At 35.7% G+C, this 72,089-nt stretch overlaps 1 protein-coding gene across 3 annotated transcripts; it reads right to left on the minus strand.

The window, feature by feature from the left end:
- Nucleotides 1–25,384: 25,384 nt before the first annotated feature.
- Nucleotides 25,385–39,523, minus strand: LOC131032835 (uncharacterized). Of its 3 annotated transcripts, XM_057963883.2 has the most exons (3): nt 37,949–39,523; nt 25,916–26,061; nt 25,385–25,663 (listed from the first exon to the last, which is right to left on the minus strand). In XM_057963883.2, the coding sequence occupies exons 1-2, from the start codon at nt 38,459–38,461 to the stop codon at nt 25,924–25,926; spliced, it is 651 nt and encodes a 216-aa protein (XP_057819866.1). In that variant the 5' UTR covers nt 38,462–39,523; the 3' UTR covers nt 25,385–25,663; nt 25,916–25,923. The 3 variants fall into 3 exon arrangements, with proteins under 3 accessions (XP_057819866.1, XP_057819864.1, XP_057819867.1); XM_057963881.2 differs by having other exon boundaries at nt 25,385–26,061; nt 37,949–39,521; XM_057963884.2 differs by lacking the exons at nt 25,385–25,663; nt 25,916–26,061 and adding an exon at nt 26,535–26,600 and having other exon boundaries at nt 37,949–39,518.
- Nucleotides 39,524–72,089: the final 32,566 nt, after the last annotated feature.

Raw genomic sequence — 72,089 nt, forward strand, 5'->3', positions numbered from 1 at the left:
TATAAAACCTCAAGAGCAAAGTCAAAGAGCTTAAGATTGCGAAAGAGAGCCAAAAAGAAAAAGAGAGAACAAAAATGAGTGGAAACATCAAGATAAAAGGATTGGAGAAGTGTCTCGACTTCGGTGCACACAGAAGGATGCATTACACTACCAAATTTAGGAGGTGTAACATCTCAATGGCCACCTTCGATGTAAATATTCATGGAACAAACACGAACACACAGACGTATCTGGAACGCACACATGTCCTAGAATAAAATGGTCCAAATGGTCGATAAATTTGGCAAAAAAGATGACAAGGTAGGAAACATGGGCATATGAGGTGAAAGCTTAGGTGTCATATCTATTTCAACTTAAATCATAAATGCCATGTGATGTAGAATTGCATAAGGAGCAATTTACAATGTTACATTTTGCCCCCACTTTAGTGAGCATATCATAAAGAAATGTGAGTTAAAGTAGAGAGAAAAAGTTAAGAAAGTTCTACATAGATACGAAGGGGAAGCATAATCTTCTATCCGCGTGGAGTTGCCCACAGGGAAGAGATTTGAACCTTCGTGAGATATTGCTAAGCTGTATCATCACAAATATGTTAGTTGTAGACAAGCATTTTAGATGAAAAAGCAAAAAATTAGATACAAAAATGATTTACAATCAAACATAGATTGCAAGATAATGATCACTAAGATAAAAGATTATTAGATGGTGTCGGTATAAGTAGCAAGTTGTGTTATGCTAGATAGCCATACGATAGGGCATCATGTGATTGCTACAAACTACGTTGTAAAACAACCACATAAGAAATTAATGATTAATAATATAATGGTTTGACCCCCACAAAGACAACAAATAGATATATGTGATAAAAGATTATGATAAATATGATAGCCCCTCTTAGAATGATATGAATTACACAAAGGAGATGCAAGTCATTCTAAGGAGAAGAGATGTCATGTCATGTCAACATAATTAGATGTTTCCAAGGAATGCCACATTGTAACAGATGACACATGATACCAACAACATCAACAACAAGACACAGAGAGGCAAGGGATCTGATTATTCAACATTAGAAGAACTCACAACAGTGAAATTAGATTATATATGCCTATGTATGAATTACTCATCATGGTCCTAAAGTTTTTGGATCTAAAGAAAGACACATGAAGACAAACATAAAATAAAAATTCGAGCAAACATGGAAGAAGGCCTAAATACCCCCTATGCTTTGCATCATTCTCAAATGTCAAAAGTCAAGATATGGCAGATAGAAGAAAAGATGAAAAATAGAAAAAGTGCATGATAGATAAATCCCTTGTTCCAAGCAGCTAAAGAGTAGCTTGGGTCATCTAGGAGAGTACAAACATATAGAGACAAAAATTACCCCCTTTATCCAAGTACATATGGAGTAACGCGGGCCCTTCAACAGGGCACAAACATATAAAGACAAGCACGACAAAACATAGATAGGAACATGCTAATCTAAAAGATAATAGGAGTAATGTCCTAGAAATCCCCCCATTAGATCATCATCCTCCCAATCTTGATCATACATGGAGGGAGGATGAGCCTTAAGAGGGACGATCACCAAGGTAGTACTAGGTGCCTCACCAACAACAAAAGCCAAGGATGATGTAGCCTAAACATTCTCATCAACTCTTGAAAGAAAAGAGTCAAGGACTATGTAAAGATCAAAGACAATGCAAGAATGTCCTTTAAAGAGTCAAACAAGTGTCTCTTTGAGGAAGAGGCATTAGCCCAAGGCGATAAAATAGGAGCCACACCATCGACTTCTAAAAGAGGGGTGGTGATAAAGTTTGAAGAAGGTCAAGCCTCCTCCATTACAAGCACAAAAGCAGACAAAGACATTGCCGAAATTGATTTCTGACAACAAAACTCCATAATGGGGCTCTGCTTAAACTTGCGCTTAGGTTGTTGCTAAGGCAAAGGCCTTACACAACCATAGCGGGTCTATGAACCTCAAGAAAGTTGTGATGAAAATGCAGAAGCAAAGCGGAAGGACCAAACAATGGTGCATTAGACACCACTTTTATATGCAACATGTCATTTGGTAGGGAAAATGGAGGGAAATATGGAAGCAAGGTGATTAGTAGCAGCTCCAAGGATGGAGCAATGAAGAACTGTACCTGTTTATGGAAGGCTCATCTAGATTCCCTAGGACCCTACACTATAATTTCTTGGAACTATTGTTGTAAGGGTGAGAGGGCCTTTCTCTCTATCTGTTTCTACTCACTAAAGTGGATAAGTAAATCACTTTGCTTGGAAGCTATGTAATTTGGGATGCAAGGTGGTAAACAATAGCCCATAGAATAGTAGGGGCTAGTATGCAAAATTATATAATGTGTAACATGAGCGAATAATATAATGATAGGTTGCAGATGAAGAAAGTTGGGTGAGAAACTATAGTTGGGTTGGGTGGGAATATGACACCTACTAGCCCCCTCCCCCTACTATTTTAAGGGATCATCTTGCTAGAGTAAAAATAGTTGCTAGAATTGCCCCCCCACCCTTGAGAAGAAACACAAAGGATGGAGCAAATGTAGATGTAGAGCTAGAAACATGAGCAATGAGAGTAGAAGTAGGCATGAACGTAGTGGAACAAAAGAAAACATCGACAACTCACCCTCAACCCTTAAAGTGACCTCGTGTTCTCAATCCATTGCTCACTGACAATGCTTACGCTCTCACCCAAGTTAGTTACAACGTACATGAGGGCCAGGAAGAGAAGCCTGTGAAGGCCCAGTAGCATCCTGCTCCATAGGAGAAGTCATTAGTATCATTGTTGGGTGAGAAGGCCCAACTGATGAGGTAGGAGGTGCCATTGTATCAGGCACTACAGATTGAATCGTAGACACCCTTCCTTGTTTTCTTCTAGGAGCAATCGAAGAAACAGGGGGCACCCTCAAAGGATAAGATATAAGAACCAGAGGTGAAGGACAAGCACGAGGTGAATGCCTACCCTTGTTAAATTGAGCGGGACAAGGGATATCAACTAGGGTCAATAGCTTGAATGGAGGGTAGACCTTAGATTTTGACAACACAGGTGTCTTTCCCTTGTTTGTGTTAGGCACAACTATAGGAATGAAAGACGCCACCAGAGGTTGTGTAGCCCTTGATGGATGAGGACACAACATGCTATAATATAGGAGTAGACATCAAAGGAGGAGCAAAAACAAATGCAAGAGGAGCCAAAGATACAAGAGGTTGGATCGACTTAGGTGCTAACTCCCCTGTCTTATACTTATAATATGCCTTGTACAACATATCACCATGGGGAAGCAAAGGCCCATTGGAGCGGGCCAAAAATTATGAAGTGAAAATTCCCCATGGGCCACAAATGGTTGGTATACGGTATCCAAGACAACATGCACTACACCCTCGTGAGGAAACTTCAAACATTTGTGTACTATTGAAGGGACCACATCTATAGCAACCAACCAAGGAATACCTAACTTTACACGAAACAAATCCGACTCAAAGATAACAACAAACATACTAGATATCGCCTTGGGTTCGACAAGGATTGTGAAGGTGGTGCACCCCAAAGGTGGAGCAGATAGCCCATCATGTGTTCGGATAGTAGCACGACACTCATCATATCTTGCTTAATGAAGGCCATTAATGAATAGAGCCTCTTCCATAACAACATCAACTTTGCAAGAAGGGTCAACCATGACCCCTGTAACAGTGTTACCATTGATCTTCACATGGATGTAGAGATGAGCAGGCTCCCCACTATACGAAGAATCCAGAGGTGTGAAAGATATATTAGAACATTTCATCATCTAAGCTTGAAGGTGAGATTAGAGTGATATTTACATAAGTGTCATCACTTAATGAAGGATCAAATGATGCAGAGGTGAAATTAGATAAATCCGATAGAAATGAATTAATGTAGATTTGGAGCTCATTGTTTGCCTTATCAATAGACTTATTAGATTTTTGCTTCATATCGCCAACTTAGATGGTAACACTGTCTATATGGCCCTAGATGATATGTCGCAAACACATACAATGCTCGGTGTCATGGCTAGGAACATGGCAATACTGGCAGAATTTTCAACTAGCATACCAAGGAGGATACAGTCTATTGTTATGAAGTGATCTAATCTTGGGGAGGGTCACTAGATTATCTTTTAATATTTTTTGCAATATACTCAAATAAGAATCAGATTACTTGGTAATTACCCGATTCTACTAAGGCTTCTACACATTATTCTTAGTTGCATGAGAAATAGTAATTGCATTTGCCACAACTTTATTCTTTCAAGACCCACATGAGGAAGATGCACCTCCAAAGGCATCAGCATGAGAGTTCAAAGTAAATTCTTTGAACTGATTTTCAATGTATGCTGATAATCAATGAGTGCAAATCAAAGAATAGTGAAATTTGGATATCTATTTAGAGAAATCTTTTCCCTCAAAGTCGACTGCAAATTTCCAATAAACATTCTTTGGAGATCACCACCTAGTAGGGAAAAGGGGACCTTGGTTGATATAGATTGATTCATCGAGATAAAGTGATTTTTCTCATTGGCCTTTGTTTACAATGAACAAGGTCATCAATGGTGACCTTGTTGCCAATGTTTGCTTAGAACCATTTGAGAAATGCATCTATTAATTTGTCAAATGTTTGAATAGAATAATGTAGTAAAGAACCGTTCCATTCTAATGTGGTCCCCTTAAGAGATTGAGAAAGTAGTTTCAATAAAACATAATCCAAATTATGATAATCACTGCACAAGGTAAGAAAAGAATCAATATGCAAGTGTGGATCTCCATCTCTGTTGTACTGATCAAACTTCAATGTCTTAGCCCCATGGAGGTTGGTGGTTAAGATATGCAATGCAAGTGGACTGTCGTGATAATATGGTGGGAGTGAAGATTGGTTAGAGGCAGTCACAAGGTTGGTGGACTGTTGTTGAAGTTGTCCCGTGTTCTAAAAAATGGTATTTAAGACTGGATTACTAGGTGGAGGAGGTGGAGGTGAGTTATGCATAGTGCAATGGAGACACGAGGACTAGAACCACCACCAACACTAGCAGTAAAACCAATGCTAGCACCAGAGCCAGTACCAACACCCACACTAGTGCTAGCAGAAGCAACATGAGCAATGGGAGTGACAACAAAAGAACTAGCAACCATGCCAATGTACCCCAAGGGAGTTTGAGAGACATTGATGCTCAAAATTGTACCACCAGTTAGAGGATCAATAGTAGATCTTGTATCCACCATGTGCAATGACACCTTAAGAATAGCAACACCAACCTGAGGACCAATGGCATCAAACTGATTGTCCTAAGGGTTAGCTTCAACAAGAGGAACACAGGATCTCACAACCATAGATAATGGCCTTAACACATCAAGGCCCTTAAGCATTTATCTCAAATTACTAACAACAAAGGGAGCTCGAGGAAGGACATTCTCCCAATTCAAAAATCCCTTGAAATCCCTCAAGTTCTCCTTGAGAGACTAAATCTGCTCAAACAGAACTGTCAGAGCAAACTCATGATCCACAGGAGGAGGAGACCTTGGAAAGGTGTCTCCAGGGGTATTATTTCAGGAATTAGGATTAGAACTAGATGTAGTAGAGCCTCTTGGGATAATACCTAAAGTAAGAGTTTGAGAAGCAAAAGGATCATCAAGATCTACAATCCTAGAGAACATTGGGCTAGGTCTCGTAGGACTATAGTGATCTAGTGTGATGCTAGGTCTAGAAATCCTCCTCATTACAACCCTAGAAGTAGTCCATGTTATAAAGCTCATAGACAAGCCTCAAAATTCTACAACAATCTCATGAGTGTGCAAGGAGAAACTCGACACAAGCACTAGATTGTTTAAGTTTTGATGAAATTTTTTGAAAAGATTTTGAAAATAAAGACCACACAAGAGGTGAGTTCACATCAGGTTCACCAAAATGTAAAGTAGGAAAAGCGAACTACTATGAAAGGTGGTCAAACCCTTAGAGGATTCACTAACCTCCTCTCCACTCATAGTAAACCTTTTGAAGTCCTCTAACCTCCAATTTTACTCATTAAGATGAAAGGAATTGTAGCAAACTATCTAATACCAATAGATAAATATATTTTAAACATGGAACTTGAAAGCACTAGTCACATAGATCATATAGTAAACTTTGCGAGCTCTCTATCTAGGATGCATGTGCGAGTCAAGAACGAAAGCACAACATGCTAGGGTCCCATACGAATGAGACATAGATGTCGTACCAGAAAATGAAAAAGTGTCCTTACACAAATTATGAGTGATTAATGCAATGAAAACAAAAACAAGAAACTAACAACTAATTAAAATGAAACAACGAAAAGACAAGGAAAGGGAGAAGAAGTTCACAAAGAGTCCAGTGATTGAAGCTTCCAGTTAATGCTATTCCCTTCTCCAAAATTGTACACAAAACAAGCGGAGACGAATATGTTGGGGTTGTGATTTAGAGGTTTGCTATAGTCAGAAGCCCGTTTCAATGTTTCCACCTCCATGAATAGCCAGTATTAAAGGATTGATAAATGAAAATAAAAGAAATGATAAAAGAGAGAGGATACAAAATGATATGCTAAAAGAGATGAACACGTGAGAAATACAATGCGTGAGTGTGAGAGAAGAAACTCCCCTTCAACGCCAAGAAATGCAAGCTTGCTAGAGTGAAGATGAGCATGAATCCCTCAAACATGTCAAGTTGTGATAATGGTAATGGTGCAATGAGCAAATGTAACAATGGCAGATGAAGTGCAATGAAACTAGTGATAAAACCTCAATAGAAAAATCAAAGAGCTTGAGATTGTGAAAGAGGGCCAAAAGATTAAGAGAGTAAAAATGAGTGAAATCGACAAAATAAAGGGTCTGGAGAAGCATCCCAACTTTGTTGCACATATAAGGAGTCATTACACTGCCAAAATTAGCAAGTGTAATGTCTCAATGACCACCTTTGGTCTGAATATTTGTGGGACAAATGTGCACGACACATAGACGTCTCTACAATATGCATGTGTCCCAGAATAAAACAATCCAAATGGTCAAGAAATCTAGCAAAAAGGATGACAAGGCAAGATATGTGGGTAGATAAGGTGGAAGCTTAGGTGTCATCTCTATTTCGACTTAAAGTGGAAGCGTAATGTGATGTAGAATTGCATCCTCGGGGGTAAAACCCTATGTGGGATCAACAACTATTGTCCTGGCCAGCCATAAGAATTGTGCTTGTCTTATGTTAAACATTCAAAACATTCAAGACCAAACAACAAAACATTGTGTCTTTTGTGTCTTCAAGTGTATGCAAAACATTTAACATCAAACAACACACTTTTGGAGTCTAAACACTTGCAAACATTGAGTCCTCATCAACATTGTGTCCTCTTGTCACGAAAAACAGTCAAACAGTCGGATTTGGTCACAACAAAACAACTTCACAGATTGGAAAAATTGCGCGAAGTTTACAGAAACGCGTCTGTGTCTGTTTTAACCGCGTCTGGGTCATCTAAGCGCGTCTGTGAAGGGCAGAATAGCGTCTGTGTTTTTAGCTGCGTCTGTGTCGAACAGAGACACGTCTGTGTCTGGGAATCGCGTCTGTGAAGTATACAGAAGCGTCTGTGTACAGAATTGAAATTTTTTACAGTCCAGCAAATAAAGGAAATCAGTTTCGGAATACTTGAGCTTCCTAGGTTGTTTCTTCAAGTTTCATCTAGCATTCAACCTGTCCTTGGGTCTCATATAGTCCATCATTGCTTCACATCTCATTTTACATTCATACTTGTCTAAACTTGGGTCAAAAGGTCACTTGCTTGTCCTCATCATATTTTGTCAACACACTACATACAACTACACTTTGCTAAGTGGTCCCTCATCAAGGTTTCTTACCTTTGGGTCTCATTTGGTCTTACTTAGAGTCAAGGTCAGCTTACCTCATCAAGAGAAACTATCCTCTCTTTGGAAGTCACACCTACTCTACTACTTACATACTTGGTCTTACATTTTGGACATTGCAAGTACACCTCAAGATTCATTTACACTCCATACAACTCTTGGTCTTCCATACTTTTTCCATTTTTCATCTAGTCTCTCACATCTTGGTCAAACACCTAGTTCATGGTTGAAACCCGTCTTCAAAGATCTAGGAGAAAAGCTAAAGAAGCTCAAGAGTCCGCAAACATGAGTTCTTATGAGTATGACAATGATTTATTTTTCAATCCTGAGCACACTACATTGCCTGACATGGATGTTTATAGACACATTCCAAATGTGGAAAACGTAGACACTACAAACAAAAATGCTACACACAATGACAATGTGGACAACTTTTCAATACAATCAGCAGATATAGAAGAATCCATAATGAATCCTCATTTCAATAGATTGGTTGAAGAGATAATGAAGAGGGATAGACAATACTTCTTACACATGATGGCACAAAGTGGAGCTAAAATACCTCATGACTTTGACATGTCTCAACTTATGGAAAATAGGCCTTTGCAACAAACTCACTCCAACATGGATCAAAGGAGACCTAATAGTGGAGGAAATAGAGGACCACATATGGTACCTGAATCACCATCAACTTTGCTTCAAAAACCAGAAATCCCACATACACATGGTCAAACATATGATACTTACCTTCGAAGACCATTATGGAAGTCTTATGCAGATAGATATGCTCAAACTATGGATCAACCAAAACAATTGGACACTCAAAGGCATGCTCAAAATTTGGACACAAGGAAACCTCATGTCAAATTTGGGGGCAACACATTAGAAAATGAAATGCCTATAGAATATGGTATACACGCACAAAATAGATATGGGGTTCCTCAACATGAAGCTATACCAAGTGCTCCCTATATGCAGCATCAATATAGACCTCCTCCATATGAACATGTCTATGATCAATATCATCCATACATGCAACAAGCTCCTCCTCAAATGGGTGTTTCAAACATGGGGTATGCTACAAGAAATCGATCGCCACCTAAGAGCAATTTGGAGCAACAAATCAGAGATCTACAAAAGAAAATGGAGGACATGAGTACACCAAAACCAACATACACTATGAGAGACATATGTCCTTATCCATTTGATAAGAGCATTCCAATGCCTCCATTTCCTGCACACTTTGTGATGCCAAAATTTGACAAGTATAGAGGAAAAGGAGACCCCAAGGCACACATACGACAATTCTTCACAGCTTGCATTGAGGTAGCGGCAGAAGAAACATACTTGATGAGGTTGTTCCCACAGAGCTTAGGCGATCAAGCTATGGAATGGTTTTCTCAATTACCACCTGGTATTAAGTCATGGGGTGACTTAGCAGAGGCATTTATTCAGCATTTCTCTTACAATATAGAAACAGATATCTCAGTCACTACTTTGTGCAATACTAAGCAAAAGGAGGGAGAATCTTTTGCGTCATTTTTACAAAGATGGAGAAATCTAGCTAGCAGATGCTCTTGCGAAATCCCACAGAAACAAATGGTAGAAATGTTCACTCAAAACGTTAACAAGGACATTGGGTATGATCTAAGGAAAGCTTGTTTGGCCACCTTCAAGGATGTTATTGAAAAGGGCTTAGCAACAGAAAAGGTTCTAATTGAACAAGGAGTCATTAAGATATTCAAGGAAAACAAAGATGACTTTAAAGGGAAAGACAAGCCAAGATTTTGGAATAAAAACAAGAACACAGTCAATGATGGTGTTGTTGATGCCAATACAGTGAGACCCAAATTCGTCTTTTCTGGATCAAGTTCTACCAACAATCAGGTGAACACTCAAACAACTTCTAGACCACAAAGGAAGTACACTCCATTGGGAGAACCACTTGAATCAGTATTCAAAAAGATTGTGGCAAACAAAGTGATCATAGTTCCAGATTTTCCTCCATATGAACCAAAGGTCAAACCAAATTGGTGGAATGATGATGAGTATTGCGAATTTCATAAGAGTAAGGGTCACAAGACAGGTAATTGCCATCGATTGAAAAACATTGTGCAAGATCTCATTGATAGAGGTGATATTGAGATTGAGGGACATTCATCTAATCAAGAACATGAGGTGTTTAAGGAACCATTCCCAAAACATGACAAAGGAAAAGGAAAAGTCACAGATGATCAAGCCAATTACACTAGAGCACCTTACAATTATGATTCTACTATCAATCACATCTCAAAGGACAATCATATCTCTACTATTACTATCAAGAACAAAAATCCTGAGAATCCTTCTCAGAGAACCAAGATTGTCCTAAAAGGTGTGGGATCTTCTTCTGAGCATACCTTTGAATGTCATGTTACAACTCGTCGAGGTAAAATCACGTTGCTAGGTGCCTCCACTAAGAATACCCATCCTTCATCAACCAAACCTGAGTACGACCTTGTAGAACAGTTAGGGAAGACACCCACGCTCATCTCCATTCTTGAGCTCTTACGCATATCCCCTGCTCATAAGGCTATCCTTGACAAAATCTTGAGAGACACTGCCGTTCCTACTGATCTGAACGTGGACCAGTTTCAAGCCATGGTGGGATACCTATCCATTCCGCATTCCCTTACCTTCACAGAAGCCGATGACGCCTCCATAAGTCAGCCACATAATGCACCTTTACATATTGAAGCCTTCATACATAAACATCGAATAAAGCGAGTCCTGATAGATGGAGGAGCAGGTCTAAACATTTGTACATTGAGCACCATTAAACAATTGGGATATTCTGATAAAGCTGTCAATTCTACAAACCAAATCACCATCAAGGCATATGATGATGAAGAGCGCTCATCCAAAGGCACAGTCACCTTACCTCTAAGAATTGGGCCAGTTACAAAGGATGTGGTTTGTCAAGTCCTTGATCTTGATCTCACATACAACATATTACTAGGACGTCCTTAGATTCATGAAATGAGAGCAATACCATCTACATATCATCGATGTATCAAGTTCCCACACAATGGAGCTGAAGTGACTGTCAAAGCGGATCCAAATCCATTCATATATTGCAACAATCTACAACCTAGATCAGAAATAACAATCCCAGTCAATTGCGAAGCTATTCCTTCATCGGCATATGTGGATCCTGAATCCTTAAAAGCTTCTACATCAAAACAGGCAGAGCTAAAAGAAGACAAGTTCAAGATTAAAGACATGGGATGTGGTGAGTATATCTTTCATGTTGATCAACTCCCACAGTCTCCTAAGCCATTCAGTCAACAGGAGCAACCTACAAACAATTTGCAATGCCAAGGAATTGGGTGTGAACCACCTAGCATTGTGGCTACTAAGTCTGAATGCAAATCTCCTCTAGTGGTGCAAGCATCTCTTGATATCAATATTCCTAAGAGTGGTTCCTGCGAAGAATCTATTGAGCATATCGCCAGCCCTCTTGAAAACTCACATAGCTTTACTATTTCATCCACTCCTTCCATTTCCACTCCACTTCCAAACTTGGATCAACAAGAATTACAAAAGCCCTTACTCATTGGGGATCAAAAATTAAGCTTTGAAAAGAAAAATCTAAAAGTCAAAAATAAAGAAAAGTCCTTTAGTCCAAATCAAAATCAAAAGCTATTGGACTCTGCAAAAATCAAATTCAAGGATAAAAATCCTATGAAAGAAAAAGAGCAAGAGTTGATCTCCCCTAACATCAAAATAACTGGGGGCAAAAGTTCTACAATTTCAAGTCAAAAAGCATACTTGTTGATCCTAAGTCTCCATCATGCTATCCTACTTTCACTTCTTTTCACAATTATAAGCCTTCATAACTCATCCACTTGTTCTGCACATCCTTTCCCTTCTGGCGATACATCATGGACCTTTAATGGAGCTTCCTTGAGGGACTTTGTTATCAAGGATGCCCAAACTTCTTTAGGTGACACACATATGGGCCTACATAGTCCACACACTAGTATTTCTATCTCAGTTCCTTTATCAAGGAAGACAGTCACTCGAGCTACACATCATTCAGTCAAGGAACAATGCAACTACAATCACAAGGTAAAGCCTCACACATTTGAGGTAGGTGACTTGGTTCTCAGAGAAAATCCCAAAAATCAGCAAAACAGAGAGAAGAAGGGCAAGTTCGAACCAAACTGGCTTGGTCCTTACATCATTACAACAGCATATGGATCTGGTGCATATCAGCTCTCAACTATAGAAGGTGAACCTTTGGAGGATCCTATCAACAGCATGCACCTTCACAGGTTCTACACATAGCTCTTCAGAATATCCAAAATTCAAAAATACAAAAAAATCAAAAAAATTCAAAAATACAAAAAAATTATAAAACAAAAAAATCGTTACTTGGTGAAAACCTGGCAAACAGGCGCCTTGTGACGCAAAAAACATTGCAAAATCGAAAAAAGTAAAGAGAAATAATTTCGTCCAACGGTGAAAACCACTTCAGTGGCACCCTGGGCAAGTACCATGGTGAAAACTGGGTCACCAGCGCCATGCGTAGAGACATTGCTCCTCCCTCCTTCAGGATTCTCTTTCATCCTTTCACTTTGCACACACTCACAACCTATCCATCCATAATAAACTTACCCATTTCCATCATGGCTTGTTATTGATCTACCTAAGATTGGTTCGCCATTCATAATAAACCTCCCTCTTCATCCCTTTCCATCCATAATAAACCAGATCCTATCTGTGACTAAGTCAAATCCTACGTCTAGTGATGGGTGTGGAACTAAGAACATCACATGTTTCGAGGAGTACAGTTTCTTCCAGTTTTCTTCAAGTCTATTCGTGCACAATCCACAATAAAGCAACATTTGCATCGCAGATCCGCAATAAAGTTTCGTCTTCTCCGCAATAAAGTATCAATTTCATGGATTTAGTCAGTTTCAGATGAGACACGGCAGCAACAATGGACTTCAACAAAATCAAATCTTTCAACAGACTCAGACAACATATGGTTCAGTGCTATCTATCCTTTTTGTGAAAGTGAACATTGTGACCACAATCGAATAAGACTTATACAAGTGACAAGAGACACTAAACTTGAGGACTACAGTGGATGTTGGTGTCGAGTCTTGGTTTTCTTTTGATTTCATCTTTTTTGGTGACATGTCTTTTAGCTTTTCCAGGATGTCTTTGACTAGACATACTATCTCCAGGATGTCTTTGACTAGAAAGGCGAGGATGGGGTATCGTCACCTAATTTGCGTTTGCTGTCTGTGGATTGTCTTCTAGTAATGCTATGGCTTGTCCAAGGATATGAGGACACTGTGAGTCTAGTATGAACTGGGGCATTCCTTGTTTGTGACTGTCTTATCTCCATGCAAACAGGTACAATGACTTTCTGGGCAGAACATATGCCTCGATTGTCATAACCTATTTTGCCATAATAAGCTCAATGATGATAACGCACAAGAAACTCTTTCACGTTCATATCTTCTGTCTTCCATCCCCCCTTTCTTGATTGACTTCCATAGTCCTTCTCGAGTCCGCGTAGCCCGCTATCACATGACTGAGTATAATGACACACCAAAAACATTTGCATTTCATATAGTTTACACCTGCATCATCACATATAAGCATTTCATACATGCATATAGATATCACAATTGCATCACATCCTGCATACAACACATGTTAGCACATCTCACATTTTCAATACGTAAATAATCATTTGCATTACATACATTCACATTTGCATCATGCATCACATATAAAACATAAAAGAACAAAAAAAACATATATATTGTATTGCATCATATCATATAAGCATCCATATCATAAAACATGTATCACATAAGAACATTTCATCACATAAGGTACACATGCATATAGCTGCCGCAAAAATGAATCATCTCTCATATATAATCAAATGTGTCATGATACAATGATGTCAAAAGAATCATATGGCTACAAAATCACCCGCAGGTGTCTACAATACAAAAATGGTACATATACTGATACAAGGGAGCCCTCTATGGCTATGATGAACTCCCTCCCTCGGAGCCGCCTGGCCTCGACGGACGCTGAGCTATCGAAGGACCCGCTCCAGGATCACCCTGCCTATCTGGTGGTGGTGGAGGACCCATGACCCCACCACTAGACGCCTGCCTCCTCCGACTCCCTCCCGTAGCTGTCGCTGTCCGCGATGGTCTATGGAAGCTCCTCGCTCGCTGATCTGCTGGCACGACACCATAGTACAGGTCCCTCCAATAACCTATCTCCTCTCCGGCTTGCAACACATATGCGTAGCCTGCCCCTGCGTCCTCTGCCGCCTGCCTCCCTGCCCTCAGAGCTGTCTCGGCCTCAGTATATCGCTGGATGGCCTGGTCCCTCTCTCGCTCTGTATCTCGGAGCCTGATCCTGAGGCGATCCCTCTCCCGCTCCAACTCCTGGATCTCATTTGCCTGGCCCTGGCAGATCTCTCTCAGCTCTAGCAGCTCATCCTCCTCAGGATCTCCACCCTCAGCCTCTGCCTGTGGCTCCCCCTCTGCGGGTGCCTGCTCCTGTACCTCCCCCTGTACCTGTCTCTGTACCTGTGCCTGTCCCTGCACCTGTCCCTGTCTAGGTCCCTGTGCTCTAGGACCCTGTGCTGCTGGTACCTGTAGGGGCACTCCACCGCGACCCCTCACCACCACCTGGGCTGGTCCCTCCTGTCCCCCCTCTCTCTGAGGTGCCACCCTCCTCTCCCCCACTGCTCCCCTCCGCCTCCGTCGGCCTCGCCCTCCATCCCCTCCACCATCATCATCATCATCCCCTCCAACCTCTCCCTCCAGCAGCTCTCTCGGATCTGTCAACCGCGGAAACGGATGCTCTGCCCAATACGCGGAGTACTCTGCATCCATGCCTGCATCCTCAACCTCTGGCCACAAATCCCAGGGTAATGGCATCATCTCAGCCAGCTGTGTGACGGCCTGATCATACGATAACAATGGCCCGAACTGTACCTGATCCCTGACTGTACGGGCATACATACTCGAGGCTCGTGGCATCTTCTGGATCCTGCCAAACTGTCGGCAAATCCTGTCTACCAGCTGTCTCTCCAAAATGTAGGGAGTCCGCCCAATCAGATATCGGCTCCCGAATGTATATGGCAGCTCTATTGCGTCATCCTCCCACTCCTCGCACCCCAGGTACGGCCTCCAGATGACCACATCAATGTCATCTATCACACGCCTCTAGTGCTCTAGCCGGCCAATCCAAGGCTGTGACGTAATCATATCATAGAGGCGTACAAAGCTCCGTCCATGTCCTCTGCCCCTGAAATGAATAGGCCGTGTGATAGGAAGGTGCTCATATGCCCACACCTGTAACAGAGTCACTCCGCAGCCCAGTCCTACTGATCTGTGATAGACAAACTGATGCAGCTCATAGTATAGATGTGCCAGGACGCATGGCCCCCACGCATATCTGGTGTGCTCAGTCACCAGTATCTCCAGTGCTCCTCCCCAGCCCACTGCCAACCCCCGTGTAGCCCTGTCAGAACACAAGAAACCACTGATGGCTCCTCCAATAACAGCTGGTAACGCTAAACCTGTAGCGGTCATGGTATCCCATGCCACATGCCTTGCTCTCATCTCCAACCCGGGATCCTGGAATACCCGTCTCAGCGCCTCTCTGTCTTCGTCACGATCATAGGGGATCAACTCTCCATCGATCGGTATCCGCAGTATCCTATAGACATCCTCGAGGGTCACTGTCATCTCCCCCATCGGCAGGTGAAACGTGCATGTCTCGGAGTGCCATCTCTCCGCCAGCACAGTCAACAAACCCATGTTTGCCCGAAACTCAGGCACATACAGCACATGTCTGAGGCCCATCTCCTCAATAGCCGCTCTGTCCTCAAGCGACAACTCTGGTCGCAATCTCTGTGTAGACGGGAATCTCTCCCGTGACTCTAACATAGGCAGATACTCCTGCAGTCAAGCAAATCAATCATGTCAGTTATAGTGGCATTCACTGTTTATCACAAAATGCTACTTGCTATCTAAATGCATATTGTTATCTATCCTAGTGACACTCACTATTCATCACAAAGTGTTGCTATCTATCCTAGTAGTGCTCCCTGTTCATCACAAAGTACTACGTGTGTGACACTCACTGTTCATCACAAAGTGTTACTCACATTTGCACTCCCTGTTCATCACAAAGTGCTGCTCATACTTTGGGTACTCCCTGTTCATCACAAAGTACTCTATCTTGGTACTCACTGTTCATCACAAAGTGCCTTGATCTATCCTAGTCTTCCTAGAGGACCTGCTTGAGTGTATCCTCTCAGCAGCTTATCCAATCGACAGCGTATGTTCATCACAGAACTGCCGATTTGACCTAGAAGACCAAAACCATGCATTTTGACACACAAACGCGCTTTAAACTCATAAACACGCTTATAGACTGCACAAACGCGCTTCTGAAACACAGACGCGCTTTCTGAACACAAACGTGCCTATATCATGCACAAACGCGGCCAGGGAACATAGATGTCCCTTCATGACATCAACGCCCCTACAGGACATAAACGCCTCTAAAATTCACAAACGCGCCCGCATTCAACGCAAACGCGGTCCCAGGCATAGACGTGCCTGGACCCGACACAGACGCGCCTGTTGGACACAGACGCGCCTGGCACTGACACAGACGCGGTTGCGCGTTTTTGCATTTTTTAAATACCCTATTCCTAGCGCATTTATTGCTACCTATTGAGCATTAATGACAAAAATTGAAATGCGTGAAAGTACGAGGAGGTTTGGTGGTACTTACCGGCTCTCCTGCCTCTGCTGGCCTCTGAAATCGGCGAACGCGCTCGAATCTATGTACGAAAGCCATCGCTGCTGACTGCTGCTGCTCTTTTCTCGCTCTGCACTATGATCTCATGAGGGTGTAGATGACAATGAGGATGTCTTTTGCCCGTGGTCTATCTTATAGCCTACCCTAGCTCTGACCTTCATTTCCCGAGTCAGTCGTCCTCATCCCGTGACTTTGTCACTTTATCCGGTCAATCCATTCTGGCCTTTCTTTCTTATCGAGAGATTGTCTGTGATCTTTTCAGACATTTTCATCCAATCTCTCGAGGGGGCATATTATTCCCATTCTGGGGCAACTCTGTATCAGTTCATCTTATCTTCTTTGAAACAACGCGACAAGCCGCATTGTCTCAAAGAGGGGCAAAATGTAGACACTCAAAATTGTCATGTCTAATTAAATAAATATTTTATTTATTTAATTATCTAAGCCTAATTCTTCTATTAATTAAATAAATTTTTATTTATTTAATTAATTCATTTATCCTCTTCTAGCCTTATTTCTCATTTAAATAAATACATTTATTTATTTAAATTATCCCTTTCCTAAATTAAATAAATATTTTATTTATTTAATTGTCCTACTTCTTCTATTAATTAAATAAATCTTTATTTATTTAATTAATTCATTATCTTTTTCTACACATGACACATGTCATTCATCTCTTAATTCCTACACTACCTACCTCTTTCATTATTTTGGTATTTCTTTTACCTACCCTCTAATCCTAGCCGACCTCTCTTTTTACACCTCTCAATCTTAACCCTCCATTTCATATTGTGTCTTCTATTTAAGGAGATTCTTTCTTCATTATCAAACCCTAATGCATCCTAATCACTCATGCTAATGATCTTTCATGCAACTTGATACACTACGATCCTACTTGCAACCACATTCCGTTCTTTGTTGAGTTCTTGTGCATATAAAAATCTGAGAGCAAATATATCAAGCAAGATCAATGGAGATAGGAAGAATGGAGATCAAAACCCTAGTGGACATGTGATTGGTATAATCTTTGTGATTTTGAGTTATTTGCATTGTCTTAGGTAATCTTCACATGTTATGGTGGATCTTTGTTCATTGTTAGGCTAGGGTTTAGTGGTTGGATTCATTTAGCCTTTCAATATTGTTGTTATTGTTATCCATTTTCACCATATACAGTTACAATAATACATAACATGTTGATTAAAAATAACAAAATTTACCTTAGTAAAACTAGAAAAATGATTATTACCATTGTTGTGTCTAGATGTCAAAGGTCCAACATCCACCTATTCATTGTCAAATTATCATTTTAAGATTGACATATCTATATAAAAACAAATTACATCTACTGTATTTACTAATTTATTTCAAATAAAACTAAGGAGTTTTTAGGCTTGTAAAAAGCATTTGATGTGGTAGCACCATGGGATATAAGATGAATTAATTGACCCTAAAATTTTATTATAAATACATAATTTTTGTTTAATTTTCATTTATAACAGATTAATATAGTTAATTGTAAAATTCAAAAACAAAATATACTAAATTGCATAGCTTAATTTAAAATTACTTGCAAGTCAATATCAAAAGTCTCCTTTAGTAAGGCATTAGTGATGATCATATTCTCCAACATACTAGCTTGATTAGATCATCTGATATGGAATACTTGGTGTGGAGCATCCCAGTCTACTTGTCAAGCACCCTCATAAACATACATGTCCCATGCTCTATGCCTAATTGTAGCATCTTGTGCCTTATAACCACATAATGCCCTACGAGACTAATAGATGTGTGGTGATACCTCATGCCTTGAAGACTCACCCTTATCACCCTAGGATAGATGCATATTATGTTTAACTAAGGTTTATGTCAAGGAGTTGAAAGATATTAGTGTGTCAACATCTACATTGTCCTCACGGTAAGTAGAGGGTTGACTCTACAATACAAAAACTAGAGGGTCAACCAAGGTGTCTCACTATCTAGTTTTGTGCACATTGTGCCCCCTCTCTATCCTTAATAGAGCCTTTCCCCCTACCCTATGAATCTTTATAATGAAATAGTGTAGGATATCATTGATGACAAATTCACAGTATAACTTTTGCAAAAATCATTGAGGTAGTTATTGCATGGAGGCTAGTCAAACACCATGCAACACCTATCCCAAAACTTATATTTAGTTTCTTGGTGGGTGCACCAATGGATTGGGAAATGTTTGCAACTTGTTTTTGATGGTGCATTGGTCCTCAGGTCATCAAATAACGCACATAAATTTTCTTTTTCTATTTCCCCGATCACCATAGCATAAGATAGTTTTGTTACATAAGATTTCTAGCAACATTCTCTGTAGGTTGCCCATTTATACTCCTAACAATATTCTCAATATAGGTTGTTCATTTGTCATTTTGGCATGTGATGAAATTAATGTGAGCAATCAAGGATTCTAAGGATGTTGCTATATTTTGCTACTGGGTGATTGTGGCTTCAAGATTTCTTAAGGTGTATATTAACATCTCAAGTTCATTTTTGTTGTTTTCAATTTATCCTATGATATTTTCTTGTGCTTCTAGAGGATGGATGAGAATTGTAGGAAGGCTTTGAGGTTTTTTTTGTTCATTATGATCTTCACAACACAAACGATGGTTTTGATTAATTGAACATAAAAAATTAACTAATAAGAACCAAATTGAGATAAATTATTTTAACCTTAACTAAATATACTTTAAAAATATGATAAGAACATACCTCCTCAATGTCTAGGAATTGTTGATAGGTGGTGGTAAACTATAGAGAGTGTTCACGTCATTCCATATTCATATTTTTCTCTAATATGCATGTTGTGATGAAAATGAGGTCACAATCTCAACTATTTTTTACTTTTGATGAGAGATAATATGAGTATGTTTAGGCTTGGATTAACCAAGCCTAAATGCTCTTGTATTCCTACCATGTCCAAGCCTTAACACGAGGGCATTATAGCATGCTTGTGTTATGCCCTATATTAGGGTCAAAATATTTTTGGCCACTTTTTGGCCCCCATCTTTGTGCCTATACCCCAATACTTGATAATAATAAGCCCCTTCAAGAGGGAAATCATGCAAAAGTATCTAAGAAGAATATACTTAATGATATGATAATAAATTAAACACTACCTCCTATACATATGATACTAATTCCATGAACACCACCTAGAAAAAAACCTAACTACCTATATAATACTATATAGATGATCATATAATTTAGTTAACGGTTATGATAACAATAAGTTAGCCACACATATAAAAATTGAACCAATGGGTTAAAGGCATGGCAAGAAATGGACATCGGTAGCCCAAAATGGAACTATACATGGTTGTTGAAAATGTGTGTGTTGTCTAGCATTGCAATTTTCTTGCAAGTGACCATAATGGCTATTTTTGAGAATCTATCAACAATGGCAAACACATAGTCATTTTAACACTTAGTGGTTGAGAAGCCACTTAAAAAGTCCATGTTGATTGACAACCCAAGGTATTGAGCTAACACTAAAGGATTGTAAAGCTCTATAGTCTTATTCATAGGTTTTACAATGTATTAGGGTATATAGAACTTGATGTGACACTAATTGTGTGTACACATGTGAGGCTAGTGAAAGTGTTGTTGATTATGACAAGTGATTTGGTTACACCAAAGTGGTTTGTCATTTTGGAATAATATGCTTCCCATATTAGGAATTGTTGAGGTATCCCTACGGGAATGTAGGGATGTTGAAGGTTAAAGAGGATCTCATCAAACATGAAGAATTAAATAGTGGGAATACCTTGCACAAATATATTGAATGGTTGAACAAAATCTTTTCTTGTTGAGTATAGTGATCCCTAGTAAAAAAATTGTGGCCATTTAATTCCAACCTAGACATGAGCACATCAATTGGTGGTAGACTAAGATAATCAAAGCTCATGTCATTGTGCCCCTCCCCATGCTTGATCACCACATAGAATTACTATAGGTAGTTCATCCACTTCATGTGTCTTGCATTTTCTAATTCACTTGTGTAGGAATTGGAATGGTTGATAATTAAATTGAATGATAGCCTCTTTAACAAGAAAGTGGTGTTATCATTACTTGATAATGTACTATGATATAAATATCCTTCTTGTAAAAGGAGTAGCAAAATACAATATAATTGAATGCGTCCAAGTGATAGGTGATGGGATGGTCATGTTGGAGAAGTATGGCTCTGAGCATTGAATCAAATACATCAACCTAAATCTCAAATGTGTTTGATATCTAACAAGGCTAAAATTGGCACAAAGCAAAGGTACTATTTTAGTTCATCAAAGGTAAATTGTTGTGCATGATACCATTGAAATATTACCTTGGCATGTATGCTATAGTTAAGGGATCAAGTAACACAGGAAAATCAAATTATGAATTATTTATAGAAGTTGGTAAGTCCAAGAAAGATGAAATTATGTGAGATTTGCATGGAACTAGTTAGCTTGGAATCACCTTGATTTTCTCCAGATCAACATGGATGCCAAAGTGGTTGATAATGTAGCCAAAATACTAAATTGCACACTTCCAAAAGTGTACTTGTTGATGTTAGCTTATAGCTTATGTTGGCACAAAGTCTCTAATACTTGGGAAATGTGTCCCCTCTTAAATCTTATTGAAGACAAGGATTTAATTTAAGTATACATGATGAATGCTTATAAGATATCATCATTAGGCACATAAAAGTGAGGGGGGTATTGGTAAAGCTAAAAGGTATAACTATCCATGAGCTAGAATAGAACTTGATGGTATCTTATATTTAAGATATATTTTGGTGAAGTAGCATGCTCTATAGAGTTAGTCTATAAGGTTATTGATGTATGGTATGGGATACATGTTCTTATTGATATTTTATTTAGTGCTCAATACTCAATGTGAAGTTGACATGTGCCATCCTTTAGTTGCTACATGGAGAAAATGTTGGCCTTAATCTAACCTTGATCAACCAATTCTTGAATATTGTGCTAGATTTCATGTTCTCTCAAATAGACTTGCAATACAGGGAACTATTTGATAGAAGAGATATGGGAATCAAGTCAATTATATGACATATTTCATAGGGTGTGGCAAGACTTGTGTGATCAATTTAGAATTTGTCGTGCTACAATAGAACCATATTTAGATGATGCTACAATGACTAACTAAGCAGAAAAATACACATTATGAGAGCATGATTGCTTAATTATGCAAGCCAACAAAAGCATGTATTTATTTGTCAACAAAAGCATGGATTTATTTGTGTGCATAATGATCTTGTTACATTATTTTTTTTAAACCAAAGTGAGTTTGGAAAGCGATAACATTTAAGATACCTTAAAATATTTTTCACTAATGTGAATTCTCTAGCATTATGATTTTACATTTTATATGTGTTTGTGGTCATTAAAATAGGATCTTCCGAGAAAAAAATTTGCATACCTCTAAGAATGTGACATCTCAATTGATTGTGGCATGTATAGTTTAATAAAATAATTTATTATGCACATTCAACTTACGTTATCTCCCTGCCTTCGTAAAGCCATCCAAAGAGTTGTTTTCTAGTGTTTCTTTAATGTTGCAAACTTTAAGAAGACATCCAAACATTTCTTACTAATCTAACATCCAATTCCAATGATGTGTCACTTAAATGTCCAAAACCTAATCACCCTTATCCTTCCTTTCACTTCCCTACATTACATCCCATTTAATAGAATTTCAATGGGGATCTAGAACTTTGATCCTACTCTCCTTTCTTGCAAGGTTCCATCAAGACCCTTCCCTTCTCTATTTCCTTCCTTTCCCCCTTTGCAAGATCCTAACCAAGATTTGGATATTTGTCACCCTCGGTCCCTTATCTACTACTAACTATTTTCCCCACATCCTTTTTTAATGGAATTCACTTGCACATCTAGACATCTAGATCCCCATTCCAATGTCTTCGTCTAATTTTTGCATAGGCTTTAATTGTCTTTTGTCTCCCATTTCGTTTTACGCAAACCTCAATCCAATTCCCAAATATTTTTCCTTCCACTTGATTCCCATCCTAATATCCTTTCTCGCAATTTTTTTCTTTTTTCATTTTTGCCATGTCGTCCATCTATTATTTCACCCATTTTTTAGAATTTCAACATGTATCTAGACCACCATTCCAATGTCCAATTCAAATATCATGTTTTACTTGAAAATATCACACGTTTTTCTCTCTCATCCAATTCTTTGTTGAACTTGTGTGTTTCTTCTAGTTCACTTCATCTGCTCCCTAGCATTTATTATAAGTTCCATTAATGCTTTATTTGACTCTTTGCAATTATTATTTATTGATATTTTCTATCAAAAAAATATTGTTCATCTCAAGGTTGTGAGTTCAAGTTAAAAATCAACAATGAATGACGAAGAACACCATGCTACTAGGAATGTAATGATTGAAATTATATTCATGTATTCTTTGTGTCATTTTAATGGGTTTTGCAAGATTTCAACTTGTTCCGCATGATATTAATAAGATTCGATACTTAGTTGGATTCCCAGAAATGCTATAAGTGATGGTTCATTTGACATTCAAATGATTAATCATTTCTCCATTTCCATGTGATCACAATGTCAAGCATCTTCTAAGGTTTCAAATCTTGCATGTAGAATTGCCATTGGAGCAACTCATTTTGTAAATCATGAGGAGTTAACTATTATGTAGCAAATATTCATAATTGAATGTCTCCTTGGCCATTTGTCAATCCTCAAGGAAACTTCAAAGTGACAAAGTGTGACGTGTTCTTCTTAGCTTAGGGTTCGCCTTATCACATTTGTTCATGTGAATGTAATCAGAATTTGGTAAATGTTGTAACACTCTAATGCATAATTACATATTTAATTGTAATGGTTTTTTCCTTTGTTGCATTTAGATTTTTCGAGGTTAGAGAGGGATTCTTGAGCATGCTCAATTATTGATATTGTATCTCTTTTGTGATTTTTATGTGTTGTCTTTTGGCAACTAAGACTTTGTAACCCTATATAATGGATCAATTTTGGAAGCGTTTTATCAAAATCCAAATTCTAACGCCAACCTCCAAGGGGAAGCCATTGGGTCCTCTCTCTCCTAGTGTGATGTATAGTCAATAGAATCAATAACCTATAACATTTCACTCAGAGCCAAAAGCCTTGCATGGCCCTAGAATTAAGGGCCTCTTTCTTTTTATGATTCTATATACACATTTGCTTCATGATCACATCATGTATCATTGAATTTGAAAATTCACATATTCATTTCTAGCCAAACCTTCTAACACACCATATTAGGGATGGAGTCCTAAGAGCTCTTAATGAATTTGATTATGAACTTATGCCCCAACTATAGATATGATCCCTCGTCTTATAAGGGAGGTACCAATTAACAATAAAGTTGATTATCAAACCTTATTGGTAAAGGGCAATTGAGAAGAATGCGATTTTTACCCCCCTCATTAAAGCACAACTCACACTTGTAGGCTAGAGAACATCCCTCTTTTGGTTGTCTCTAATCAAAATCTTTCCCTGTCTTACCACCCACAAGAAAACACTAGAATTTGACCAAGCTTGCAAATCCCAAACTTTCCACCAATGTAGGTCATATCTTGCGCTACATGAGTACCCTTTGGACCCAAAAACATTGGTGAAGTTTGTCAGGCAGTACTCCAAGGCACTCTAAAACTCTACATAAATTGCTTCAATCCAATCAAATAGTGTTAGAACTATATGAAAAACATCTCGCATCCTTTCATTTCCTAGCTCTCCAATTAATCTCTAGATCCTACTTTCCATAGAAATCATAACAAAATATTACATACACTTCAATTAGTGTAAAACAATTTTCAAATACCCTTGGTTATGTATGCCACGACACAAAATTAGGACAGATTTTATAACTTGTTTGTTTATAAAATTGAACAAAGTCAAGGGTGCATTCTAATAAGTCATAACAACTGCTCTGGTTTAGTACAAGTACTTCTTGAATTATTGATTCAACCATGTAAGGAAATTTCACCCCAAGTACATGTTCCTACTAAATTACTGGGGTACACAAATAATTCATGGAGACCATATGATATTGGAATTAATGTCCAACGACAATCAAACTGCACACTCTGGGCTCATGAGACATCTCGTTGATTTCTTTTTATTCTTGCATGTCCCCATTTCTTTCAGAGACATTTGAAATTTGTTTTAAATTGAATAAAATGCTACCGTGTCACTGACTAGATGAATAGACTTATACCATTCATAACGATAAGAAACTAGCCCTACATGTAACAGGAACATAAAGATTATGAAAATCAAAATGAATTTTCTATGGGACTAGAACAAAGACAACGGTGCAGACTCTGTAAAGAACATATGGAAGTTTCACTTCTTTTCCTCTGGACACCAACAATCAATTCAATACTTACTAAGGCTTCACTAGTTAATATTAACTCTGTTCTTTAAATTTGTAATTTGCTTGTTTACTCTTGGAGGATGGAAATTTTCAATAAGGCAGGCTAAGGAGAAACACATGGTAAATAGAAAACATACTCATCACTCTCGGTGTGTTAAAGAATCAATCAAATGACGACTGGAACATTGTGACTGTTCTATACAAAATTCATTAAAAACTAAAAATCAAATCACCTTATTTTATGAAGGCTACCAACAAGAATAATATATTACATATTGGAGTGCTCCTTTAGTGCTCTAGTCCATAACAGTCTACAACACTAACCCATTCATATAACCATTTAACTTCAAGGGCAATAGAGACCTCGGTAGCACTTTGGGTCGTAATGTGGAAACGCTGAATGTCAGAATACATTCCTTCATAGTGTTTTTATTTCCTCTTGCCCTATGATAAAAGGCTTCAACTGCTCACTTGTCAAGAAAATATGCACTGAAGAATCATACAAGAAGCCGGAGTGATGTTACACTCTAGAAATACACTCAATCTTCAAAGAAAATCTAGCTCTTCTCCCTTGCAGAATTATTGCCAACCAACATAACTAGTGACTCAGAGAAACATGCATGGAAGAAACTTCTTACTCAGCTACAGCTAATTGGTACCATACAGCTACTTTGATTTGTACTTAATTATAAAATATCAAAACATAAACTCATCGATAACCCATACAGCAAGAGTTCTTACTGTTTATCTTAAATTTCTTTAGCCTTTGGTGACTGGCATAGTCCATTTCCACTCTGCTTTCTGTCTGATAGTATTAGGTCAATTGATTCTTTTACCAAAGCATTTTTCCTCTTCACCAAAGAATTATTTGGACATCTGGAATTTTTCTGCAAACATCAGAGAGGATGCATTAAATTTATGGCCAGCTAATATTCTTGCTATTCTTTGTCAAAAAGCTATCCAATATCAAATGGCATTCTAGAGAACTCCAAGATTTACAATTTGCTCAAGACAATGTACCTGAAATCTTCTTGTTTCTATTAAATCGTGAATTCAAGAAAAGTAATGACCCATTAGTGCAAGTTTCTTACTACTTAAGCTTTCATAAGACTAATTCTTTCTTAATCAGTCTTTTCTAGAACCAGGTTAATTGTTAGGTTTCTATTCTTCCGTGCATTCCCCTTAAGTAGCTTTGTAAGAGTACATTTAAGTACAGTCAAAGGCATTGCAACAATTACCGTGTCCAGTGGAATGCAAGTCACTGAATCAGTGCATGCATCTGATTGTGTTTAATATTTTTTAAAATTTAACATCTTTATCTTTGCTGATCAAAAAAATATAAACATGTGAACAGTGATACCTTGGACTACTGAATGGCTTTTGTTGGAGGATTGTCACTCTCAAACCGGAGTTTTCCTGATAAAGTCTGGAAAAAAAACAAGGGTGGTTAGAACTAAACACCCGCTCTTTAATTTTGTCAAAACTGATTCAATGAGAAGCAAATTTGCCACTATAAACATACACCACACTTTTCTCAAAGTGGGGATGCTGAAAAGAAGCACCGACTCATACTCGAATGCATATTTTGGAATGTTTTGATACAGAAGTAACATCTGATGTTGGTGGAAAGTTTCAGTAAAACAAAAGCTAGTTTGTAACTCTTACTAAACTACATATCATTAGACACAGGAACACGAGTTATCAGCTCTTTTTGATAGAACCATCCTGAGTGTTGCTTGTACAAGAATTGGCATGGCAGGTTTTGTTTGCCAAAATTGTAAAATATCTCTGAATAAATTCTTCATTCAAAAAGAAAATAAACATCCAACAAAATATAATTTGAATGTTAAAATTTACCCATTATTCTTCAGAATTCATAAAACTCCACAGCCTATATAAAATGCGTATACCGTGGCATAATAGGAGTCATACTCAGTCACTAACTAGATAAAGCTAAACAAATAAAACCATCATCAATAAGTATCCATTGCCCACAGAGGTCAGAAAAGTTAAGGCATCGGTTATATTTTAGTTTTCATTTTTTTAGTTTCACTAATAAAGGTGTGCAACTCCAAGTCAACATCTCTTGAGTGTAGGAATACCAACTTTATAGATTGTACAATAATTTAGTTGACGAATGGAACCTTTAACAAGTACCCTCCAACTTTTCCTCCCAGTAACCAAATTTGGCTACAAGGAAAATTAGCAGGATGCATACTTGCTTATCAGTTGCTCAAATCATTTGGTTTTTAACTTTTTTCTATAATTATGTTCAAACCCATCAAAGAAAAACCCTGTAAGGGCATATTATGAATATGAACAAGCCATAAATAGAAGAAAAAATTAAACAAGCAAGCAGCCACATAATTTATAGTTATACAGTAAAGAATTTTCTTAGATCCATCGAGTTCATCGATGAAAAAAGTTATAAGACTTGAAAAAGGTACAAGCTCTGAAAAGAAATCACACACCTTCTCCTGACTTGGAAGAGCATCTTTTATATTACACTTTTAACTTTTTTTCAACAATATGAAAACTTAATTGACCTTTCCAACCTATGATAGCTTTTGAGGTGAAAATACTTCAAAATGCATTTACATATAAGCATAAGGAAATTAAATCAGATTGCAATATCATTTTCTGGAATCAACCATGTAGTTTGGAGTCAATCGTCTTGATCCAGATTTTATGAGTGTTGATTCACAAGAAACTATCTCTCATGAGCATGAATGGTCCACTTGGCTCTCATTGCATCTAGGTGATGCTCAGAGAGGTGAAGCATCCAAACTTCCCAGACTAGTCAATTAGTATTACTCAATTAAGTAAATAAAATTGAAATTATCTTGCACTTGGCATTCTATAAGTTGCCATCCTCAACATGGAAGCAAAAAACATAGATGACAAAGTAGAGACAGAAACTTCTGAAACTTTTGACCAACAATCTTCAAAATAATCAACAACTTGGCATATCTTCAGACTAAGGACCGAGCATCTTCTGGGTGCAGAGAAGACGATGCAGGTTTACAAATACTCAATGCCATATGTTAATAAGAAAACAAGCATACAGGCAAAACCTTAAATAACTTACAAGAAGGAAAAGATCATTAAAATAATAAAAGGACATCAGACAAAGTTCAAACCAGAAAGGCAAAAAAGAAGAAACCTTTCATTTAGATTTCTGGGGACTCTTATCTTGTGTTTATTTTTCACATGTTCTTGTCTTGTGTTGTGTCACCAGAAAGCAGATGGTCCAGACTGTGGCTTCTAGAGCTTTAGGCAATAAATTTCAAAGTTAAGCAGTAGATTTTTGAGGTGGCAAGTCTGTTATCGCAAGGCTCTGAGCTGATTCCTATATTGAAGGAGAGGTTTTGCATTTTCTAGATTTTTTCCTGCTCACTCAGTTATATCTCCATGTATCTCAAAGATAGTGGTAAATGAAATGGTCCTGACAGTGACTTGCCTCTTTGCTTGCATGCCACAAATTTGGCAACAATTGCAAGAGGTGGTTCCAGGGAATATACTTGTAACTTTTATAAATTCACTTTCAAAGGGATTATTTGATGACCGAGTTAATAAAGTTATGTTCAGCCTATTCTACTGACTACATTGTAGGTCATGCTGCGCACCATGTTTTTTGGCCAAAAGCACATTGTGGCAGGAAAAGGTTCTAGCAGTACATCTTGTTTTGTTTCGGAAACCTAGCACTACTGAAGGTTAATTTTGAAGTTCATATTGCTTCTTTCGGATGTATAGCTAAATCCATAAAGGCTAACGTTGACATGTTCCATTATATATATTATTTAACAAGTAAATGTTTTAGGTGAATATGTCATCCACTTATCATTATTCAATTTCTTTGTAATTTTAAAAAATTCATATTGTTAAATTGGTTCATGTATTATTTCCCTATCTCTAAAGGGTTTGGGAGATTGCATTTACGATGGCATTTCCATTTTGAAAACATGCATGCTATAAATTCACTTTCAAAGGGTCCTGCACCCACAAGAGGGCACATTTATTGCATGGTATAGATCAAGGATTTGTGACATCATAAAACACATGCAAAATGGTCACCCTATTTACAAATTATTGCAAAGCAGCACTTGGATAAAATACTTTTAACAATTCTCTAAGTTAAAGGTATTAAATGGAAGCTGAGATAGGATATGCCTATAATTTAATTAAAATGAGGCATCTTATAGAAGTCAAACAAGAATTGCTGGGCGTAGTTGTGATTAGTTTTGAGGGATCAAATGCAGACATGCATCATGCTTTAAAGCATTGTTGGATGAAATTTAAAGATATAAAGCTAACTGCGTGATTAACTTCTTGGAGCATATTATCAATTTGACTAGAAAAGCAGACACAGCAGGCCATGCCTGGACATGTATTCAAGGATGTAAACAAAATGATTGAAACATGTGAAGATAAGTGGAAGAAAAGTGAAGTCAAGAAATTATTTGATGACCGAGTTAATAAAGTTATGTTCAGCCTATTCTACTGACTACATTGTAGGTCATGCTGCGCACCATGTTTTTTGGCCAAAAGTACATTGTGGCAGGAAAAGGTTCTAGCAGTACATCTTGTTTTGTTTCGGAAACCTATCACTGCTGAAGGTTAATTTTGAAGTTCATATTGTTCCTTTCGGATGTATAGCTAAATCCATAAAGGCTAACGTTGACATGTTCCATTATATATATTATTTAACAAGTAAATGTTTTAGGTGAATATGTCATCCACTTATCATTATTCAATTTCTTTGTAATTTTAAAAAATTCATATTGTTAAATTGGTTCATGTATTATTTCCCTATCTCTAAAGGGTTTGGGAGATTGCATTTACGATGGCATTTCCATTTTGAAAACATGCACGTTCCTGTGTTCCTTGCAAATTAGCTAATTGAATGGTGGAACAAGTTCCAACACTCCCTATGGAATTTCGACACATGCTTTGAGCACAAAGTGCCATGCCAACAAATTTATAAGTGAACAAAATGGATAGAAACTCTTGCACAAAAACAAGGTGACAGTAACATGCACTATCAAAATGTTATGTTCAACAAATACCACATCGTTTGTATCCAATTTTACAAAATTTGTTTTTTGACTTGGACAATTTGTTGACATCGATAGACTTACTACCATTGATGACAGAAATATATTGTCACAAGAATAACGTTATGAATCCGTTCCTTGTATGGGAGTATAAGGGTAACAAACATCTCCCATTTATCTTTTTTCATAATCGCTTAGCTCTTCTCATGCAAGAGGGCTTGGTGCATCTACAACTATATATTATCAATAAAACGTATCATCTCTTCTAATCTTTGCCTCACCACTTGAAAGACAGGTAAGTTATACATGCTCCAATTAGGATTGCCAAGGATTGAAATGTACATCCTGAAGCCTTCCCTTGGATTCAATAGCTTACTTTTATTTGTCTACTTGTCCTTCAACATTTAAAAGGTCTTCTACAAGTTCCCAGCTACTAGCTAGTTCTTGGTCCAATTAGAGTAATGGGTATTATATGTATGAAAATGCTGAAGTTGGTGATATTGAGCTTTTTATACATCCTGGGTACACCTAATGTACAAAGTGCTACTGTCTTAATTATTGGCATATACACTTCTTTGGCTCTGTTTTATAGAGATAAATTTTTGCATACGCTAGATCAGCCACATCTCATGCATACTGTCACTTTGCTGTTTAAAAGCTCAAACTGTAGGATGAAGATCTGTTCTTTACTTGAAAACATTTGCTTGTTCAGTTTCTCTAATTTCCAACTGAGATACCTGCTTGGTTGTTTAACCTTTTTTTTCCAGTTAGTTTCCTTGTATATTTTTCTTTTACTTCTGCTTGCAGATACTCTGCTTCTAGCTAAATGCTCTCAGATTTTGTAAGATCTCTTTTACCTCTATTACTATAATATGCTCATTGATGGTAAAAAAAAAGGCTTTTGGTTGTGTACTTTGATCGTCGTATATGTTCTCATTTCATGGTATTTGAATTACTTTATCAATACACTTGATCTTTTCATATATTGTTTTAATGTTCCTTCTTTTTCCCTTGAATACACACATTTTGTTAGTATGTTGCCTCATTTCCCAATTTATTTTTATAGACATTTTGAAACCTAGTACTCCTGAAAAGCTGTGTTATCCAAAAGGTTCCATATAAAAACAATAAGGATATTAATTTATTAGTTTATACCCAAATAATCCTCCACAAACCAGCTAGATATAGTCATGTTTACAAAAACTGCACCCATTGAGCAAGGTTGCATCTCACCACATAAAGTGGTCATTGGTTCTATAAAATAACAGAATGTCCATGATAGCTGTACTCAACAAAGGCATCCATCAGAAGACAGGAAATTCAACCAATCCACATAGGCTTGGGGATATCAAAACATCACATCTTCAAGTTAAATTCAATTAGATTTCAAATCCTCAATGTACATTGAAAGCACCTATGGTATGGCATCTGTTGTGAACTAGGAATGAGAACTAGAATGAGATCAGTGAAAAAGGAAACTCATGATCTCAATGTAGGATTATGGGTAATTTATGATGTCTTAAAAAATATGTTCAAAAAACAAAATGGACATTAATGCACAATTGTAGGCACGATCATTTTTTCGTTATGTTTAATTTTAGGAAGTGAGAAAAACTGTTTTTAGGTTGTTCCTTCTGAAAAAAATTAAAAAACTGCTCAGCAAGGCAGTTTAATTGATCTATTATAAAGTTCCGATATAGGCCGTTTTAATACTAGTATGTTGTCTTTATGAGGTTGAAAAATAGAGTTACCGGTCCTGATCTGTTCTGGCCTGGATGTTGATCTAGGTTTGGTATGCAGGGGAGTTCGTCCACGGTCCTATTAAGCCCTATGGGTTTGTCTGGAACAAACTTGGGCTGAATTTGATTTCTAGTTGGTTTGGACACATTAAACCCATTGCTTTTTTGGTATTTTTTTCTATTTTAGCATTTGACTATGTGCCTAAAAAAGCCCTCCAAACCCTAACACAAAAACAAAGCAATTTCCCTCATTAAGAATGAAAAACAAAAATATCATTCATCCTTGCTGAACTTTCATTCTTGCTTGCCATTGCATGAATAGAGTTGAAGACAGGTTGATGAAGGTTCCAAAGTGGTTAGTTTGCTATTCCTATGCATGTACAAGAACCCATTCATTGCCAAGGCGATTGTAGAGGAAGAATTTTTTGTAAAATATGTAAGTTTTTTAACAAGTTTTTTTGCCTTTTTTTTAAACAAATGAACTCTTTTGTTTTATTTCCATTCTTCTATCAATATATGGCATATTCTTAATTTTTCAAGGAGGTTGAAGATTGGATGGTGGTGGAGGGAGCTTCATTCCTTGAAATCCGTTCGTTGACGAAGTATGATTAATTTGTAGCCTGCTACTTTATCTATTTTTTCTTGCTCATTACTGTATGTTATGAATTGCTTTTGTGGAAGGGATACATTGTTTTTTCTAGACAAGCTTTCATGTCCAATCCAAGGATGTGGCACAAATGGGCTTTCACCCAACTGTATGAGCTTGAATATTGGATATTTTGAATTGGAGTTAGTCTACGGAGCTAGAATTGGTTGCCACTGTAATCTTTATGGCAACAAGTCCAATAAACAACACATTTGAATTAAATGAATACATACATACATATATATATATATGTGTGTGTGTATATATATATATATATATATATATATATATATATATATATATATATATATATATATATATGTATATGTATGCATTCATTTAATTCAAATGTGTTGTATCTATGTATATATATATATATATATATATATATATATATATATATATATATATATATATATATATATGTATGTATGTATGTATGTATGTATGTATGTATGCATTCATTTAATTCAAATGTGTTGTTTATTGAACTTGTTGCCATAAAGATTACAGTGGCAACCAATTCTAGCTCCGTAGACTAACTCCACTTCAAAATAGAACCAAATTCTCTTCTTTGGAAATGTGTTGATAGGGTACAACAACTTCTAGGTGGTGGAGTTTATATTTGGATTTGCAATGACTGTGGTATCCAATATTCAAGCTCATACAGTTGGGTGAAAGCCCATTCGTACCACATCCTTGGATTGGACATGAAATCTTGTCTAGAAAAAACAATGTATCCATTCCACAAAAGCAATTCATAACATACAGTAATGAGCAAGAAAAAATAGATAAAGTAGCAGGCTACAAATTAAATCATGCTTTGTCAACGAACGGATTTCAAGGAATGAAGCTCCCTCCACCACCATCCAATCTTCAACCTCTAGAAAGCCACCCATTTTTGGCCACACCCAAAACAACCTACAAAATTTACACATAAGAGATCAAAGAGACCCTTGTAAATGACATTTCACAAGTTTTAGGAGATTGTCGATCAACACATTGCAAGATGTCTCTATGCAAATGGATTGGCTTTCAATGGTTGTTCGCTCACCACATTGGCAACAAATGGTGAAAGCAACTAATGAGGTTCCAAAGAGGACAAGATCCTTAGTTTTGAGAAAGTGTGAGCACCTCATGGAAAATATAGGTGAAATCTGTAGAAGATTCATTGAGTCCTATATGGGATTTGTGAGTTGAGACAAAGGTGTCCATCGTTTTTTATGGCTGGAAGGATGCAAGAAATTGACCATCGATCAATGTTATTGTGATGTCCCCTAAAGAAGCAATGTTTATTAAGGTAGTGCATTGTGAGGGTGAGCACAAATATAGTGCATGTACAGCTAACATTCTCATGATAGCAATTAAAGAAGTGGGGCTTTGAAAGGTTGTTCAAGTCAAAACAAACAATGCTAAAATTGTAAAGCAGTTGGTTTATTGGTTGAGGAACATCACTCACATATCTTTTGGACACCTTGTGTTGTCCCCTCCCTCAACCTTATGTTACAAAAAATTAACACCAAAATTGATTGGACCAAATAGGTTTATGTCGAAACCAAAGATATCCAAACGTTCATCACCACCCACCATATGTCACAAGGCATATTCAGAAGATTCTTGAAATTGGAGTTGTTGAAGTTATGTGAAGCAATTACATTTATTTTAATAAATATGTTTCACTTTAGTAAATTTTTAACTAAAAAGTTTATGTTTTTTCTTTAAAAATTTAAATTTTTAATTTTTTTCATTTTCACATAGGTTGTTAAGACCCATTTTTGCCTCCAACAAAATTGAAGGTTTTGAAGGCATTTCCTAGCATGGTCATCAACCAAAATTCATTCATATGGAGGCAATCTAACACTACAACAGTAGCAATTATTAAAGGGATGATCCTAGGTGATGTTTGGTGGGATTGTATTGAATATGTCCTTAGTTTCACTGAATCCATATCGAGTATGATTTGTTATACTAACATGGATAAGCCTTGTTTAGGAGAGAGATATGATGACATTAACTCGATGGTTGAGAAGATGAAAATCATCGAGAGAGCAAAATCCTAAAGAAACTCTCTCCAAACAGCTATACAAAATTATTGAATAGAGACTGAACAAAATGACCACATGCTACATCTTCTTGCCTTCACATTGAGTCCCAAATATTATAGTGCTGAGATCCTTTTTGTGTCGACAAGGATTACCCCATATAGAGATGTTGAAGTTAGTCGAGGATGCAAAGCAATACTTCATAGACTCTTCATTGATCCTAACATGTAGGATGCAGTTACGACTGAGTTCATGGATTTAACACTCCAATTCTTTTAGTATTGATGCTCTTTGTGACAAGTTTAAGGTTGATGATCACAATTGGTGACACTTGCATGACCAATCATTCACACACCTACAACCTCTTGTAATCAAAATCTTATTGCAAATTGTTTTATTAAAAAAAAAAGAACTTTCATCTTTTAAATTTCATTTATTAATTGAAATTTAAAACTTTGTAACTTGTAACAATCTAATTATGTCTTGATCGGTTATTATTCATTTGCATCTAAGAGAAATTGAAGCACATACTCCATCCACTTAGTAAAACAAAGAAAGAAAGTGGCTAGAAGGAAAGGGACACGAGGAAGTGACTTAACGTATGTGCATTTCAACTTGCATCTCCTTTCACACAAACAAGGTGGCTATAAGGAAAGGGACACAAGGAAGTGAGATAACGAGCCAAATCATATTGACTTGGATGCTTCCACTTCCCCCCATACTAAACTCCTCATACTAAACTTGATGTTGAAGACGAGTCTGCTAGCGAGCATGAGTGCCAAGGTCAAAGACACTATTTGTGGCTCTTCTAATATAATAGTACCTATATCATCTAATATGGAAGGTGATGATTTTTGAAGACCCATATGAATTTGATGCTTGATTAGTGATGACTGATTGTAGACACTTACATTATTGTTTTTTTTCAATTTAATATATATCATGACATTGTAGTGTTTTCTAATTTTTATGGTGGCTTTGTTTGTTATATGATACTGTGTGGTATTTTGAACTTAATTACTGCTGCAAATATGTATATATTTCAGATTTTTATATGTTTTTGTATGGATGAACCCAAAATGATCCCAACCCCCAAATTATTTTGACCAAACCTGCGAGACTGAACCTGAACTAATATCAAGACTGGCATCTTTGTTTAAAAAGGAAACTTTTTGCTAAATGCAGAACCATCAAATATGAATCAAACAGTGGCTGAAATAGAAATGATGGAAATAGCAGAAAAGCAATTGAAAGTTTCTGAACTTCTGGGAATGTCTGTGAACCATACACATTGACAATGAAAGAATAAATCCTAGGTTAAGTGCAGCAACCACATGGATCTTAAGACATCTTAAGGTTGATTTTCCAAAATAACTTTTCAGACAAGGTGTTTTTTGCATGTACTATAAGTCTGCAATTTTTTTAGTAACAAGAAACTCTCATTTTGAGAGTTTTTTTCTGGACGGAGAGGTATTCTTCTCTTATTATTAAAATAGTCTAAATCTCTTTCAAAACTTCAGAGTTCAGATTCTCGAAATTTTTGACATTTTCAGATTTCATCTATAGGTCTTAATTCAGTTATAAACTTAAATGAGTAGATTTCGGGTCAAGAACATAGAATGGTCCGTTTAGTCAAACCAAATACCAAATTCCTATTCATGGTAACAAACTTCATTTGCAATGTTGGAATCATCAAATATTCAACATTTATTTTGATAAACACTTTTTTACTACTTTTGGTTGGTTTATGTGTTTCTGCCATTGAAGTGGCATAGTTTTTCTCTCTTCCCATGAGTATGCAGTAGATAAGTTAAAGGAAGAAGTTTGATAGGGGTATATTAAGTGATACAAAACTAGAGATGGTAATTTTTGTGCCACTGTAGAAGGAGCTTCAATATTTTGTAATAAATAAACCTACTAGGAAACTTTTTACAGCAAAAATGGAGACTTGCAAATGAAGACTGGAAGCAACACCAGCAAAATCCAAGCAATAAAGGCTGCATACCTGAGAGAAAATTTTGAATGGAGGAGGTGGTTTGCCATTTTCAAAGATTAAGCAAATAAAAAATTGGCTGCTAAATTGTTTCAAATTTCTCTAGGGCCAGATATTGATCAAAATTAGATCAAATCGTTGTGGCAGAATAATAGAAGTGAACATATACTGATCAATTATCATAACCAAACTCAATAATTACAAGATGAAAGATGAACTTTAGATTTCTCCCTCTTTATTTTCTAGTCTTCAGACATATTATGAAGTCCATCAGCTCTCATTTTCTCATAAAACAGTTGTTACTCTACAAAATGCATCATTTCTTCTACGATGCCCTTGACAGATTAAGAACTCCAGAATTGCTGTCATAATATTCACTGTAGTAGTAGAAGGAGAAGAAAGATAAAAAGCAAACCCACGTTACCAAAGCACTCAAATCACCAGAGGTAAGTGGCCTTTCTTTGCAAATTCTCAATCTTGTTTGGTATCTATATCATTTATCAATATAATTGTTAATTTGAATTCTAGTTTCCTACACATACCCAAGATTCTTGTTCATAGCAAGCCTTAGGGTTACAGCAATAGCTTTTACCTTGATGTGTCTCTCTGACTCGAACATCATAATGTACTAAAGAAATAAGTAATAACAGAATTTCTGTACAGTAACTTCACGTGGAGCTCTATACCACAATGGTACGCTAAGAGTTTTCTTACCCTTGAATAACATTCTCATTTCAAGCGAGTCATTCAACTACTAGACAAGACATGATTGGATCTGACATGATCCTCTGAAGGCTATAACAATCTGAACAACTTTTTAAACAAATGATTTATAGCCATTTATGTCTACAATGAATAGCGTGCTTGTAAAGACTACTATCGGCAAGAAAGGGAAGATGTACATGACCTAGAAAGTGAGACCAGAAAATACCTAAACCAATTAAAACTTTCAAAAGAGTGGGTGGGCACTATCTGGTTCAGAAAAGGTGTGCACTATATGGTTCAAGAACAAATGCAAGAGTAACAGCATCCGTTTTGTGTCCAGCATTCGAACATAACCCTAATGGCATGCAAGCTACGATTGCAGAAACAAGATCATATAGAACTTTGAATGGTGAGAAGACTTATCTTGAAAATTTGTGGCCAACCTTTGATTGAACCAATGAGACAAAGATTATGCCAATTCATTCGAAAGAAACATCCCAATGGTTCCATTAATTTGAAAAAAAGAATCGTGATATTGGAAAATATCAAGGAAAAGGAATTACAAAAAGAATTGCATTTGCAATCAGACGCTCACCTTGGAAAGCATATCTGAGATCATCTTCCCCTCCATCAGCTCAGCTTCAGCACGGCGATCAGCCTTTGGTTTGCAGTCAGGAGGATTCTCAAACAGAGACAGAGAGAATTGTTTATAAACAACACCAACATCAAAATATATCAATCCGCTACTGGGAACATCCACATGAATGCCTTTGACAGGAAACCAGAGAAAAAGATCCTGGGCAACAATCCCCGAAAGATTACCAATCTGACCATAGCTAATAGTACCCTTTATATTTGTATCATAGCACACTTGGTTTTCAAACTTTGCATAGCAGGGCTCGTCCAAATGCACCTCAAAACTCCACTCCTCATCTATTGTATAGTTTTTCACATTCTTGGGTAGGAGACCTATGGGCAGGCCATTCATTTTTAAAGCATCATAGATTGTTCCAGGCTTCTCGGCGGAAGACCAGCACGAGGCCTCCTCTGCCATACAAAGGGCTAATACCAGAGAAATCAAAAGGCGTAGGCATGCTCCAGATTCCATGACTCAAGTATTTTTATCCCAACTTGAAATTATTACAGCACAGGTATCATCTGCAAATGGGGAAATTTGGATTGCAATATAAGGTACAAAGTGTAAGAGTGAACTTGTATTACAAACTAAGGCAGAAAGGGTAAGAAAATGGACAGGATGACCTCAAAATGATATATTTTGCAAACTTTAATTTCTTGATTTCAATTGCCACCCAGGACAAAAGTGGTATCAGAAATGATTCAGGCGCAGATACCTAATAGATGGAATAGTGTAAAAAATGCGAAGACAGTCAAGACATAGATTTGCTGATTGGAAAGAACGGGGAAAACAAATAGAGCAAACTAGCACTGTTAAACAGAGAAAAAGGACAAATTCGTAGACTTCCTGTAACAGATCCACTTATAAAAGTTTGATGCAACACTCGTAAGATAAAGATGCCTGTGGGTGCTCCAATTTGACAAGGACAGTTCAAAACATGCGACCTAGAATTTTGAATCAGCACCTGATCCGCGAATGGAACAATAGAAATGGGTCTCTTGGGGCTCAAAGTTGACTGGGTAATCCGCAACACACAACTTGTTACTCTGATTCAGCAACTGATCTGTTAATTCTTAAAAAATGGATTTGCACAGATTGATATTGGGAACTAAATCCAGAAGGAAAATATATATACTGGGAAGAAAATGTTTTCGAAACAGATCAAAGACCAACAAAGCAAAAAAAAAAAATTTAAAAAGGCCAATGAATAAATAAAATCTTACAGGGCGTGATAACAGTAGGATATCCAGTATATAGTAGATCAGATGATACACAGCCAAAGCACAATCATCATCATCATAATAATAACAAAAACAATAATGTGAATGATCAAGCGAAGCAGAGAGTGCATGTGAACAGCCAGGCAAACATCATCATCAAAGCCAACCAGTGCATTGTGGGACACCTCTTGTCTAACATGGGTCCTCCTCAATAATTTAAGGGACGTTTCCCCTTATTACTGGTGAATTTCAAGTTATTTTAATTTCTTCCACTTCCTTGGTTGTCATCTCACCTGGAGATATGGAGAGAGGAATCGCAATGATTTGAACAAAGTATTGTTTACCTAAGTATGCCCGCTTTTATACTCCTTGCCATGTCAAAACGCGGAAAAGAAAATCCTAGTGGAGAGATGCTCCAAAATCTAAGATGCCATTGTAATAGTTAAAAGGGTGAAGGTGACATGCACATTTATATAATTGCTAGGCATACATATATAATGGATATTTACGAACGATGATATTTATGCTTTTGTCTTCATTTAGATTCATATGATACATAATTTTTAAATATAGGGGTTATATTCTTGTGATTGTCAATAATTTTAAAAAAAAATATAGAAGACAAAGTTATTTAAGAGAAAATTTTAATTGAGTGAAAAATTCAAGCAAGATAGTGTCATTAGTTTGTCATTCATTCTATTAAACATCTTTTACAAGTGTTGCAATGACTTGAAGGCTTGTTGGAGGTTTCGCAATGTTTCCAAAACCCTTCACGCATTTTCTCTCAACCCTACAACTAAGAAACCTTGTTCATTTCCACTTGGTCGTACAATTTGAAAATTCAATAAGTGTTTTCAATTGAGCCTACCCCTCACAATTTGTGTTTACCACAATTATAGTGTTCTTGCATCTTTATATGGTGCTAAAATGAAGAAAAGTATGTGAATTGAATCAATTTCTGTCGAAAACCCACTAAACTTCTATTCATCATCTGATACACATTGCTTTTGCTACTTCCACCAATTATAAATATTGTCACAATGAAAGAAAATTCATCCCATGTGATGTGGCAATTTTACATTCAGTCTTTTTTGCTTAATGTTGACATCTACAACTTGAATAAATTGTCATCAAGATGTTTTGAAACATCATTGCTACCCTTTAATCAAGTTTACCAATTGTTATGCATTACTAAATGCTAATTTTCTAGTATTGAGATTCTCCTGGTTCATCACCCAAAGCGAACTTTCCAAATGAACCCACTGGTCTAGCTCAAGTGGCTTAATATACTTCTCAACTTTCTTTTTATAAGGTGTTTTCTTCACCATTTTCAAAATTTTAACATATAGTTGGTGAGAAGTATTGTGAACATGATCATAACTAACTTAAGAAACTCGTTGTTTGAAATTCATGGTGAATATGGGATATTATCATGCAAAAGGCCCAAGGTCAAGCCTTTAAGTTCTCCTTAATTATTGAAGTGTTCACCTTGTAAATGTGTGAGAAGATTAGAAATAGACTAATGTCTTCTCATAACAATGAAAATCACATATATTTTTTCCCTTACATTTTGACCATAGTGACTATATTAGCAAATATGTTTATCGAAGGTTGTCTCCATCATCACTCATCCTTAGGATCCTGATTTGATTCCACGTCTAGTTGTTTGCCACCCTAGTTTAGATTTATAGGTGTGGAATTAACCAAAGCAACTTTTATGTTTTCAAATTTAAACCCCAATTTTTTAAATTTTATATTGGAAATGTTTTCCTCCCTCACTAGAGATTTAATGAGCCAAATAAAATATAAATTATTGCAAATTATACCAAGGTAGTGTATTAAGGGATCTTCCTAGTTCATTTAGATCATCCTAAAATTATTAGAATAATATTTGCATAAAAGTATCATCATAGAATCATAGAACATCATAGTTAAATAATTAACTTGCATAAAAATTCTTGGCTCAATGAATTCTTGCATGTTGTCTTTGATCACGATCCATTGTTGTTGAATTGATTTTCCTATAAGAAATTTAGGTAAAACTACAAAACTTCCCACATAACTTGACAAGAGGAGAAATAATAAATAGGAGTAGATCTAACAATTTTAGAAAGATGAACCAACTTGTAACACAAAACAAGATCACACGACTTGATGCATACAAAACTTCCTACTTAACTTGATGAGAAAATAAATCATAAATAGGAGTATATATAACAATTGTAGAAAGATTAAATATGTAATACAAAATAAGATTAGGCAACACAATGTATACCTTGGGAAAAATCTTTTGGGAAAAAAATAAAAAATAGAAAATATTCTCAATATATAGTACTTCAGCATTGAGATCTTACAATACAATATCTCTTAATGTTAGAGAATCTACCTACCAAAGTTGCATGCCATGTTTTAGACTAGTATAACCTATTACAAGATGCATTCTTACACATAATAAACTAATCAAAGGCATTCCACATACTTCTAAGTTCACTTTGTAACTCCCTTTTATGTGCTCTTACACGTCATAGACACATTTACACATACTATCATGTTGTAGATGCTCTTTCATATCTTACAATGTCATTGATGCTCTTACATGCATTGTATTGCAAAAGACAAGGGGTGTAATAAGTTATATGCTTTTTTTATGTTAAATATTTTATCAAAATATAGAGTACATTATGAGGAGCAACAACTCCAAGTCGAATCAACAAGGATCACCTAGAAAAACATATTAAGATAAGGTACTCATATATACATCTGATATCCATACTATGTCAAGTTATTGATCAACAATTAATCCCATGAGCTTATGAAATTGTTACTGCATTCTTCTTTGTCATAGTTGTGTGTTTCAACAGGAGCATAATCAAATTAGGGTACACATATTTGAGCATAGGTTGGTAGCTTGTCTTCTCCTTGCTAGTACCTTCATCTTCCACGGGTTTTACAATCTTCTTCTCTTCCATGAGTTTCTTTAGGAGCTCCAATTCTTCTTGGTTCAAATTGCTCCTTCCTTGTGGAAAAAAGTGAGTTGATTTTATCTTTGTTTTGTAAACTATTGCGAGGCTTTCTTTTAGTAGAATCATGAACCAATCCTTGGGAATTTTTAATATCGTTGATACTTGAAACATAACAATGAGATAGGTGAGTTCACTATGGAGCTCAGTAAGATGTCTCCTTTTGTCTTTGAAGACCTCTTCATTCCTCTTCTTCCAAATAAACCACAAAATCTCATTAGTAAAGTCAAGCCAAAACTTATTCAATTCAATATTAAAAGCATCAACATAATCAACAAGGATCTCATGCTATGAAAAACCAAGATTATTTGTCCAAGCCATAGTCAAGCCAAAGAAAATAGACCAAATAGAAAGCACATATTTATAGCGTTAAAAAAGACATTCAACAGTTTTAGACACTACACAAATATCACATATTATGGTATACAAACCATATGCATGTAAAATATGACCAACAACAAGATTTTTAATAATAAACTGTATACACCTAAAAATGGTCTGAAGATAGTTAATTAAATATGCAGTTATTTGATTAATTCCCCTTCCCAATTAATTGAATTCACAAGCAATTTAATTAATTTATCTATTCATCTACTAGTAAATAAATCTAAATGATTTATTTATATAGTTCATCTCATATCCCCCTTTAATTAATTAATTCTAAATTAATTAATGTCTCCCCATATTTATCAATTCTTCTAATCCCTAATTAAGATTAACAAACTCAAGTTTGTTGAGATTAATTAACATTTTCCAATTATTTGAATTTCTAAATTCAAATGAGCACATGGCTCCTAAATTTAACTACCTAGCCTAACCATCCCCTAACTTAACCCATTCAATCTAATCTTGGGTCTAACTAACCCTATCCTATCTTGCACATTCTAACCTCCTTATCCTAACCTCCCATGGTGTGGATATTCTCTCCTTGAGACACATGGCACTTTTGCTACATGTCTCCTCCCTTGGACACTTGCCCTCTCATGAGCAAGGCTCCTTGACACTTGTCACCATAGAGATGACAAGTGTCCCTTCCTCCAACCTCTTCTCCAACTTCCTCAATCTTGGCCCTTGATATCTTCAGATCAAATCTGGATCGTCGATTCCTGCCACCTCAGCTTTGGCCTTGGAATTCCTATAAATATCCCCCATTTTGGATCAATAAGGATCCCATCTCATATCAATTTAGGCATCATTACTATAGGCAATTTGCATTTCAATTATCTAGTAATTAGCTTTTGGGTTTATCATAGCATGTTAGTCTAGTTTCTTAAATCATGCATTTCATATCATCTCCATAGTTAATCATGATCAAATAGCTACTCAACTCTTGAGTTGTCACTTTGGAGGTCATTGCTCCGCTGAGAGCCCATCAATCCAACACCTTCAAGGTCCTCAAGAATAGAGGAAAATGGGACATCTCAAGGAAGGCTTATGGTTTGCATCTTTGATTTAGTTTTGAAATTAAGCTTTTCAATTATAATATATTGTCTCATTATATGTGTATGCTTCTTATACTAACAACATTTTTAGCATCACATTAATTGGGGCCCACCGTGGGGCGCCAATTAATGTGATGCTAAAAAGGTGGTTAGTATAAGAGGCATACACATATAATGAGACAATAAAGTATAATTGAAAAGCTTAATTTCAAAACTAAATCAAAGATGCAAACCATAAGCCTTCCTTGAAATGTCCCATTTTCCTTTATTCTTGAGGACCTTGAATGTGTTGGATTGATGGACTCTCAGCAGAGCAATGACCTCCCAAGTGACAACTCAAGAGTTGAGTATCTATTTGATCATGATTGACTATGGAGATGATATGAAATGCATGATTTAAGAAACTAGATTAACATGCTATGATAAATCTAAAAGCTAAATGCTAGATAATTGAGATGCAAATTGCCTATAGTAATGATTCCTAAATTGATATGAGATGGGATCTATGTCGCTCTAAAATGAGGGGTATTTATAGGAATTCCAAGGCCAAAGCTGAGGTGGCAGGAATCGATGGTCTAGATTTGATCTGAAGATATCAAGGGCCAAGATTGAGGAAGTTGGAGAAGAGGTTGGAGGAAGGGACACTTGTCATCTCTGTGGTGACAAGTGTCAAGGAGCCTTGCTCATGAGAGAGCAAGTGTCCAAGGGAGGAGACATGTGGCAAAAGTGCCATGTGTCTCAAGAAGAGAATATCCACACCATGGGAGGTTAGGATGTGCAAGATGGGATAGGGTTAGTTAGACCCAAGATTAGATTGAATGGGTTAAGTTTGGGGATGGTTAGCTTAGGTAGTTAAAGTTAGGAGCCATGTGCTCATTTGAATTTAGAAATTCAAATAATTGGAAAATGGTAATTAATCTCAACAAACTTGAGTTTGTTAATCTTAATTAGGGATTAGAAGAATTGATTAATATGGGGAAACATTAATTAATTTAGAATTAATTAATCAAAAGGGGATGTGAGATGAACTATATAAATAAATCATTTAGATTTATTTATTGGTAGATGAATAGAGAAATTAATTAAATTGCTTGTAAATTCAATTAATTGGGAAGGGGAATTAATCAAATAACTACGTATTTAATTAACTATCTTCAGATCATTTTTAGGTGTATACATAAACAACCATCGAAAAATGCTTTTTTGGTTCAACAAAGTTTTGCCAATACGTAAAAGTCTATTGGACCTCTTGGCATCAGATCAATCAAGGTTCCAACAGTCATTAAACCATTTGTATACCTCTCTCGAGCCAAATAATATCATATATAATTTATTTGTTGACATTTCTTTGAAGTTTGATCCATCATTCCATCAATTCTACTAATAAGGTCTATGTCTTTTAAAAATTTGCTAAGAAACCAGTCTCCCAATCCATCTTTTAGCATCGAATATGTTTTCTTATGTGTCAGGGGTATATCAAAGTCATTCTTCATCTACTTGTTGGAATAAATAATTCATATATTAATTATTCACTTATTGCATTAATTCACTAAATAATCGATGCTTTAGTTAGTAATTAATTATTGGCATTTATTAGTTAGTTAATTAATTAATTATGAATAATTAATTAATATTTTATCTCCATGCATAATGCAAACTAGGAAAAACAAGCTATGTTCAGAATTTTGAGAGTTTCATGCATTAATTAGTCTATTATGATTTTTGTGCATACATGATTGATTCATGCGCTCTATTTTAACTCGTAGTTTATCTTGTAGACTCCACCATTTAGGATTTCTATCTTTAGAGTTAGATTTCTTTATAAGGATGTCATATCCTTCATTGTAATTAAGCAATAAGTAATAAGCAATTTCAAAGCAATACATTCAATTATTGTTAATTGTCTTCAATTCTCTTTTCTATTCAATTTTCTCTTATTGTGTGATAGGTATTCTTGCATTAAATAACTAGGCTTGTGGGATTTGCATTTCATGAAACCTGACATGGTATCAGAGCTCCAGATTTGAAGATTCATGTTCACTTTTTTAGAGGTTATTTGCATTTACATAGAAATTTTTTCACCTTGGGTTAATTTTGAGCTCACCATCAATTCCAGAAGGCTCGATAAAGTCAAGATCGCCTTTAGTTTCACTGAAATCTGATATATAGAGTCCATTTTGCAAGGGTTCGAAGTTCGAGGGTTTTCTATGTTCTAGAGGGTACTTGAAAATTTGGAGCTTTTTGGGCCCAAAAAGACCTCATGGTTGGATTCAGAAGGTTGATTCCATGAATTTTGATATATAATTTGCCTATTTTCGGCATTAGAGGCATGATTTTTTCATTGGCACACTTTTCGAGGCACAAAAATCCATACAGTCGTACATGTACCTGTGTCAGAATTTTTTTCGTCAAAAAAAATTAAGGGATTTTGATTTTCAGCTTCTGACATCAGCATGACATCATGCTGACGTCAGCAGTACACTGAACATGCATGGCCCTTCTTTGACCCTCTTTGTGCCCTAAAAGAGGTGTTTTTTTTGTTTTGGCCATAACTTGGTCATAGGGAGTTGAAACTGGGCAAACCATATACTGTTGGAAAGCTCTTTCCAAGAATGGTGATCTAGAGATGGAGGTATGCTTTTCTTATTTTTTCATTTTGCAATTTTTTTTGTCAGTTGAAGTCAAAAGTTGTAGTTTACACTCCCGGGGGCATATCTTGGGCATCCAGACTCCATTTTTCGCAAACGAGATATCGTCGGAAAGGTGATTCAGTGCTCTATCAAGATCTCAAGTCAATTTTTGCAAATAGATTTCCAGCCCTCTACCTCTTCTTGCCAAAGTAATCTGTGACTTCCTGGCCCTATTTTGTCCTCCTGTGATCGAAGCTCCATCTTTTTGGCACACATCACTATTTTTTTTTAGCATAATGGAGAATAGCATTCAGATTCTCAGTATCTATCTTACTCTCTCTTGTCATAATTATGAGGGGGTTTCTACTGTTGTTTCTAATGCTTCCTTGGTTTCGCGTTGGAGTGTTCTTTGTATTTAGTACTTGTTCCTATGTACTATGAGATGCAGGGCCATTTACCCATGCATTGTCTGTGAAATGGATCACTTGCGTATTTATTCCTATGTACTATGAGATGCATCGTGGCCATTTACCCATGCATTGTCGGTGAGATGGAATACTTACCATATTGACACTGTAGCATTCCTATTTTCGGAGGTTCTTTTTTCAACATCATAGCAATCATTATATAACAGTGTTTGCAACTTCTTCATGCTTCAATGTTTCTTCATGCTTGTCTTTTTGTTTCTCTTTTGGAGGATTTTTGTTCCCATTTAGGGTTTTCTCCTTTGCTCTATTTCTGGGAAACTTGCATGTTTGTTCATGGGTACCTCATCAGGCTTTAGGTCAGGACCCATCATGCATTCATATTTGCATATTTTTTCCTATATCTTTGCCTCTCTCCCAGTTGTGCATTCAGGGGGGGTGTTGGAATAAATAATTCATATATTAATTATTCACTTAGTTGCATTAATTCACTAAATAATTGATGCTTTAGTTAGTAATTACTTATTGGCATTTATTAGTTAGTTAATTAATTAATTACGAACAATTCGTTAATATTTATTTCCATGCATAATGCAAACTAGGAAAAGCAAGATATGTTTAGAATTTTGAGAGTTTCGTGCATTAATTAGTCTATTATGCTTTTTATGCATACATGACTAATTCATGCATTCTATTTTAACTCTCAATCTATCTTGTAGACTCCACCATTTTGTTGGTATTGTGGTATGGTTTTGTCATTGATGTCAACACCTACTGAATACACCTACTTTGGAGATCCAACAACATTCACCGGCAAATAGTTTAAACTGTGCAACAGTTACTGGTACATGGTTCATCGGCAAGATATATTGTTCATCGGTACCTGGAATGATATGGAAGACACTTGGTAATGTCGAAGACATCATGTGGACACTTTATTTTGAAGTAATAATCAGTGGTATATTCATATTTGCATATTTGCTTTTACCGGCAAATAGGTCCAGGTTATCTAGGGTTACACCGGCAGGTTTATCTTTTCCAGATCAGCATGGCATGCTATGGAGATGATTTATTATTGTTGTAAATGCATTAAGCCGACATGTTTAATCAGTTATTGCATCGGATATTATATTATTTGTAAAATGTTTTTATTGTAATATCTTGTAGAGCTGTCCTACTAAAATTGGTCTTAGGGTATGGTATAAATGTAAGATCTTATTTGTAAGATCAAGTGTGGAATGCGAAAAAGAATTGAGTGAAGGTATATGCGAGATCAAGCAGAGGTATACACGAAGACATCATTTGAAGGTGAAGTTAGGTTTTTATAGAAGCATATCAACATTACACCGGTACTGAATCTAGCATATGAAGATGCTATTTTGAGCAGTACATTCTTATTGGATTTAACCATCCAACTGTAGTCAGTGTGACTCCCATTTGTGATTGAGCAGTGAGCTCTAGGCCGTTGGCCTTTTTGCATGTGCAGACCCCTTTTTGTACACTTACTATCTGCAGTAGTATCATCTGATTGTGGGTAAGGTTTCCATCGTGGTTTTTCCCCTTACAGGGTTTCCACGTACAAATATTGGTGTCATGTGTTGTGGATGACTTTATGTTTATGTTTCATGCATTAATCCTTACCGGTATAGCAATTTACTGTTAACACTGTCTACCGGCATACTTAACTGGTTTACCGACATTAAGCATTAAGTTGGTTAATTAGTTTTTGGTTTGAATTTATTAGACAACTGATTCAGCCCCACCCCCCCCTCTCAGTTGTCTGTGGGACCTAACAATTGGTATCAGAGCTTAGTCCTCTTTTGCAAAAGTTTAACAACTTGAGGAGATCCAATGTCTACTAATTATTTTAGGAAGGACAATCCTAAACTTGATGGAACCAACTATGGGATATGGAAGATCAGAATGGAGACACATCTGAACTGCATCGGTAAAGACATCTAGGAAGTTACTAAGAATGGTTATACTGTTGTTGTAGCTAGTCAGACTGCTCCAACTACCTTAGCCAAAGATGAAGAGAATGATTGCAAAGCAAGAGAAGCACTTTTGAGCGTATTATCAGATCAACAAATCATGGGATTATCAGATAGGTCTACTACTAAAGCTATTTGGAATCATTTGGAAACACTGAATGAAGGAGATTCCATAGTCAAAATTGCAAAACTTGAAAGCTTCTGAGTCAGGTATGAACATTTGAAAATGGAAGAAGATGAAAGGATTTCTGCTTTTATGGAAAGAGTAAATGAAATTGTTTTGGGTATCAAATGTTGTGGAGGAACTTTGAGTGAGGATGAAATTGTTTCAAAAATATTAAGAGGTTTGCCACCGGCATATAAAATGAAAGTTACTGCTATAAATGAGTTGAGAACAATGCCTAATACATCAGTAACTAGGGATACATTGATTGCAAAACTTTCAGCTTTTGAAATTGAGGAATTTGGTCATGTTGCTACTATAAAGACTGATTTGGCCTTTAAAGCATCAACATCATCTGCTCCATCATTTGACAAATCAGACTGGAGAGCCTTTTATGCAAGAGAACTTGAAGAAACCAGAAAGGAGAATGAAGAGCTTGAAGAACTTGAAGCACTATTTGCAAGGAAAATGCCAAAAGGTCCAATTGGAAGTAAGTATGAAGGTAAAGCACCCTTTAAATGTTTTAACTACAATAAGATTGGTCATATGGCTTCAAGATGCCCTGATAGACATGCTAGACTAAGAGAAGAAGCTAGAAGAACATATGAGCCTAATCCTGAATATCAGAGATACGGATTTAAGAAGAACAAAGACAAATCTTGTTACATTGCTGATGAAGGTGTGACTGATGATTCTGATGAGGATCCAACAGACAATGGATGGGTTTTTGTTGCTATAACAGAAGATCAACTGGCACCTATTGCTCAACTGGTAGAACAAGCCCTAATAGCTAAAGTTGAATCAAAGGATGAATGGATTATTGACTCAGGATGCTCACATCACATGGCTGGAGACAAAGGTAAATTCTTGAACTTTCAAGAATACAATGGAGGTTTAGTAAGATTTGGAGATGACAAAGCATGTTCAATCAAAGGTAAGGGTTCAATATCTCTTGATGGTAAACATAACACTGACAATGTCTACTATGTTGAAGGATTAAAGCATAATCTTTTAAGTGTTGGTCAATTAGTTGAGAAGGGTTTTCAATTATAATTTAAAAGTGGAAAATGTAAAATCATGAATAGAACTGGCTTGGAAATTGCAACCGGTAATCAGACTAGAGCTAATATCTTTCATTTGAATAACAGTGAAAAGGCATGCTTAATTGCACATATAGATGAAAGTTGGTTATGGCATAAGAGACTATGTCATGTAAATTTTGATTGCATGGTAAAAATAAGTACTTCTAAGGCAGTTAGAGATCTACCTAAAATTGTGAAACCTCAGAATACAATTTGTAAGGAATGTCAATTTGGAAAACAAGTTAGAGCTAGTTTCAAAAGTATTCTAGAAAAATCCAATAATGCTCTTGATTTAATTCACATTGATTTATGTGGTCCTGCTAGAACTAAAAGCTTACAGGGTGATAGATATTTCATGCTAATTATTGATGATTATTCTAGAATGTGTTGGGTTACTTTTCTCAGAGAAAAATTAGAAGCACTTGGGAAGTTCAAACTATTCAAAGGAATGGTTGAAAATGAAACTGGTAAGAAAATCAAATGTTTAAGATCGGATCAAGGAGGAGAATTCACATCTAAGGACTTTAATACATTCTGTGAAATGAATGGAATCAAAAGATAGTTATCAGCACCTCGGACACCACAGTAGAATGGAGTTGTTGAAAGGAAAAATAGAACTATCTTGGATGTAGCAAGAAGTATGTTATCAGAAGCAAATCTACCACATGTGTACTGGAGAGAGGCAGTAAGCACTACTGTCTATACATTCAACAAAGTTCACATCAAAGGTGAAACCGGTAAGACCCCTCATGAACTATAGTTTGGTAATATTCCTACTCTTAAGTATTTCAGAATTTTTGGAAGTAAATGTTATATTAGAAGAGATGAGTATATTGGCAAATTTGATCCTAGAAGTGATGAAGGAATATTTCTTGGTTATTCATCTAAGAGCAAGGCATATAGATGTTTTAATAAAAGATTGCAGAAAATTGTTGAGAGTACAAATGTAAAGATTGATGAACAATTCAGAGGAACTTCAAGGTATATAGACTCTGAACTGGCAACAGAAGTTGTGACAAATGAACCTACACTGAATCCACCGGTACAGAATGAAGATCCAGTTACCCCGGTATCATCAGAGGATTCCACAGTAATTGAAGAACAACAACAAACTAAGACACCCCGGTATGTAAGACTGAATCATTCTGAAGATCAGATAATTGGAAACAAATTCAAAGGAGTTATGACTAGAGGAAGATTGGCAAATAAAAAGGTATCTCTTATTTCTCAAATTGAACCATCATCTATCAATGATGCATGTGAAGATAAATTTTGGATTAAAGCTATGGAAGAAGAATTAGGACAAATTGAGAAAAATAATACTTGGACATTAGTTCCCCGGCCTAAAGATAAAAATGTAATTGGAACCAAATGGGTATTTAGAAACAAACTTAATGAAAATAGAAAAGTTGTTAGAAATAAAGCAAGACTAGTGTGTAAGGGATATTCTCAGAAAGAAGGAGTTGATTACAATGAAACCTTTGCACCGGTAGCCAGAATTGAGGCAGTTAGATTATTCTTGGCTTTTGCAACTCACAAGGATTACAAAGTTTATCAAATGGATATTAAATGTACATTTTTGGAGATCTTGAAGAGGAAGTTTATATTGAACAACCTGATGGATTTTCTTTGACAAATGACAATGATATGGTTTGCAGGTTAAGAAAAGCTCTGTATGGATTGAAACAAGCCCCAAGAGCTTGGTATGCAAGATTGGATAAGTATCTTTTAAAGATTAGTTTTACTAAAGGAAATGCATATAGCAATTTATATTACAAAGTAACTAATGATGACATCTTGATTATTGAAGTATTTGTTGATGATATAATCTTTGGAGGAGAAGATGGATTATGTAAAGAATTTTCTCTTGAAATGCAGCAAGAATTTGAAATATCTATGATTGGAGAAATAAAATTATTTTTAGGATTGCAGATTTTACAGACTGATAAAGGTATATTTTTGAGTCAATCCAAGTACTTAAAAGAACTACTAAAGAAATTTGGGATGGAGAACTTTAAACCGGTAAGCACACCTATGACTACAAATGACAAATTATCTCAAAGGGATGAATCTACACCTGTTAAACCAACTAGATACAAATCTATGATAGGAGGTTTACTGTATTTGACACAAACCAGGCCTGATATTATGAATGCAGTATGTATTGTTTCTAGATTTCAAAGTAATCCTACGGAAAATCATGAATCAACAGTAAAAAGGATTTTCTGGTACTTACAAGGCACAACAAATCTTGGATTATGGTATCCTAAAGATGAAAATTTTGATCTATGTGCATACACAGATGCGAATTGGGCAGGAGATGTGGATGATAGAAAAAGCACCATTGGAGGAGCATTCTTTCTTGGGAAGAGATTAGTTTCTTGGTTAAGTAAGAAACAGAGTTGTACATCTTTATCAACAACAGAATCAGAATATGTTGCAGCAGCAACAAACTATACACAGGTACTGTGGCTTAAGCAAATGTTGAAAGACATAAATGAAAAAATGCAAGAAACCTATTACTATATACTGTGATAACACTGCAACAATTGATATATCTAAAAAACTGGTATTACATTCTAAAACAAAACATGTTTCTATCAAACTGAATTTTCTAAGGGAAAAAGTTGAAGAAAAAGAGATAAAACTGGTTTATGTGAATACTAAAGAACAACTTGCAGATATTTTCACAAAACCTTTGCCTAAGGAGACTTTTGAGTATCTCAGAGATCAACTTGGAGTCATACCACCACCGGTAGAGACTTAGACAGTTGATGATTGTCATCAACCAACAGATTTAAGTGGACAAATCTTTTATCCCAGCATTTGATGAGGAAGCTACTTCTCAGGGGGGGTAGTTGGTATATTGAATTGGTTGGTATTTTGTGACTTTTTGTGACTTTGGCATTTGATGTCAAAGGGGGGGAGATATCTATGGAAAAACACATTTGGTAAGAGATTTTAGGGGAGAGATTTTCAAAAACACATTTAAGGAGAAATTGGTATGAGAGATTGGTATTGTTACTCCCAGGGGGAGAAATGGAGATTGTTGGTTTTTTATTTGGCATTTCTGTTTTGGCACATTGATGGTTTTTCCATCTTGTGTTGCCATCAATGCCAAAGGGGGAGATTGTTGGTATTTTGGTATGGTTTTGTCATTGATGTCAACACCTACTAAATACACCTACTTTGGAGATCCAGCAACATTCACTGGCAAACAGTAAACTGTGCAACAGTTACTGGTACATGGTTCATCGACAGGATATATTGTTCACCGGTACTTGGAATGATATGGAAGACACTTGGTAATGTTGAAGACATCATGTGGACACTTTATTTTGAAGTAATAATCAGTGGTATATTCATATTTGCATATTTGTTTTTACTGGCAAATAGGTCCAGGTTATCTAGGGTTACACCGGCAGGTTTATCTTTTCCAGATCAACATGGCACACTATGGAGATGATTTATTATTGTTGTAAATGCATTAAGCCGACATGTTTAATCGGTTATTGCATCGGATATTATATTATTTGTAAAATGTTTTTATTGTAATATCTTGTAGAGCCGACCTACTAAAATTGCTCTTAGGGTATGGTATAAATGTAAGATCTTATTTGTAAGATCAAGTGTCGAATGTGAAAAAGAATTGAGTGAAGGTATATGCGAGATCAAGCAGAGGTATACATGAAGACATCATTTGAAGGTGAAGTTAGGTTTTTATAGAAGCATATCAGCATTACACCGGTACTGAATCCAACATATGAAGATGCTATTTTGAGTAGTACATTCTTATTGGATTCAACCATCCAACTGTAGTCAGTGTGACTCCCATTTGTGATTGAGCAGTGAGCTCTAGGCTGTTGGCCTTTCTGCATGTGCAGACCCCTTTTTGTACACTTACTATCTGTAGTAGTATCATCTGATTGTGGGTAAGGTTTCCCACCATGGTTTTTCCCCTTACAAGGTTTCCACATACAAATATTGGTGTCATGTGTTGTGGATGACTTTATGTTTATGTTTCATGCATTAATCCTTACTGGTATAGCAATTTACTATTAACACTGTCTATCGGCATACTTAACTGGTTTACTGGCATTAAGCATTAAGTTGGTTAATTAGTTTTTGGTTTGAATTTATTAGACAACTGATTCACCCCCCCTCCCCCCCCGCCCCTCTTAGTTGTCTGCAGTACCTAACACATTTAGGATTTCTATCTTTAGAGTTAGATTTCTTTATAAGGATGTCATATCCTTCATCGTAATTAAGCAATAAGCAATAAGCAATATCAAAGCATTACATTCAATTATTGTTAATTGTCTTCAATTCTCTTTGTTGTTCAATTTTCTCTTTATGTGTGACAGGCATTCTTGCAGATGATTATCTGGGCTTGTGGGAATTCAACAATCACGAGTTCTAACACTACTCTCAAGTAGTTTTCATTATCTAGAATATCCTTTTGTTAAGAAAATGGTGTCTCAACCTTGCAATAATAAAATATTATTTTTGATAAATGAGCATGGGGTGGAGTAAGGGGGTACCCCCTTGCAAGGTTTGAGGGTTAGTTGTCACAATGGGGGTTTGAGGGCAGTGCCCTTGAAAGACACATTTTATGCATAATTTATCATTGTAAATCTTGACTAGTTGTCATTAGGGCATTGTATTATGACTATGTATTGTGATCTATTTTGGGAGTTTGATAGATGTTGAGTTGTCTCTAGATATCCATTGGTGATACTTCTATGAGAAGCTTTCTCTGCAAGTATATTGTAATCTATTTTTTATTTTTGAGTAATATATTGGGCAATTTTTGGAGTGTGAGGTTTTTTTTCTGAGAGGGTTTTCCCCATGTAAATTATTTTGTTATAGTGTGGATTCTATTTATGTTAATTCTATTTATTTTTTGTAATTGTTGTAAAGATATCAATTTTTTTGCATAACCTCTTCTCAAGGATAGTGTAGGAAGTTGTTTTTCTATCTTAACTTCCTTTCAGGTGGTATAAAATCCTGATCACCTTTGGTTTTAGTTGTGGGTTGTTGGGTTTTTTTGAACTAATTCAAACTTGAGTGGGATCTTATGTAGAAGGTACTTTGTGATCTTTTTGCAAGATTTTTTAGATGGCAAATTCGTCAACGAAAATAAAGGTGGATAGATTTTTTAAAAATAATTTTGAAATGTGGAAGTTAAAGATGGAGGATATGTTAATAGATCAAGATCTATGAGATGCTATTGATGGGAATGTCTTTAGACCTATAGATCCTACCGCAGATACTTAGTATGATGTTATGGACCATAAAGCCAAGGGTCCAATCTGATTGTGCTTGGTAGATTCTATTTTAATCAATGTCCATGAAGAGTCCTCTACAAAGAAGCTATGTAAGAAACTTGGTGAGCTGTATCAAGCCAAATATTTAGTGAAAAAAATTTTAAAAAATGAGGAAGAAATTGTATCGCTCAAAAATGGAAGAGGGTGGACGTATTACAAACTATTTGGAAGAATTCAATATGTTGATGGTTCAATTGGCATCTATTGGTGGCAAGATGTATGAGGAGGATAAATGTTAAATCTTGCTTTGTTTTTTGCATGATTCGTGGGGTTAGCTTGTTATGACTATACAAAGTATTTATTTTTTGAAAACTGAAGATGTGGTGGGCTTCTTTTTTTTTCTGAAAAGATGAGAAGGAAGGTATCCACCAATGCTAATGAGGCCCTAATTGTTCGTGGAAAACCTAAAGAAAAAAGGTAAGAAGGATAAAAAGTGTGATAAATCTAAGTCCAAGGGAAGATTCAAATCTCTTGGAAACTCCACAATCATTTGTTAGAATTGTGGTAAATCTGGACACTTTTGTAAGGATTGCAATAAGAAAAAAATAAAATAAAAAAGAAAATTGATTATGATTATGAACTTGAGAAGGAAGATAATGATGCATTTATTATAGCTTTGGCTACTCATGCAAGTAATGATGCATGGTTAATTAAATCAGGTGCATCTTTTCATATGACTTCCAATAGATAATGGTATTTTGAATATGAAGAATTTGATAGAGGTAAGGTGTAATTGGATGATGATTCTCATTTAAATATTTTTGGTCATGGTAAACTTAGGATCAATTTTTGTGATGGTAGAATAAAAATGATTAATTGTGAGTTGCATATCCATGGACTAGCATGAAACTTGCTATTTGTGAGCAAACTAATGGATGTGTGCATGTAGTGTTTTTCTAATGTAGGATGCAAAATAGTGAGAGGTGCTATGGTGATTTCTATAGGTGTTAGATTTGACACATTTTATATGTTGGATGCATACATTGTTGAGTGTAATAGTACTTCTATGAAAATAAAAATTTTGGGTACTTTGTTGGAAGAAGTAAGGGTTTTACCTTAAACAAATGGTCATGACTTTTGGATGCCTAAGGGTGCTCTTTTATTTGAATCTAAACTACCTACATAGAAGATTATGTTTTAGCACCAAAGACTTGCCCACATTGGAGAAAAGGGTCTAAGGACCTTGTAAAATAATTTTTTTTTTAAGGTTTTAATGATTGAAATTTTGATTTTGATTTTTGTGAGTATTATATTTATGAAAAATAAAATCGCACTTACTTTTACTCTAGTTCTCATAAATCTTGTGGTGTTTTGGATCTTATTCATTTTGGTGTGTTTGGTCTTGTAGATGTTCCTTCCATTATAAAATCCACATAATATATATCATTTATTGATGATTATAACATAAGGACATGGGTATTTTCTAATGAGTAAATATGAAGTTTTCAATTTATTTAAAAAATTTAAAGCAATGGTTGAGTTGTAGATTGGAAAGAAAATAAAATATTTGAGGACTAATAATGGAGGTGATTTTTTCTTTAATATTTTTCGATAGATTTTGTAAAGAGCATGGAATTAATAGACAAAAGACAACTACATATCTTCCACAACAAAATAGAGTTGTAGAAAGAATGAATAGGACACTGATGGAGAAGGCTAATAGTATGTTGAGTGGTGTTTCTTTAGAACAAAAGTTCTAGGCTGAAGTTGTTTCCACTACTTGCTACCCAATTATTAGGTCTCCTACATCATCTCTTGATAAAATTCTTATGGAGGCATAGTCGAGTCATAAACCTTCATTGAGACATCTTATAGTTTTTGGTTGCGAGGTATATGCATACGTGTCAAAGGAGAAGTAAACAAAGTTGAAGAGTAAGGTTGTGAAATGTATCTTCATCAAATATAGTTATGTTGTGAAAGGATACAAGCTTTGGGACCCTATTGCACAGAAAGTAATACATAGTGGAAGTGTTCTTCTTAGAGAAACTAAGCCTTCCTCTATTACATTGCAACTAAAACAAACTAAAAAGGAAGACATGATTCAATTTCCTTCTAGACCTAAAAAAGTTGGATTGAGACCCCTTGATAGACAAGAGGTTGAGGAGAGCTCATCTAGCTCAAAATCTTCAAAGAGGAGGAAGAATCTCCAACTTATCTTGTTCAAAGGTCTACAAGACATAAACAACCACTTGAAAGGTATTCACCTAATGATATGAGATGTTTGTTTACCTTGAATGCTAATATGGATAAACCTAGGTTTGTAGAAGAGGCATTAGGTATGAATGATGTAAAATCTTGGAAAATTTATATGAATGAAGAAATGAGAGCTTTGAAAAAGAATGAGACATGGCATTTAGTATCATTACCTAAAGGACGAAGACCTGTTGGTTGAAAATGGGTGTTAAAGAAAAACATTGGTTCAAATGGAGGTATTGAGAAGTATTAAGAAACGTTGGTTGCCAAAAAAAAGAAAAAGAAAGTTTGGTTGCAAAAACCTACTCTAAGGTTGAGGGTGTTTATGGTGAGATATTTTCTCTTGTTGAGAAATGACAGTCTTTATATTTATTATTTTGATTGTTGTTGCTTGTGATTTAGAGGTTGAGAAAATAAATATGAAAATTCTTTCCTTCATGGTTATTGGAGGAGGATATTTATATGACATAACAAAGCACTACATGGTAAAAGGTAAAAGTAATTTAGTTAGTAAATTGAAGAAATATTTAGATGGCCTCAAACAAACTCCTCAGATGTGGTACCAAAAATTTGATACATATGTGTTAAGTTTGGGTATTCTAAATCATATCGTTGTGTTTATTATATCTGATGGTGATAATTTCTTATTCATTGGTAAATGGAAATTAATGATTTTAGAATTCAAGTCTTAGCTTTCTACTAAATCTGAAATGAAAGATCTTGGTGTATCTAAACACATGCTTGGGATGGAAATTAGAAGAGATGGAGTGAATATAAAGCTATGGTTAGGCCAAAGTAAGTATGTGAATCAATATTTACAAAGGTTTAACATATTGAATTGCAGACCATTATGTGTTCCCTTTACAGTTGGAATGAATTTATTTGTCTTAGATTGTCATATACACCCATCAGAGATGGAAGACATGAGTTGAGTGCCTTACTGGAGTGCAGTTGGGAGTTTGATGTATGATATGGTTTGCACTAGACCAAACATTTCCCAAGCAATGGGAGTTCTTTCCAAATATATGTCTAATCTTGGTAGAGTTCATTAGGATCCAATTAAAAGAGTCTTCAAATATTTGAAGAATACCTTAGATTATTCTTTTTGTTATCATGGTATTTTAATAGGAGATGAGACTTCCCTTGATATTCATGGTTATGTGGATTTAGATTGGGCATGTGATGTTGATAGAAAAAGATCCACTAGTGCTTATATGTTTACTTTGTTTGGTGGTACAATTAGTTGGATGAGTAAGTGATAGAATGTGATTGCTTCATCCACTACTGAAGCAGAGTATATGGTAGCTACTCATGCTTGTAAAGAAGACATTTGGCTTAAGATATTGTGTTCAGATATTAGAATAAAAAAAGGTACAATTTCAATTTATTGTGATGGTCAGAGTGCGATATATCTAGCTAAGAACTCGACATTCTATGCTATAATGAAGCACATTGATGTTCAATATCATTTTGTTAGAGATATAGTTGAGGATGGTAGGGTGAAGTTGGTTAAGGTAGAGACTTTGATGAATGTTGTAGATTCTTTTGCTAAGGTTGTGAGCACAAAGAATTTTAGGTGGTGTTTGGAGTCTATGGGCCTCTCAACCCCTAGAAATTAAAGCATGATGTTGGTACTCCTATTGTTGCTCTTGCAAGGTGTTCAACTAGTGGGAGATTTGTTAGCAAAATGGTGTCTCAAACCTGAAATAATAAAATGTTATTTTTGATAAATGGGTGTAGGGGGTTGTAAGGGGAGAACCTCCCCTATGGGGTTTGGGGGCCATGCACCCTAGCAAGAGTTCAAGGGCAGTGCCCTCAAAAGCCAAATTTTATGTATAATTTATTATTATAAATTTTGACCATTCATCATTAGGTTGAATAGATATAATGGTTGATATTTTGTGTGCTTTGTTTGCCCTGGAAGACAACCCTATTTTATGAGGGTTGTAAAGTGGAAAATTGAACCCTAGTGATTCCCCACCTAGGAGAGAGAAAGGAAATCACTAGGATGATTTTCACTTGGGAGATACTTTACGTTCAAAAGAGGGGATAAATTCACTAGATCCAAACCCTGGAGTGAATAAGGATCTGAATACTAAGTGAATTGCAAGGGTGCAATGCAATTTACCCTCTTTTGTAAGTAGAAGAGTTGACTTGTTGACTATGTAGAAAATGAAGACAAAATGAGTGAAATAAGGAGCTACCGATTTGGGATCATGTTGTAACTTCGGATCTGAGGTATTTAGATTGATACAGACCTGCCTTGCAAATTTAGAGAAAATTTGTTGGGGCTGTGCGTAAGTTATGCACGGTCCTCTGAAAAATCCGTGAGTCGAAAAAGGTTTTTTCATCTCTGCAAATGAATCCTAAATCTTCAATTGTAGCCGCGCACATGTAACCTGCACACATAAGAGAAGAGAAGAAGGGTTGTGGATAGGGGTTTTCCGGCAAACCTTGGTTGAGGAATCACCCTTGAAAGAAAGTGATTGCAAATGCTTAAATGTAAATAATGGAAATGTATACCTTGTAGATCTGCAATTTGTTGATGATGGTTGCTTTACTTCTTGAATGTAATCACAAGTGTTGCATGAAATGGCATGTAACATGACAAAACCCTAACACAGACACATGCTTTCAAATGAATGTTGTAATGTTGCTCCAATGGATGAATGAAGAAGACACATGAAGAAGAAGACTTGATATATGCTTGAATACTTGAAGACTTGAACGCTTGATGACGATAATGGAGACCTTCTACTTGTTTTCCCAATTTTTGCCTATCTTTGCCTATTTTCGCTTATGAAAATGAGAGGACTAGATCCCATTTTATACTTGCCTTGGAGGGTTTAATTTTCATCTCACCAAAGGTCGACATAGGGGAAATTAAATCCCAAATATAAAATTAGGGCCAAGGGTCGGATGGACCCATTTTAGGGCCACAAAAAGAGGGAGGACAAGGGTACCATGCCCTTGTCCAAGGGGGGATAGGGGCACCACGCTCCTATCCTACACCATATTTTGGGGCTTGGACAGGGTCATAAGGTGATACAAGGGTTGAAACAGGAGGAGATCTAGAAGAATGATGCAGAGAGGGGTCCCAATTGAGTAGGGAGATGCAGTCGCTAGGGTGAGGACCTGAAACACAGTCAAAATTGCGAGGTTTGCAATTTTATGACGTTACAAGGGTGTTGTATTATCACTATGTAATGTGATGTATTTTTGCAGTTTGATAGCTATTGAGTTTTCTTTGAATCTCCATTGATGATACTTCTATGAGAAACCAACTTTGCGTGTATATTGTAATCTATTCTTTATTTCTAAATATTATTTTGGGCGACTTTTGGAGTGTGGGTTTTTTTTTTCTCAAAAGAGTTTTCTCCTTGTAAATCACTATATTATGGTATGGATGCTATTTGCGTTATTTTTGTTTAATTTATGTAATTATTGTAAATATTTGAAAAGTTTTGCATAACCCTTGCTCTCAAGGATAGTGTAGGAATTTGTTCCACTACCTTAACTTTATTTCACCTTTATCATCTTAACCCCCACCGAGTTCCAATTTTTATCAGACAAGCCTTGAGTCAATTCCAACCTTTTCCCATTTAGGAAAATATTTCACCGAATAGATCTATTTTTTCACATAGTATGTATGGGACTTGAAGAGTACATCTCCATTCAAAATCATCTGTCTGACCTTACTACAAGCCTTCCAAAGAGTAGCAAGCATAGTAGAGCCAAACACCCTAACCTCATATTGGCCAAACAAAATGTCTTGTACATGCATGGGACTTAAGTTATATGTTAGGAATATTAAGATCCCTTTTATATTAATTAAATATAGTGCTTACTTAGATTTACAAGGTGTACAACATCCTAATACCATGTAAGAGCTTGATTGAGATGAAAATGATCCTCACTAATTAAGTTATAAGATCAAACAATGTATGTAGACACCAACCACTTTAGATATAGTTTCAACAAGACAAAAAAAACAAATTTTAGTTATTAGATTTTAATATTCCACTTCTACACACCAATTCCCCTTTACATGCAAGAATACCAATTTTATGGGTATAGATCTAAACTAGAGTGAAACACAACTAGTTTACAACTATTGAAGCAATTGTTGGGATAAGGCCAATTTTTTTAGCAAATTGGCATATCTATTCTTTGCATCTTCATTATTATATTTAATCACTAATAATTTACCTAAGTAACACATTTAATTTATTTAAATTTCATAGATTTAGTATGTAATTATTATTCCACACAAAACTCTAAATCCAAGGATTTTATTATAATTTATTTATTTATTATTGTAAATTATAGTGAAACCATATATTCATTAGATAAAATGGTGAAGCTAACTTTGTTACATATACATTGGCATATTTTTTGAGCTTGCCCACTACATTAATTCCTTGTTGTTAAAACATTAGCTTGTCATAGAACCTCCCTACTATAGAAAACCCTACTAAAGAAATTATTTGAAAGAAAATAAATTAGTCCAAAGTCACTGATATCTAAAAACCCTCTTCAAATATAATATTTAAGATTCAATTCGATTAACATTAGTTGATAACTCTATAACCAATCAAAAGAATTCTAAAAACATGTTTGTTGCCACTCCTAAAGTAAACTATATTGAGGCATGCATATGTAACTTATAAACTTAGTGGGATGGAGAAGTATATAGTCTTTGACATCATCCAGATACTTGAAAAATGTGTAAGGCTTGCTTTGCAAATCCATATACTTGCATTTCTTAGCTAGAATGTGAGCCCATGCAAGAGAACTAAACTCTTTAAAGTGCTTAACTATAGTTTTTTGACTAGTCCAAGCTTGAAAAGGAGTTACCCACTTCACAAATTTGTGAGGAATTTGGTTTTGGATGTAACATGCATAGTTGATGGCCTCTCCCCAGTATTGAGGTGCCAAATATTTGAAGTGATTCATACAATTAGACATCTAATTCAAGGACTCGTTCTTGCATTTTGTAACATTGTATACCTCGTATACATACATGCAATATACCTTATCATATTTTTATTTAAATATTTTTCTTGTTATATGTTATCTATTGATCTAAACTTGAATTTGTCATCCGTGAGATGTTTGCATTATGTCTTGTCTTTATGAATATGGAAATGAATGCATATCAACAACCATGTAGATGAAAGTGACATCATTACATCAAAATATTCATGTAGAATATTGAGTTACTATGAGTGCATATGAAAAACCATGTCTAGATGAATAAGATATCATTGCATTGGAATAACCATGCAGAATATGAATGCATATGAATAAGCATGTAGATGAAAGTAACATCAATGCATTGGAACAATCATGTAGACTATAGAATCAATATAAATTGTGTGTGAAATATGCCCAAAACATCATCATAGGAAGGATGCATAATCATAAGTTTATTGATATGTGTTTGCATTGTGTTGTCAAGCTATGTTTCCAAGAAGGGGTATTGATTATGGGTAAAAAAAGAAGGATGATCATCTTTTCAAGAAAATATATGTTTTAAAAGTGATTTGGCCAAATCCTAGTTCATTGAAATAGAGTAATTTCCTAGCAAAGTTACTTATTATGTTTCTTTGTCATATCTTGATAATATGACCGTGTATTATCATATAGTAGATGTGAATGTAGATGCGTCAATTTGCACCATGGTTTCTAGGTAGCTAGGCTCTTCGTGTAGGGTTAGTGGTTCTTCATGTTAGGAAGAACTCAAAGTTAGCATAATTGCTTTGTGGTTGGGCAAAAAAGTGACTGGGTCATGTTCTCATCCTTAGCTTGCAGATGACTTGTGGTTGGTGGTGAGAAAGGGCAATTGTATTATATTTCTATATATATAATTTATTGTATATTGTATCTCATGATGGTTCATTATCATAAATGGCACATGCACCAATGATGTAATCATGTCTTATGTATATGTTCTTTCTTGGAATGAGCACTAGAACTCCAAGTTAATTATTATGTATTATTAATGGAATTTTTTCTAACTTAATTTTATTTGATGATGTGTTAAATGATTATTTAATTTAATGTAAGTGAGATATTAAGGGTAGAGACCATACATTAATAGGTTGTACATTGTATCTATTTTTTGAGAATGGGGTAGTTTCACTACTTTTATTATTTGACTAAAATGAATTGTTTTGGGCTAAAGGGGATTTTATTGTTACCTTTTCTCTCCATCTTTGATTTAGTTGATTATCCATACTAGGATTTATAGGTTTGTTTAAGGATCTTCTTCCATTCATATTTAGGGAAATATCAATGTTACTTTAAACAGGTTAAGATATATTTCAGAGTCACCGCCCAATGAGTTGGGATTTTGATTTAACAACCTTGTTTGACCAAATTAGGGTTCTTTTCTTGATAAATCTTGAGTAGAGTTTCCAATCTATTGGTGTTCCAATTAGTTATCTGATTATATCTATAAAGTTGTTATCTTTAATCCTTGAGATTACGAGATTAGTGGCCAATGAACTAGAGACAATAACTTTGTTCTCCTTTGCACTTTAGGTTTTTCTAAACCTAGGAGGTATCTCTTACTTCAATATCCTTGATTGGTAACCATTTTTAATCCAGATATTAATTTAAGTAGAAATGTTCTCACAAATTTCTACTAAGTTTTACTTGATTTTTATTAGATTAGCTAGATCCTTAATAACTCTTCATTACAACACCCTAAGAACATAGAGAAACTTGAAAACATTAAAGAAAATAAAATGATTTTAGCACGCACGAGTAGTGGAGTTGGCTTGGGTTGTGGGTTTTCTCCCCATTGGTTATGGGTTTTCTGGGTTCAACTTTGAGGCTCAAACTTACCTGATGCATGTGGTTTGTGGGCTATTGCGTGCATCCTTAGAGGACTAGTCTCACCTCAACTCGCCCCTTCTCGAACCCCAACTTGGCAGTATGTAAGACCAAGGTAAGGAAAGTTGGGCGTTGGGCTAAGATGTGGGGATACCTCTGAGTTAACAAAAAAAAGAGAAGAAAATAAATAATTGTATTTCAAGGGTTTTATAACCTAGGTTTTGGATTAGGAGTAAACACAAATTGATGCCTATCCAAGGATATAGACTCAGAAATTCACATACAAATGCCTTCTTCTAGCAACAAACTTTTATACCCACAAGATTTAATTCTTATCACCACCTTACAAGGATACATCCAAGAAAGGGTAATATCTGCAACTCTACTTAGTATTCCCTCAACTCAACCCAGATCCCTTCATATCTTATTTAAAGAAGGTTTAATCCATTACTTGAAAGAAGAAATAAAAATGAAGTTGGATATTGTTGCTGCTAGGATATGTTGTTGTCATTGATGTCAACATATTCCCATATTTGATGTTCTGGTGATTGCAAGAATTGAATAGATTTGGTTTGGTTTGCTGATAAGGATTTGTGGTATCTCTACCTCATTCTTTATTGTTTCCATGATGCTATGTGTGATTTGGTTGAGTTGTGGATTCCGGTATGAAGATTGTTCTCTTATGTTTAGTGTTGCAGTGTTTCAGTATTTGATCCATTCTGCTTTGGTATGATCATATATATGGTTGCAGATTTGGGAGAGTATTTTGGATGTTCATGTGTATCCACATCTCATATGGTTTGTGATTTGGTGCTCCGCAAGTTATCTTTCTAGTCCGAATTGTTGTTGATGAGTGTTCTGGAGTGTTAGTGTCGATCGATGGAGATTTGAATGTGGTGTTGGTGCAACTATTGCACATGGTTCTAGTGTGCTTGGGTATTTCCTAATCGTGTCCTATTAATTTTGGTGTTCCATGATGAGTCATAGTTTTATGGTTCTTTTATAGATAGTTTCACATCTTTAGGGGTTTTTTAATTTTCTAATAGACTTCATAAACATACTTTAATCAACCTTATATGCTTATTTTGATAAGTCTTATTACCTGTAGCTGAAACCTTTATTTTGACAAAATCATGAACCTTATAAATGCAATTATAAGTATTTACTATTTTTATGTGTGACTAATGAATATGTTCAAAACCAATGATCATGATGTCTGGATATAATGTTTGATCCAACCTTTGCGTGGAAATTGTATAGAATGATCTTAATGAAGGAAAATGGTCTCATTCATATCAATAGGGTAACATGGACAAAGGATGGACAAGGAGGCAAGAAGAGTTCAAAAATCTATTGAAGACTTGGTCACTATTTCTCCTGCTCAATATGGAGTCTGCAGACTAATCTTGATCCGTTAATAAAGACTATTAGTTGTCATGAAGGATGTTAGAGAGGATATAGGGAAAATATACAAATGTTCAAAGAAGGACAAGAGTCTTGATTATCTTATCTTTCCTAGATTTTATGAGTTTTAAATAAAGCTTCCACCTAGATAGTAGGAAGTGGAGCGAATTTTTTGGATTGCTGTTAAGGATGAATGTTATAAATCCTTTGTGCGTTCCTATGTTAGTGAGTTCCTAATTTTGTATTAAGTAATGTTATACCATCGAGTTGATTTCTGAATAAAGAAGAATATCTATTTTCCAAGTTAATATGGCATTTCTAATATGGTTGTGGGCTTAATCAGTTAATTTTTGATATAGTTCTTATTTTAGGAGACTCATCCAAGGGGGCCCACTTGGTGAGAGTTTTGTATGGTTGTCTTTTATGCACTTTGTTCTTGAAGTTTCTTAGTTTTGTTTCATTCACTTGCTCGTTGTATGTTCCCACAGCCACAGTCTGTAGCTCTGTGACTGTTCCTACAACCGCGATAGGGAAGAATAGTTATTTCTATACAAGTTGAAGAATTGGTATTTTGTTAGCCAAAATTAATTGTATCTTTAAAGTCATGATTTCAAGTAATTTCATTTTTTGAGAATAGTTGTTTAATCATTTCAATTGCCTAAAAATAGGATAGACTTGCTCCTATATGTTCTTAGTGCATATACTTTGCAGTCCTATTTCAAGTTACACGTCCTCGGATTGATGAATAAATGAGTCAGAAGAATGGAATTTGAATAGTTGCTCAACGAAAACTTATGTCTCTAGTCTGAGTACCTTGCTGTGTTTAATATCCATTGTTTTGCACCCATAGTCCGCATTGATCCTTGTGCGTGATATTGATGATTTTGTTGATCCAGTGATATTCTTCGTGTTATGTAGTATTTTTGGTAGCGTAGCGTGTTGCAGTTGATCTTGGCAAGATTTTCGATGGTGATGCATATTTGGAGACTTGATTTAGGCCCATGTTATGTCTTCTATGACATTGTATTGGTCTGGTGGTTGATCTATGTATCGTGTGATGTAATTTTGTAATTGACGGTTGAGGGTTTGGCCGATCTTGTAGTCAAGGTTGATGATTTGTATAAATAGGTGTTATACTCATGTAATTTGTGTGTCGAGTGTTTGTTTTCATTATCAGAGAGTGGTATATGTGCGCATAAGCAAATTTATCCTTTAGTATAATGTATTGAGCAGAGATTTTTGCAGGGTAGACAAATGAGCTTAACTATAACTATCATCGAGAATTAGTAGATGTTATCTTTGCAGTTCATGTAATCCAAATTGTAGTCTGAACATTATTGCAAGGTAGTGAACCTTCCCTGAGGGTTGGAGCCTTTTGGGTCATTATATCTTGAGCAGTGAGCTATACATAGTGTGCTTGAATGCATGTGCATTCCCCATTGTAATATTTACACATACTACTACAGAGTATCATATTATTGTGGGTAGGTTCCCACCATGGTTTTTCCCTTAACCAGGTTTTCCACGTCAAAAATCTTGGTGTTATGTGTGTTGTTATTGTTGTTGTCTTTATCTTTATTCTTGTTGCAGTTAATTAGATATGAGATTATGCTTGATTTGTTTAATCCGGTGAAAACTAATTCACCCCTGTTACTATTTATTATAGTTGCCATTAGTTTTATATCCAAATTCATTTTATATACTCTAGTCAATTACTACTACCAAAACATTCAGTCGGTATGCACAGACAGTCGGTTAAAGAAGAAAGTAGTCACAGAGCCTAGTATACACCGAGTTGTCTACCGAGTAACATTTCATGTCTACCGAGCAACAATAATAATACATCGAGTGAAATGTGTTACCAGATTCATTGAACCTAGACACACATGTGGAAACGTGTTACAAGATCGAGGAACAAAGAACCGTTATCACATTGGAAATTGCATTTAAGGATTGTGTATGATTTTGAGGTCATTTAACCAATGAAATATTTTGTATAGTTATTCATTTGATAAATAATGTTTGTAAGATCTATGCAATGAACCAGGTCACTGACATAAGAGATCTATTTATACAACATGGATTGAGATCAGATAATATATAGAAAAGAAGAGATATAGAGGTGTATGAAGAAAGCACTGAGTGTTATGACTGTTATAGAGACACAGAGGTCACCGAGAAGGATTTGAGAGAACAGTCAAAGAACAGAGTAAACAGAAGGGTTTACCGAGTTACTTTATGGGTTACCGAGGTATGCTATAAGCAAGGTAATCTCACTTTGAGCACATAGAATCTGCTATAACATTTCAGATGTAAAGTTGCAGATATTTGTAAAGATTTTATTGTAATATTTTGAAGTTGTAAGAGAGACCTCTAACAGGGTAAAAGACTCTAACAAAGTCTATAAATTGTAAATCCTTTAACCAGGTGCATCATTTAGAATAAGTGTTGTAAAATCCTTTAGCAAGGTAGATCTAAAGATCTTGATACTCCTAATAGGGTAAGCTATTAGAAATAGCTAAAAATGTAGCTCTAACAGAGCACTCTTTATTATTGCAATAGTGAAGTTGTGGGTGCCATCCCGACTGTAGTTTTTCTCTCTAACCAAGAGTTTCTGCGTAACCAAAATATATGTGTTATGGAGTGAATCATGTATGATTGTTATCTATTTGTTTTAGCTTTATGTTATGTTGCAACAGTTTTTGGTTTATGCATAACAGTAAAGATATTGTTGGGAAAAGGATTTGAAGTACTGATTCACCCCTCCCCTCTTAGTACATTAGCTTTCCATATTGGGCCTAACAATTAGTATCAGAGCTTCAATCTTGGAAAAGGGTTTAACAGCCTAAGAAAAAAGATCTTATCAATGGAAGGCTATAAACAATCTCAGAGAATTGTGTATTTGCAAGAAGAATTGGATCATGCTAATCAAGTGATTGCAGACATGCAAAGACAAATGCAAAAATCATTGAAAGTGAGAAGAAGATTGTCTGATGATTTGCAAGACTCTCAAGAGTTAGTGGAATAGATTGAGACATCATCTGAGAACAACATATCTGAAGAGACTGAAGAGATGATTGGACAATTGAAAGAAAAGAACAAAGCATTGACTAATTAGCTAAAAGCAATGAAAAGAGGACATGAACATTTCAACACACAGATGATTGAAAATCTTGATGCATTAAGGACAGCTAAAGATAAAGTAAGAGATCTAGAAAGAGAAAAATAACAACTTGAAGCATTAGTATCTGAAAAGAATGATGAAATGACTAGGATGATTGGAATACAAAGTAATATGTCAGATCAATTGGGTTATACACATCATGAAAAAAATCTGAAGGATAATGAGAATCAAGCATTGAAACTTGAAGTATCAAGGTTGACCAATGAACTTGAAACATAAAAGAAATCCAAGGAAACACTAAAAAGGAGTTATGAAGCATCAAAGATGTTGGATGAGCAACTGAATACAAGAAGACCCAACAAAGATGCACGACTCGGTTACAAAGGAAAAGACTCTATCGAGAAGGGAATTCATACAACTGAGAGAGGAGAATCATCAAAGCAAGCTGGAAATAAGAAGAATATCAAAGGAAAGAAGCCTATTTGCAACTACTGTGGAAATCAAGGTCATACTGCTAACTTGTGCCAAATCAGAAAAGGTAAGCAACCAAATGTCACTAAGTCTAATGGTTATTGTTACAATTGCAATAAATATGGTCACACATCTAATCAATGTAGGACAAAGACTATTAACAATTATCAGAAGGAAAAATTCAAAGGGTTTTGTAAAAACTGCAATAGATATGGATATAGTACCGAGAAGTGTTGGCTTAAGCAAAAGAACTATATGTGGTCTACACACCGAGCAAATGCTAGAGGTTACCGAACTCACGCAAATCCTTACCGACAGTATTCTGCAGTACCATGGGATTACAATACAAGGATATGGTGTGAATGTTGTGGAAGATATGGAATATAAGTGCCAACTACTTTATAAGGTTTGGAATGAACAACCGAAGATCATGGAGAAATCCTGGTATGGCATGTTTTTATTGTCATAAAATTGGACACTTGGCTAGAGATTGCAGAGATCAACCTAGAGGAGACACTGAAGAAATAAAAGGCAAATTACAGATGATTTGGAAAAAGAAGGAAATTGTGTCAAATGAAGAAAGCACCTTACCTACTGAGTTAGGTGCACCTATTCCAAATTAATCGGTAAAGGTATGAAGGGACTGCATTCTCTCAAAGGTTAAATCTTAATAGTTCCTATTTTATCATGCACTTAATTCAAAATCTACATAGTTAAAGATGCGTTAGAAAATTTGAAATTTTATCAAGTCTTTTGGAAGCTTGTCTAGTTGGTGAATATGAGAAGACTGGCTACTCGGTAAAAGCATAGAAAGGAAGTGGTATCGAGTGCATTTAATGTCTTTTGACCTAACTGCACAAATCCCGATAAGGTATATTGTGTACTTAAAGCTATTGCGTGGTCATTTTTCATTCACCAAGTTTTCAAGAAAGCAGAGCAAAGCGATTCAAGGTGATCAAACCACCTCCCGAGCAAATTCAAAGGTATTTACATCAATCACAACGCATTATCAAGATAGTTTACCGATCATATCAAGTTGTTATTATTTGCTAAGTAGAAAGCATCTGCCATTTTAAAGTCTTCAAACCCTAAGGATCTTTTGTTAAGTGTTTATCTGAAATCTGCAATGGCACCTAAGATCCAGAATCCCATTGTTGTTGAGAACATCGAAAAGTCCTCACTGAAATACTCTTTAACTCCCAAAGTAGCTTCTGAACCGGATGATAAAACTGCATTTTCACTCATTCCGAATAGAGTTTTATTAGTCGAGGATGTAAGATTCTTCCCTAAGTGTCATGTTGAGGAACTAGGTCATGTTGAGATCAAAGACACATGATGAATTGTGTACCGATGGTAAAATGGATAGTGTAGTCACACAAATCTGTCCAGCTTAATTAAATAAATATTTGCTATTTATTTGATTAAAAATCCACTAGCCAGGAGTTAATTAATTAATATTTAATTAATTCATCTTCAAACATTCTCCTATTAATTAAGTAAATTATTCAATTTGTTTTAATTAATTCATTAAAACCAAGTTCACAAATCAATTAAATAAATAAAATCTATTTATTTAATTAAATCCCCCTATTCCTCTTTTAAATAAATTAAATTAAACATTTATTTAAATCATTATCCCCCCCCACTTGCATTTTCCTACAAATGCAACTTGCACACATTTATTGAAATAAATGAATTTTATTTTAATAAAATATTATTTTCCCTCACCCACCAAATCCAATTGCATTCCTAAACCCCCTTCTAGATTCTTCTAACCCCTTCCTAATTAGCCTAATCCATCCCTTAATTATTGTCACATTCCTATGCAAAATGGTGTCACTTCTCAAAGACTTCAAAGTCTTTGAAAATCATTTAATGCTTTGTGTGTGCAACAATTTAACCTCCAAAGTCTTCCAAAACCACTAATGGCTCTTACATGACCATTAATGGCTCTTACATAACCATTTATAGTTATTTCAAACTTGTCTCCCCAAACATTTATTGTTTTGACCATATTTATCCCTCTTGCCTTTTGCACAAGAGTTTATCCATTGGATAAAAGCTTTATTCTTTGAATAAAGAGTTTATTCATTCAACTAACTTTGACCTTAACTCCCAAGGTCATGTCAAGCATTTAATTCTTATTCCCTCTCCTCTCAACCTATCTCACATTGACACTTGTCATCCTAGGATTGGATTGAAAGCCCTCACATGGATTTGAAATCATTCAATCCTGGCCCTTGTTGAGATTGCTCAATCTCAACCATCCATTGCTCCATTTTTCCTATAAATAGAGCTCATTTCTTCATAATCCAAATCCTGAAAACTTGTATGCATTTAACCTATAGGCATTTTAGAGAGCATTTAGCATAGCAAACTAATATCTTGTTATTTTGGTTAAAATCAATCATTTTTAATAGCGTCTAGTATTTTAGCTTTTCATTTTACATTTGGAGAAAAATACTCAAATCTCAATCCTCCATAAGCATCCATAGTGCAAAAAGATGCTAAGAGCTACACTATTTTGGAACTTGGAGAGGAGAGGAATAAGAGAGAAGGAGCTAAGAGCATGCTAAGAGGCATTTGGAGATGCCTTATTATCTTTGTTTCATTTGTTAGACATATTAGCATGATCTTAGTATCTCTTTTGATATGCCTGTTTAGATTAGCTTTTGGTTAACTAACACTAACGATTTCTTGTGTCTTGTGTTGTTTTTCATTTGCTAACCTTGTCCATTTTGCAGTGCATCATTTGGTGAACCCGACG

Source organism: Cryptomeria japonica, chromosome 5 (assembly GCF_030272615.1).
Source record: "Cryptomeria japonica chromosome 5, Sugi_1.0, whole genome shotgun sequence".
Lineage (NCBI taxonomy): Eukaryota > Viridiplantae > Streptophyta > Pinopsida > Cupressales > Cupressaceae > Cryptomeria > Cryptomeria japonica.

Bases quoted from the DNA above. Each gene is read 5' to 3' on its own strand.
- LOC131032835 (XM_057963883.2), bottom strand. From the start codon at position 38,461: ATGGAATCTGGAGCATGCCTACGCCTTTTGATTTCTCTGGTATTAGCC. The intron at 26,062-37,948 runs GTGAGCGTCTGA...TGATGTTTGCAG, and splicing joins TCTCAGATATGCTTTCCAAG to AAAAATTCCAGATGTCCAAA.